The sequence below is a fragment of the Rhipicephalus microplus genome, unplaced genomic scaffold (genome assembly GCF_043290135.1).
Source record: "Rhipicephalus microplus isolate Deutch F79 unplaced genomic scaffold, USDA_Rmic scaffold_70, whole genome shotgun sequence".
Classification (NCBI taxonomy): Eukaryota; Metazoa; Arthropoda; class Arachnida; order Ixodida; family Ixodidae; genus Rhipicephalus; species Rhipicephalus microplus.
In genome coordinates this window covers 244,362-316,450 of record NW_027464643.1, presented here as the reverse complement: position 1 = coordinate 316,450, position 72,089 = coordinate 244,362, and the positions used below count along the sequence as shown (strand labels likewise).

At 40.6% G+C, this 72,089-nt stretch overlaps 1 protein-coding gene across 1 annotated transcript; it reads left to right on the top strand.

Annotated features, from left to right (window-relative positions):
- Nucleotides 1–36,980: 36,980 nt before the first annotated feature.
- LOC142790094 (uncharacterized) lies at nucleotides 36,981–41,490 on the top strand. The gene is made up of 2 exons (XM_075885108.1): nucleotides 36,981–37,230; nucleotides 37,293–41,490. Exons 1-2 carry the CDS (start codon nucleotides 37,204–37,206, stop codon nucleotides 38,346–38,348), a joined length of 1,083 nt encoding a protein of 360 aa, XP_075741223.1. The 5' UTR covers nucleotides 36,981–37,203; the 3' UTR covers nucleotides 38,349–41,490.
- The last annotated feature ends 30,599 nt before the right edge of the window (nucleotides 41,491–72,089 follow it).

Sequence of the window (72,089 nt, the reverse complement as noted above, 5' to 3'; positions counted from 1 at the left end):
CATCGTGAAACTACCAAAAAGGACCTCATCTAGCGAGATAGTGTTGTTTTGTTGCGAATAAAAAAACTGCGATAGATGAAACATTGTGAAAGCACACAACATGGCGCGAACTAGCCAGATAGTGCGTCTTGTACCGTTACAAGCGCGAAACTGCTATATCGTGATAAACTCGTGAAAGCGCATGCAAGCATCGTGAAACCTTAAATAACAATGTCAATTAGCGAGACAGCGTTCTGTACTGTACTAAGTTGGTGAAAAACGGTGAGGTCATGCAAATATCGTAATTGTCAGCGAAACAGTGTAACGTAGCGTTTATTAGATAGAATTGTCAAGGTTAGGTTAGGTTAAGTTATGAAGCGTTGTAAAACCGCATTAAGCAATGTCAGCTATTGAGATGCAGTGTTTTTCACCATTACAAGTCGGAAACTGCGACATCTAATGCGAAAGCGCATAAAACCGTCGTAATGTTTCAGAAAGCATTGTAAAGTACCGAGTAAAAAGTTTTCTAACGATAGAATTGCGAAGGTTAGGTTAGGTTGGGTTATGTTAGTTTAAGCTAGGTAGCGTCGTGAAACCACCAAAAAATACCTCATCTAACGAGATAGTGTTGTTTTGTTGCGAGTACGAACCGGTGATAGCTGAAATATTGTGAAAGCACACAACACGGCGTGAACTAGCCAGATAGTGCGTCTTCTACCGTTACAAGTGCGAAACTGCTATATTATGATATTCTCGTGAAAGCGCATGCAAGCAGCGTGAAACCCTAAATAACGATGTCATTTAGCGAGATACAGCGTTCTGTACTGTTCTAAGTTGGTTAAAAACTGTGAGGTCATGCAAATATCGTAATTTTGAGCTAAACAGTGTCACAGAGCGTTTATTAGAAGTGCGAAGGTTAGGTTAGGTTAAGTTATGAAGCGTTGTAAAAGCGCATTAAGCAATGTCAGCTATTGAGATGCAGTGTTTTTCACCATTACAAGTCGGAAACTGCGATATCTAATGTGAAATCGCACGAAACTGTCGTAATGTTGCAGAAAGCATTGTAAAGTAGCGAGTAAAACGTTTTTAACGATAGATGGTTAGGTTAGGTTGGGTATGTTAGTTTAAGCTAGGTAGCGTCGTGAAACTACAAAAAACGACCTCGTCTAACGAGATAGTGTAGTTTTGTTGCGAGTACGAAACTGTGAATGCCGAAATATTGTGAAAGCACACAACACGGCAAGAACTAGCCAGATAGTGCGTCTCGTACCATTACAAGTGCGAAACTGCTATATTGTGATATTCTCGAGAAAGCGCATGCAAGCATCGTGAAACCTTAAATAACGATGTCATTTAGCGAGACAGCGTTCTGTACTGTACTAAGTTGGTGAAAAACTGTGAGGTCATGCAAATATCGTTACTGTGAGCGAAACAGTGTAACAGAGAGTTTATTAGATAGAAGTGCGAAGGTTAGGTTAGGTTAGGTTATGAAGCGTTGTAAAACTGCATTATGCAATGTCAGCTATTGAGATGCAGTGTTTTTCACCATAACAAGTCGGAAACTGCGATATCTAATATGAAATCGCACGAAACTGTCGTAATGTTGCAGAAAGCATTGTAAAGTAGCGAGTAAAACGTTTTCTAACTATAGAATTGCGAAGGTTAGGTAAGGTTGGGTTATGTTAGTTTAAGCTAGGTCGCGTCGTGAAACCACAAAAAACGACCTCGTCTAACGAGATAGTGTTGTTTTGTTGCGAGTACGCAACTGTGATAGCTGAAATATTGTGAAAGCACACAACACGGCGCGAACTAGCCAGATAGTGCGTCTTGTACCGTTACAATTGCGAACCTGCTATATTGTGATATTCTCGTGAAAGCGCATGCAAGCAACGTGAAACCCTAAATAACGATTTCATTTAGCGAGATACAGCGTTCTGTACTGTACTAAGTTGGTGAAAAACTGTGAGGTCATGCAAATATCGTAATTGTGAGCGAAACAATGTAACGGAGCGTTTTTTAGCTAGAAGTGCGAAGGTTAGGTTAGGTTAAGTTATGAAGCGTTGTAAAAGCGCATTGCGCAATGTCAGCTATTGAGATGCAGTGTTTTTCACCATTACAAGTTGGAAACTGCGATATCTAATGTGAAAGCGCATGAAACTGTCGTAATGTTGCAGAAATCATTGTAAAGGAGCGAGTAAAACGTTTTCTAACGATAGAATTGCGAAGGTTAGGTTAGGTTGGGTTATGTTAGTTTAAGCTAGGCAGCGTCGTGAAACCACAAAAAACGACCTCATCTAACCAGATAGTGTTGTTTTGTTGCGAGTACGAAACTGCGATAGCTGAAATATTGTGAAAGCACACAACACGGCGTGAACTAGCCAGATAGTGCGTCTTGTACCATTACAAGTGCGAAACTGCTATATTGTGATATTCTCGTGAAAGCGCATGCAAGCAGCGCGAAACCTAAATACGATGTCATTTAGCGAGATACAGCGTTCTGTACTGTTCTAAGTTGGTGAAAAACTGTGAGGTCATGCAAATATCGTAATTGTGAGCGAAACAGTGTAACAGAGCGCTTTTTAGATAGAAGTGCGAATGTTAGATTAGGTTAAGTTATGAGAAGTTGTAAAACCGCATTAAGCAAAGTCATCTATTGAGATGCAGTGTTTTTCACCATTACAAGTCGGAAACTGCGACATCTAATGCGAAATCGCATAAAACCGTCGTAATGCTGCAGAAAGCATTGTAAAGTAGCGAGTAAAATGTTTTCTAACGATAGAATTGCGAAGGTTAGGTTAGGTTGGGTTATGTTAGTTTAAGCTAGGTAGCATCGTGAAACCACCAAAAACGACCTCGTCTAACGAGATAGTGTTGTTTTGTTGCGAGTACGAAACTGTGATAGCTGAAATATTGTGAAAGCACACGACACGGCGTGAACTAGCCAGATAGTGCGTCTTGTACCGTTACAAGTGCGAAACTGCTATATTGTGATATTCTCGTGAAAGCGTATGCAAGCATCATGAAACCTTAAATAACGATGTCATTTAGCGAGACAGCGTTCTGTACTGTACTAAGTTGGTGAAAAACTGTGAGGTCATGCAAATATCGTTATCGTGAGCGAAACAGTGTAACAGAGCGTTTATTAGATAGAAGTGCGAAGGTTAGGTTAGGTTAGGTTAGGTTATGAAGCGCTGTAAAACCGCATTAAGCAATGTCAGCTATTGAGATGCAGTGTTTTTCACCATTACAAGTCGGAAACTGCGACATCTAATGCGAAAGCGCATAAAACCGTCGTAATGTTTCAGAAAGCATTGTAAAGTACCGAGTAAAAAGTCTTCTAACGATAGAATTGCGAAGGTTAGGTTAGGTTGGGTTATGTTAGTTTAAGCTAGGTAGCGTCGTGAAACCACCAAAAAATACCTCATCTAACGAGATAGTGTTGTTTTGTTGCGAGTACGAACCGGTGATAGCTGAAATATTGTGAAAGCACACAACACGGCGTGAACTAGCCAGATAGTGGGTCTTGTACCGTTACAAGTGCGAAACTGCTATATTGTGATATTCTCGTGAAAGCGCATGCAAGCAGCGTGAAACCCTAAATAACGATGTCATTTAGCGAGATACAGCGTTCTGTACTGTTCTAAGTTGGTTAAAAACTGTGAGGTCATGCAAATATCGTAATTTTGAGCTAAACAGTGTCACAGAGCGTTTATTAAAAGTGCGAAGGTTAGGTTAGGTTAAGTTATGAAGCGTTGTAAAAGCGCATTAAGCAATGTCAGCTATTGAGATGCAGTGTTTTTCACCATTACAAGTCGGAAACTGCGATATCTAATGTGAAATCGCACGAAACTGTCGTAATGTTGCAGAAAGCATTGTAAAGTAGCGAGTAAAACGTTTTTAACGATAGAATTGCGAAGGTTAGGTTAGGTTGGGTATGTTAGTTTAAGCTAGGTAGCGTCGTGAAACCACAAAAAACGACCTCGTCTAACGAGATAGTGTTGTTTTGTTCGAGTACGAAACTGTGATAGCTGAAATATTGTGAAAGCACACAACACGGCGCGAACTAGCCAGATAGTGCGTCTTGTACCGTTACAATTGCGAACCTGCTATATTGTGATATTCTCGTGAAAGCGCATGCAAGCAACGTGAAACCTTAAATAACGATTTCATTTAGCGAGATACAGCGTTCTGTACTGTACTAAGTTGGTGAAAAACTGTGAGGTCATGCAAATATCGTAATTGTGAGCGAAACAGTGTAACAGGGCGTTTTTTAGCTAGAAGATCGAAGGTTAGGTTAGGTTATGAGCGTTGTAAAACCGCATTAAACAATGTCATCTATTGAGATGCAGTGTTTTTTACCATAACAAGTCGGAAACTGTGATATCTAATGTGAAATCGCGCGAAACTGTCGTAATGTTGCAGAAATCATTGTAAAGTAGCGAGTAAAACGTTTTTTAACGATAGAATTGCGAAGGTTAGGTTAGGTTGGGTTATGTTAGTTTAAGCTAGGTAGCGTCGTGAAACTACCAAAACGACCTCATTTAGCGAGATAGTGTTGTTTTGTTGCGAGTAAAAAAACTGCGATAGGTGAAACATTGTGAAAGCACACAACACGGCGCGAACTAGCCAGATAGTGCGTCTTGTACCGTTACAAGTGCGAAACTGCTATATTGTGATAATCTCGTGAAAGCGCATGCAAGCATCGTGAAACCTTAAATAACGATGTCATTTCGCGAGACAGCGTTCTGTACTGTACTAAGTTGGTGAAAAACTGTGAGGTCATGCAAATATCGTAATTGTGAGCGAAACAGTGTAACAGAGCGTTTATTAGATAGAAGTGCGAAGGTTAGGTTAGGTTAAGTTATGAAGCGTTGTAAAACCGCAATAAACAATGTCAACTATTGAGATGCAGTGTTTTTCACCATAACAAGTCGGAAACTGCGATATCTAATGTGAAATCGCGCGAAACTGTCGTAATGTTGCAGAAATCATTGTAAAGTAGCGAGTAAAACGTTTTTTAACGACAGAATTGCGAAGGTTAGGTTAGGTTGGGTTATGTTAGTTTAAGCTAGGTAGCGTCGTGAAACTACCAAAAACGACCTCATTTAGCGAGATAGTGTTGTTTTGTTGCGAGTAAAAAAACTGCGATAGGTGAAACATTGTGAAAGCACACAACACGGCGCGAACTAGCCAGATAGTGCGTCTTGTACCGTTACAAGTGCGAAACTGCTATATTGTGATAATCTCGTGAAAGCGCATGCAAGCATCGTGAAACCTTAAATAACGATGTCATTTCGCGAGACAGCGTTCTGTACTGTACTAAGTTGGTGAAAAACTGTGAGGTCATGCAAATATCGTAATTGTGAGCGAAACAGTGTAACAGAGCGTTTATTAGATAGAAGTGCGAAGGTTAGGTTAGGTTAAGTTATGAAGCGTTGTAAAACCGCAATAAACAATGTCAGCTATTGAGATGCAGTGTTTTTCACCATTACAAGTCGGAAACTGCGACAACCAATGCGAAAGCGCATAAAACCGTCGTAATGTTTCAGAAAGTATTGTAAAGTACCGAGTAAAAAGTTTTCTAACGATAGAATTGCGAAGGTTAGGTTAGGTTGGGTTATGTTAGTTTAAGCTAGGTAGCGTCGTGAAACCACCAAAAAATACCTCATTTAACGAGATAGTGTTGTTTTGTTGCGAGTACGAACCGGTGATAGCTGAAATATTGTGAAAGCACACAACACAGCGTGAACTAGCCAGATAGTGGGTCTTGTACCGTTACAAGTGCGAAACTGCTATATTGTGATATTCTCGTGAAAGCGCATGCAAGCAGCGTGAAACCCTAAATAACGATGTCATTTAGCGAGATACAGCGTTCTGTACTGTTCTAAGTTGGTTAAAAACTGTGAGGTCATGCAAATATCGTAATTTTGAGCTAAACAGTGTCACAGAGCGTTTATTATAAGTGCGAAGGTTAGGTTAGGTTAAGTTATGAAGCGTTGTAAAAGCGCATTAAGCAATGTCAGCTATTGAGATGCAGTGTTTTTCACCATTACAAGTCGGAAACTGCGATATCTAATGTGAAATCGCACGAAACTGTCGTAATGTTGCAGAAAGCATTGTAAAGTAGCGAGTAAAACGTTTTTAACGATAGAATTGCGAAGGTTAGGTTAGGTTGGGTATGTTAGTTTAAGCTAGGTAGCGTCGTGAAACCACAAAAAACGACCTCGTCTAACGAGATAGTGTTGTTTTGTTCGAGTACGAAACTGTGATAGCTGAAATATTGTGAAAGCACACAACACGGCGCGAACTAGCCAGATAGTGCGTCTTGTACCGTTACAATTGCGAACCTGCTATATTGTGATATTCTCGTGAAAGCGCATGCAAGCAACGTGAAACCTTAAATAACGATTTCATTTAGCGAGATACAGCGTTCTGTACTGTACTAAGTTGGTGAAAAACTGTGAGGTCATGCAAATATCGTAATTGTGAGCGAAACAGTGTAACAGAGCGTTTTTTAGCTAGAAGATCGAAGGTTAGGTTAGGTTAAGTTATGAGCGTTGTAAAACCGCATTAAACAATGTCATCTATTAAGATGCAGTGTTTTTTACCATAACAAGTCGGAAACTGTGATATCTAATGTGAAATCGCGCGAAACTGTCGTAATGTTGCAGAAATCATTGTAAAGTAGCGAGTAAAACGTTTTTTAACGATAGAATTGCGAAGGTTAGGTTAGGTTGGGTTATGTTAGTTTAAGCTAGGTAGCGTCGTGAAACTACCAAAAACGACCTCATTTAGCGAGATAGTGTTGTTTTGTTGCGAGTAAAAAAACTGCGATAGGTGAAACATTGTGAAAGCACACAACACGGCGCGAACTAGCCAGATAGTGCGTCTTGTACCGTTACAAGTGCGAAACTGCTATATTGTGATAATCTCGTGAAAGCGCATGCAAGCATCGTGAAACCTTAAATAACGATGTCATTTCGCGAGACAGCGTTCTGTACTGTACTAAGTTGGTGAAAAACTGTGAGGTCATGCAAATATCGTAATTGTGAGCGAAACAGTGTAACAGAGCGTTTATTATATAGAAGTGCGAAGGTTAGGTTAGGTTAAGTTATGAAGCGTTGTAAAACCGCAATAAACAATGTCAACTATTGAGATGCAGTGTTTTTCACCATAACAAGTCGGAAACTGCGACATCTAATGTGAAAGCGCATGAAACCGTCGAAATGTTGCAGAAAGCATTGTAAAGTACCGAGTAAAAAGTTTTCTAACGATAGAATTGCGAAGGTTAGGTTAGGTTGGGTTATGTTAGTTTAAGCTAGGTAGCGTCGTGAAACCACCAAAAACGACCTCATCTAACGAGATAGTGTTGTTTTGTTGCGAGTACGAAACGGTGATAGCTGAAATATTGTCAAAGCACACAACACGGCGCGAACTAGCCAGATAGTGCGTCTTGTACCATTACAAGTGCGAAACTGCTATATTGTGATATTCTCGAGAAAGCGCATGCAAGCATCGTGAAACCTTAAATAACGATGTCATTTAGCGAGACAGCGTTCTGTACTGTACTAACTTGGTGAAAAACTGTGAGGTCATGCAAATATCGTTATTGTGAGCGAAACAGTGTAACAGAGCGTTTATTAGATAGAAGTGCGAAGGTTAGGTTAGGTTAGGTTATAAAGCGTTGTAAAACTGCATTATGCAATGTCAGCTATTGAGATGCAGTGTTTTTCACCATAACAAGTCGGAAACTGCGATATCTAATGTGAAATCGCACGAAACTGTCGTAATGTTTCAGAAAGCATTGTAAAGTAGCGAGTAAAACGTTTTCTAACGATAGAATCGCGAAGGTTAGGTTAGGTTGTGTTATGTTAGTTTAAGCTAGGCAGCGTCGTGAAACCACAAAAAACGACCTCATCTAACCAGCTAGTGTTGTTTTGTTGCGAGTACGAAACTGCGATAGCTGAAATATTGTGAAAGCACACAACACGGCGTGAACTAGCCAGATAGTGCGTCTTGTACCATTACAAGTGCGAAACTGCTATATTGTGACATTCTCGTGAAAGCGCATGCAAGCAGCGCGAAACCTAAATACGATGTCATTTAGCGAGATACAGCGTTCTGTACTGTTCTAAGTTGGTGAAAAACTGTGAGGTCATGCAAATATCGTAATTGTGAGCGAAACAGTGTAACAGAGCGTTTTTTAGATAGAAGTGCGAATGTTAGATTAGGTTAAGTTATGAGAATTTGTAAAACCGCATTAAGCAAAGTCATCTATTGAGATGCAGTGTTTTTCACCATTACAAGTCGGAAACTGCGATATCTAATGTGAAATCGCACGAAACTGTCGTAATGTTGCAGAAAGCATTGTAAAGTAGCGAGTAAAACGTTTTCAAACGATAGAACTGCGAAGGTCAGGTTAGGTTGGGTTATGTTAGTTTAAGCTAGGTAGCGTCGTGAAACCACAAAAAACGACCTCGTCTAACGAGATAGTGTTGCTTTTTTGCGAGTACGAAACTGTGATAGCTGAAACATTGTGAAAGCACACAACACGACGCGAACTAGCCAGATAGTGCGTCTTGTACCGTTACAATTGCGAACCTGCTATATTCTGATATTCTCGTGAAAGCGCATGCAAGCAACGTGAAACCTTAAATAACGATTTCATTTAGCGAGATACAGCGTTCTGTACTGTACTAAGTTGGTGAAAAACTGTGAGGTCATGCAAATATCGTAATTGTGAGCGAAACAGTGTAACAGAGCGTTTTTTAGCTAGAAGTGCGAAGGTTAGGTTAGGTTAAGTTATGAAGCGTTGTAAAACCGCATTAAGCAAAGTCATCTATTGAGATGCAGTGTTTTTCACCATAACAAGTCGGAAACTGCGACATCTAATGTGAAAGCGCATGAAACCGTCATAATGTTGCAGAGAGCATTGTAAAGTAGCGAGTAAAACGTTTTCTAAAGATAGAATTGTGAAGGTTAGGTTAGGTTGGGTTATGTTAGTTTAAGCTAGGTAGCGTCGTGAAACTACCTAAAACGACCTCATTTAATGAGATAGTGTTGTTTTGTTGCGAGTAAAAAAACTGCGATAGGTGAAACATTGTGAAAGCACACAACACGGCGCGAACTAGCCAGATAATGCGTCTTGTACCGTTACAAGTGCGAAACTGCTATATTGTTATAATCTCGTGAAAGCGCATGCAAACATCGTGAAACCTTAAATAACGATGTCATTTAGCGAGACAGCGTTCTGTACTGCACTAAGTTGGTGAAAAACTGTGAGGTCATGCAAATATTGTAATTGTGAGCGAAACAGTGTAACAGAGCGTTTATTAGATAGAAGTGCGAAGGTTAGGTTAGGTTAAGTCATGAAGCATTGTAAAACCGCAATAAACATTGTCAGCTATTGAGATGCAGTGTTTTTCACCATAACAAGTCGGAAACTGCGACATCTATTGTGAAAGCGCATGAAACCATCGAAATGTTGCAAAAAGCATTCTAAAGTAGCGAGTAAAATGTTTTCTAACGATAGAATTGCGAAGGTTAGGTTAGGTTGGGTTATGTTAGTTTAAGCTAGGTAGCGTCGTGAAACCACCGAAAACGACCTCATCTAACGAGATAGTGTTGTTTTGTTGCGAGTACGAAACGGTGATAGCTGAAATATTGTGAAAGCACACAACACGGCGCGAACTAGCCAGATAGTGCGTCTTGTACCATTACAAGTGCGAAACTGCTATATTGTGATATTCTCGAGAAAGCGCATGCAAGCATCGTGAAACCTTAAATAACGATTTCATTTAGCGAGATACAGCGTTCTGTACTGTACTAAGTTGGTGAAAAACTGTGAGGTCATGCAAATATCGTAATTGTAAGCGAAACAGTGTAACAGAGCGTTTTTTAGATAGAAGTGATGATGATGATGTTTGATGTTTTATGGCGCGAGGGCCGTTTCACGGCCAAAGAGCGCCAGTTCATCTTACTAAAAACATGGACAATGATTGTGATAAGCGGCTGTATAAGGGCCATAAAATTCCTCGCGGTAAGGCGGGTAAAAACATACAAGTAATAAAATCATGACCATGTCGTGAAAGGTGTGTGCGGTGTGAATAGATGACAAAAGTTGGTGATAATAAAAGACGATGGTGGATATGTATGGCATTAGCACAAGTGCCGCACTCGTTCATACGCTTGCGTCCAAGGGCCGTGAGGCAAGTGCTTTCTTGTGTAACCACCGCAGCAAAAACCTCTCTGGAGAGGTCATGCTACGGGATGCCCCAGTATATGATGTGAAAACTATGAATTTCTTCAAAAAACGCTAACAATGATTTGTGACTAAAAAGCGGTTCCCTACCGACGAACTTTGCAGGGTGTAAAGGTATATGTTGTCGGTAGGGTAATGGAAAGTGTTGTTTTCTTACAGTGTCCAATTGTTTGCACTCAATTAAAATGTGAAGGACTGTCAATACTTCACCACATCTGTCACACAATGGTGGATCGCCACCGGACAAAAGGTGTGTGTGTGTCGTGTATGTGTGTCCTATCCTGAGTCTCGTTAGTATTACCTCTGTATGACGCGATTTTGATACAGGCAGCCAATGACCAAGGTGTGGCTTAATAACGTGTAGTTTGTTTTGTGTGTGTGTATCCCACTTGCTCTGCCAGTATACTCTGAGGTTTCGTTTGAGAGACGGCTTAAATCAACGGCCGGGATTGATATGGGTGTAGGGGCAGTGCTTTTGTGGACGGATGCAGCGAGCTGATCCGCCCTCACGTTGCCTTGAATCTCACGGTGCCCTGGCACCCAGCACACTATAACATGTTGTTTGAGTGTGTATAGTGTGCATAAAATGGAGTAAAGTGAGACAAGGACTGGGTTTTTGTGTTTTTTAAGAGTGTGCAGAGCCGTTACTACACTGAGGGAGTCTTTATAAATTACTGCTTTTTGTATTTGTAATTGCTTGATGTGTTTAGCTGCCACAAGTATCGCGTAGGCTTCCGCTGTGAAGATACTTGTGCCTGGATGTAGAGGGCCAGCATCCGAAAAGGATGGGCCGACAGCAGCGTAGGACACAGAGGAGTTAGACTTGGAGGCATCTGTAAAGAACTCAGGACGTGTGTATTTGTGTTGAAGTTCCAGGAAGTATGTTCGGATATGGGCAATAGGCGCATGTTTTGTAACTTCAAGAAAGGACACATCACAGTCTATAGTCTGCCATTGCCACGGTGGCAGATATGCTACAGGAGCCATTAAACTATGTTCAAGTGAGACTCCAGTTTTCTCAGCTAGACTTTTCAGGCGAACTGAGAAGGGCTGCCTCATCGAAGGCCTGTTTTGAAACAGAATGGAGCTCGACAAATCAATAATAGTGGAGTATGAGGGGTGCTTCTTATCTGCTTTCACCTTAAGGAAATAAACAAAGCACATGTAAGTTCTCTGCAGATGAAGCGACCACTCATTTGACTCAACATAAAGGCTTTCTACGGGGCTGGTGCGAAAAGCACCCGTAGAAAGGCGGATGCCCAAATGGTGCACGGGGTCCAGCATCTTCAAAGCACTTTGTGTTGCAGACTGATAAACAACGGCCCCATAATCTAAGCGGGTGCGAATGAGGCTTCGATACAGATTCATGAGACATTGCCTGTCACTACCCCACGTAGTACGTGACAACACTTTTAAAACATTCATGGCTTTTAAACATTTTGTTTTTAGATACTTGATGTGCGGTACGAAGGTCAACTTGTTGTCCAAGATTAATCCTAAGAATTTATGCTCCACATTGACAGACAGACGTTGACCGTTCAATTCAATGTCAGGTTCTGAGTGCATGCCTCTCTTTCGGGAGAACAAGACACACGTGCTCTTTAGTGGGTTCAGTCGGAATCCGTTTTCCTCTGCCCATTTGGAGACCTTGTTTAAACCTAACTGAACCGGTCGCTCACACATTACCAGGTTGCAAGATCTAAAGCCAAGCTGGACGTCGTCGACATATGTACAATAAAACATATTGCGAGGGATGGACAGGTGCAAGGAATTCGCCTTGATGAGAAAAAGTGTACAGCTAAGTACACCACCTTGTGGCACGCCTGTTTCCTGCACGAATGTTTGGGAAAGAGCCGTGCCCACTCGGACACGGAATGTCCGGTTTGACAGGTAACTTTCGATTATGTGGAACATTCTTCCGCGCACGCCAAGGTGGGACAGGTCTCTTAGAATTCCGAAACGCCATGTAGTATCATAAGCCTTTTCGATATCGAGGAATACAGAGAGAAAATATTGTTTATGGACGAAGGCGTCCCTGATCTGTGCCTCGATACGAACAAGGTGGTCTGTGGTGGATCTACTTTCTCGAAACCCGCACTGAAATGGGTCGAGCAAATTGTTTGTTTCAAGAAAATGTACAAGTCTGCAGTTTATCATTTTTTCGAAGATTTTGCACAAGCAGCTTGTGAGCGCAACAGGCCTATAACTCGAAGGTAAAGAAGGGTCCTTGCCCTCTTTCAAAATGGGAATTATAATAGCCTCTTTCCAGGAGTTAGGGATAGTGCCAGAAAACCAGATAGCATTGTACAAACAAAGTAAGGTTTTTCGTGTTTCGATCGGTAGGTTTTTAACATTTCATAAACAACACGGTCAGAACCTGGGGCAGAAGTACTGCAGGAGTTTAGAGACATTCGCAGCTCAGCTAGACTGAACGCTTGGTTATATGCCTCGTATCTAGTGCATTTGTGTTCGAGTTTCTGCTTTTCTATTCTTGTTCTGTATTTTTGAAAAGTGTCAGTATAGTGGGATGAGCTGGACACCTGTTCGAAGTGTGCACCGAGGAAGTTTGCCTGATCTTCCAAGGTGTCACCCTGAGTGTTTACGAGTGGAAGTGTGTGTACTTGTTTTCCTGCTATCCTACCGACCATGTTCCAGATTTTAGCTTCCTGTGTGTATGAATTGATCCCTGACAAAAACTTCTGCCAGCTTTCTCTTCTGGCCTGCCGACGCGTTTTCCTGCCTTGAAACTTTATTTTCTTGAAGGTGTCAAGATTTTCGGCTGTCGGTGAGTTCCGAAGCAGCCTCCAAGCTCTGTTTTGCTGTTTGCGCGCGTTTCGGCATTCAGAGTTCCACCATGGCACACGCCGTTTTCCAGGATGTCCAATTGTTTGTGGGATGCATTTTGTTGCAGCATCAATCAAAAATGCTGTGAAGTAGTTGACAGCAACATCAATGTTCAAAGTACTTATGTCATTCCAACCTAGACGAGCGATGGTATAAAAGTGTTCCCAGTCGGCCCTGTTTATGAGCCACTTGGGAACACGTGATGGACACTCAGTTACTGTATTTGTGCTCAAAACTATGGGGAAGTGGTCACTTCCATACAGATTACTGACGACTTTCCACTGGAGTAGAGGCACAAGAGATGGAGATACTATGCTTAGATCTATGGAGGAGTAGGTGTTATTGGCGAGATTATATTAGGTTGGTTCTTTTCGATTTAGGAGACACGCGCTCGAGGAGAGAAGGAACTGTTCAATCAGTCGACCTCGCGCGTCATACCGAGAGTCACCCCATAGCCTGCTATGCGCATTAAAGTCTCCAAGGAGAACATAGGGCTCCGGAAGTTCATCAATTAAAGAGTGTAAATCACGTTTTTGCAGCTGATAGCTAGGAAGGATGTAGATAGTGCAGATTGTGATCAGTTTCTCAAAAAGAACTGCTCGAACAGCCACTGCCTCAAGGGATGTTTGGAGTTGTAAGTGTGTGCATGCAATTCCTTGATTCACTATGATGGCAACACCTCCGGATGATGTCATAGCATCAACACGGTCCTTTCGGAAAATAACGTATTTACGAAGAAAGTTTGTGTGTTTTGAGTTAAGGTGTGTTTCTTGTACACACAGCACTTTTGGAGAGTGTTCGTGTAAGAGCTCTTGGATGTCGTCAAGGTTTCTGAGAAGGCCCTTAACGTTCCATTGTATAATTTGAGTGTTCATGGTGAATGTAAAATAGTGCTGTGTGTACGAAAAGCGAGTGGCTGTTTAGACAGGTAGTTTGAGTTCACTTAACAGGGCCGTCACCAGGCCCTGTTATCGGCTTTTTTGTTTTCTTGGCGCGCTCCAAGGAGCCACGCCGCTCTTTCGGCACCACGGGTACCGACGTATCCATTGCCTCCTCGGAGGCACTGGATGCCCGCACGTGCGGGCTGCTAGTTCGAATTTCGGGCCTCGCCTGGTGAGGTGAGGCCTTGAGACCCGAGGACTCTGGAGTCTCCGGTCTCTGTTTGGGAGTAGGCGGTGTAGCCTGGGCTACAACCGCCTTGGGGGCAGGTGCCACAACCTCCGGCTCGGTATGTGCGGGCCGAAGGAACGGCGAGGGCTGGTGCGGCGGTGCCCCCTGACGCGCCGCATCAGCGTATGTAGCTCCATAGAATGGAGCGACTCTTCGCCGTGCTTCCTTAAATGTAATGTTCTCCTTCACCTTCAACGTAATTATTTCTTTTTATTTTTTCCAGTATGTGCAGGAGCGGTAGTATGCGGCATGGTTTCCTTCGCAGTTTACACAGTGTGGCGGTTGTTTGCAGTTCTCAGACACGTGGCCTAGGACTCCACATTGCGCACAAGTCTGGCGACAACGACAGGTTTTAGAGCCATGGCCATACCTCTGGCATTGGAAGCAACGACGAGAGTTTGGTATGTACGGCCTGATAGATGTCTTTGTGTACCCTGTTTGAATAGATTCCGGTAGTTTACTGGATGCAAATGTGAGTATTAGGTGTTTCGTCGGTGTTTCCTTATTATCTCTTCTAATAATGATTCTCTGCACATTAGTGACATTTTGGCTCTTCCACCCCTCCAAAAGTTCAGTCTCAGTCAAGTCAAGTAAGTCCATGTCAGATACCACTCCGCGAGTTGTGTTCATCGATCTATGTGGTGTTATGGTTATTGGTATGCCACCGAAATCTGAAAGACGGTCTAGCTTTTCAAATTGTTCTTTGTCACGGATTTCGAGGAGAAGGTCTCCACTAGCCATTTTGGTTACCTTGTATCCTGTGCCAAGAGTTTCGGTAAGACACCCAGAAACCAGGAAAGGAGAGACGGTTCTGGCTTGCTTTTCAGTTTTTCACAGTGAATAACATGATAGTGAGGATATGTTTCTTTGGGCTGGTTAAAAATGTTTATATCATCGGTGCGTACCCGCTTTAAACCGGTACGATCAGATAGTAAGGGGAATGCTCTATGCATGCCTGTCTTATTTTTGTTCAGCAGCGTTAGCGGCCACCCACCACGGAGCCCAACGAGGGGACGCTACAAGTTTGCGGATGCTGAAACCTGCAGACGCCAGCCGTACAACGCCACTATAACCCAATGCGCCTAGACCAAGGTAGGCTATTTGCACAGGGTTAACCCTAGCCGCCAGGAAGTTTGGAAGTAAACGGAAGAGAGTAGAAGACAGGACAGATAAACAGTAAGAGATAAAGACGAAGATGTAGGGAGAGAGAGATAGGAAAAGGCGACTGCCGATTTCCCCTGGGTGGGTCAGCCCAGGGGTGCCGTCTACGTGAAGCCGGGGCCAAAGAGGTGTGTTGCCTCTGCCAGGGGGCCTTAAAGGTCCAATCACCCAGGGTCGGCTCAACCCCCAGGATCCCCTTTTCCCCGGACACGGCAAAGCCACGCACGGCTAGGCGTGGGAGGGAGTAGAAACTCCCCCGTTAGCTCGGGTCCGTGGTGTCGCTACACACCAAACGCCTGCTTTCACAGGCGCCCCTGCGGGGTTAGATAGAAGTGTGAAGGTTAGGTTAGGTTAAGTTATGAAGCGTTGTAAAACTGCATTAAGCAATGTCAGCTATTGAGATGCGGTGTTTTCACCAATACAAGTCGGAAACTGTGACATCTATTGGGAAAGCGCATGAAACGGTCGTAATGTTGCAGAAAGCATTGTAAAGTAGCGAGTAAAACGTTTTCTAACAATAGAATTGCGAAGGTTAGGTTAGGTTGGGTTATGTTAGTTTAAGCTAGGTAGCGTCGTGAAACCACAAAAAACGACCTCGTCTAACGAGATAGTGTTGTTTTGTTGCGAGTACGAAACTGTGATAGCTGAAATATTGTGAAAGCACACAACACGGCGTGAACTAGCCAGATAGTGCGTCTTGTACCGTTACAAGTGCGAAACTGCTATATTGTGATATTCTAGTGAAAGTGCATGCAAGCATCATGAAACCTTAAATAACGATGTCATTTAGCGAGACAGCGTTCTGTACTGTACTAAGTTGGTGAAAAACTGTGAGGTCATGCAAATATCGTAATTGTGAGCGAAACAGTGTAACAGAGCGTTTATTAGATAGATGTGCGAAGGTTAGCTAAGGTCAAGTTATGAAGCGTTGTAAAACTGCATTAAGCAATATCAGCTATTGAGATGCAGTGTTTTCACCATTACAAGTCGGAAACTGCGACATCTATTGTGAAAGCGCATGAAACCGTCATAATGTTGCAGAAAGCATTGTAAAGTAGCGAGTAAAACGTTTTCTAACGATAGAATTGCGAAGGTTAGGTTAGGTTGGGTTATGTTAGTTTAAGCTAGGTGGCGTCGTGAAACCACCAAAAACGACCTCATCTAACAAGATAGTGTTGTATTGTTGCGAGTACGAAACTGTGATAGCTGAAATATTGTGAAAGCACACAACATGGCGTGAACTAGCCAAATAGTGTGTCTTCTACCGTTACAAGTGCGAAACTGCTATATTGTGGTATTCTCGTGAAAGCGCATGCAAGCATCATGAAACCTTAAATAACGATGTCATTTAGCGAGATACAGCGTTCTCTACTGTACTAAGTTAGTGAAAAACTGTGAGGTCATGCAAATATTGTAATTGTGAGCGAAACAGTGTAACAGAGCGTTTATTAGATAGATGTGCGAAGGTTAGGTTAGGTCAAGTTATGAAGCGTTGTAAAACTGCATTAAGCAATGTCACCCATTGAGATGCAGTGTTTTCACCATTACAAGTCGGAAACTGCGACATCTATTGTGAAAGCGCATAAAACCGTCATAATGTTGCAGAAAGCATTGTAAAGTAGCGAGTAAAACGTTTTCTAAGGATAGAATTGTGAAGGTTAGGTTAGGTTGGGTTATGGTAGTTCAAGCTAGGTAGCGTCGTGAAACCACCAAAAACGACCTCATCTAACACGATAGTGTTGTATTGTTGCGAGTACGAAACTGTGATAGCTGAACTATTGTGAAAGCACACAACACGGCGTGAACTAGCAAGATAGTGCGTCTTGTACCTTTACAAATGCGAAACTGCTATATTGTGATATTCTCGTGAAAGCGCATGCAAGCTTCGTGAAACCTTCAATAACGATGTCATTTAGCGAGACAGCGTTATGTACTGTACTAAGTTGGTGAAAAACTGTGAGGTCATGCAAATATTGTAATTGTGAGCGAAACAGTGTAACAGAGCGTTTATTAGATAGATGTGCGAAGGTTAGGTTAGGTCAAGTTATGAAGCGTTGTAAAACTGCATTAAGCAATGTCAGCTATTGAGATGCAGTGTTTTCACCATTACAACTAGGAAACTGTGACATCTATTGTGAAAGCGCATGAAACCGTCGTAATGTTGCAGAAAGCATTGTAAAGTAGAGAGAAAAACGTTTTCTAACGATAGAATTGTGAAGGTTAGGTTAGGTTGGGTTATGTTAGTTCAAGCTAGATAGCGTCGCGAAACCACAAAAAACGACCTCGTCTAACGAGATAGTGTTGTTTTGTTGCGAGTACGAAACTGTGATAGCTGAAATATTGTGAAAGCACACAACACGGCGTGAACTAGCCCAATAGTGCATCTTGTACCGTTACAAGTGCGAAACTGCTATATTGTGTTATTCTCGTGAAAGCGCATGCAAGCATCATGAAACCTTAAATAACGATGTCATTTAGCGAGATACAGCGTTCTCTACTGTACTAAGTTAGTGAAAAACTGTGAGGTCATGCAAATATCGTAATTGTGAGCGTCTGTGTAACAGAGCGTTTATTAGATTGAATTGCGAAGGTTGGGTTAGGTTAAGTTATGAAGCGTTGTAAAACCGCATTAAACAATGTCAGCTATTGAGATGCAGTGTTTTTCACCATAACAAGTCGGAAACTGCGACATCTAATGTGAAAGAGCATGAAACCGTCATAATGTTGCAGAAAGCATTGTAAAGTAGCGAGTAAAACGTTTTCTAACGATAGAATTGTGAAGGTTAGGTTGGGTTGGGTTATGGTAGTTCAAGCTAGGTAGCGTCGTGAAACCACCAAAAACGACCTCATCTAACAAGATAGTGTTGTATTGTTGCGAGTACGAAACTGTGATAGCTGAACTATTGTGAAAGCACACAACACGGCGTGAACTAGCAAGATAGTGCGTCTTGTACCTTTACAAATGCGAAACTGCTATATTGTGATATTCTCGTGAAAGCGCATGCAAGCTTCGTGAAACCTTCAATAACGATGTCATTTAGCGAGACAGCGTTATGTACTGTACTAAGTTGGTGAAAAACTGTGAGGTCATGCAAATATTGTAATTGTGAGCGAAACAGTGTAACAGAGCGTTTATTAGATAGATGTGCGAAGGTTAGGTTAGGTCAAGTTATGAAGCGTTGTAAAACTGCATTAAGCAATGTCAGCTATTGAGATGCAGTGTTTTCACCATTACAAGTCGGAAACTGCGACATCTATTGTGAAAACGCATGAAACCGTCATAATGTTGCAGAAAGCATTGTAAAGTAGCGAGTAAAACGTTTTCTAACGATAGAATTGTGAAGGTTAGGTTGGGTTGGGTTATGGTAGTTCAAGCTAGGTAGCGTCGTGAAACCACCAAAAACGACCTCATCTAACAAGATAGTGTTGTATTGTTGCGAGTACGAAACTGTGATAGCTGAACTATTGTGAAAGCACACAACACGGCGTGAACTAGCAAGATAGTGCGTCTTGTACCTTTACAAATGCGAAACTGCTATATTGTGATATTCTCTTGAAAGCGCATGCAAGCTTCGTGAAACCTTCAATAACGATGTCATTTAGCGAGACAGCGTTATGTACTGTACTAAGTTGGTGAAAAACTGTGAGGTCATGCAAATATTGTAATTGTGAGCGAAACAGTGTAACAGAGCGTTTATTAGAAGTGCGAAGGCTAGGTTAGGTTAAGTTATGAAGTGTTGTAAAACTGCATTAAGCAATGTCAGCTATTGAGATGCAGTGTTTTCATCAATACAAGTCGGAAACTGTGACATCTATTGTGAAAGCGCATGAAACCGTCGTAATGCTGCAGAAAGCATTGTAAAGTAGCGAGTAAAACGTTTTCTAACGATAGAATTGTGAAGGTTAGGTTAGGTTGGGTTATGTTAGTTCAAGCTAGATAGCGTCGTGAAACCACAAAAAACCACCTCGTCTAACGAGATAGTGTTGTTTTGTTGCGAGTACGAAACTGTGATAGCTGAAATATTGTGAAAGCACACAACACGGCGTTAACTAGCCAGGTAGTGCGTCTTGTACCGTTACAAGTGCGAAACTGCTATATTGTGATATTCTCGTGAAAGCGCATGCAAGCATCATGAAACCCTAAATAACGATGTCATTTAGCGAGCTACAGCGTTCTGTACTGTACTAAGTTAGTGAAAAAGTGTGACTTCATGCAAATATATTAAGTGTGAACAAAACAGTGTGAGAGAGCCTTTTACGTACAAGTGCGAAGGTTAGGTTAGGTCAAGACTTGAAGCATCATGAAACCGCAATAAACAATGTTAGCTATTGAGATGCATTGTTTTTCACCATTACAAGTCGGAAAGTGTGACATCTAATGTGAAAGCGCATGAAACCTTCGTAAAGTTGCAGAAAGCATTGTAAAGTAGCGAGTAAAACGTTTTCTAACGATAGAATTGCGAAGGTTAGGTTAGGTTGGGTTATGTTAGTTTAAGCTAGGTAGCGTCGGGAAACCACCAAAAACGACCTCATCTAGCGAGAGAGTGTTGTTTTGTTGCGAGTACGAAACTGTGATAGCTGAACTATTGTGAAAGCACACAACACGGCGTCAACTAGCAAGATAGTGCGTCTTGTACCTTTACAAATGCGAAACTGCTATATTGTGATATTCTCGTGAAAGCGCATGCAAGCATCCTGAAACCTTCAATAACGATGTCATTTAGCGAGACAGCGTTCTGTACTGTACTAAGTTGGTGAAAAACTGTGAGGTCATGCAAATATTGTAATTGTGAGCGAAACAGTGTAACAGAGCGTTTATTAGATAGATGTGCGAAGGTTAGGTTAGGTCAAGTTATGAAGCGTTGTAAAACTGCATTAAGCAATGTCAGCTATTGAGATGCAGTGTTTTCACCATTACAAGTCGGAAACTGCGACATGTATTGTGAAAGCGCATGAAACCGTCATAATGTTGCAGAAAGCATTGTAAAGTAGCGAGTAAAACGTTTTCTAACGATAGAATTGTGAAGGTTAGGTTGGGTTGGGTTATGGTAGTTCAAGCTAGGTAGCGTCGTGAAACCACCAAAAACGACCTCATCTAACAAGATAGTGTTGTATTGTTGCGAGTACGAAACTGTGATAGCTGAACTATTGTGAAAGCACACAACACGGCGTGAACTAGCAAGATAGTGCGTCTTGTACCTTTACAAATGCGAAACTGCTATATTGTGATATTCTCGTGAAAGCGCATGCAAGCTTCGTGAAACCTTCAATAACGATGTCATTTAGCGAGACAGCGTTATGTACTGTACTAAGTTGGTGAAAAACTGTGAGGTCATGCAAATATTGTAATTGTGAGCGAAACAGTGTAACAGAGCGTTTATTAGAAGTGCGAAGGCTAGGTTAGGTTAAGTTATGAAGTGTTGTAAAACTGCATTAAGCAATGTCAGCTATTGAGATGCAGTGTTTTCATCAATACAAGTCGGAAACTTTGACATCTATTGTGAAAGCGCATGAAACCGTCGTAATGCTGCAGAAAGCATTGTAAAGTAGCGAGTAAAACGTTTTCTAACGATAGAATTGTGAAGGTTAGGTTAGGTTGGGTTATGTTAGTTCAAGCTAGATAGCGTCGTGAAACCACAAAAAACCACCTCGTCTAACGAGATAGTGTTGTTTTGTTGCGAGTACGAAACTGTGATAGCTGAAATATTGTGAAAGCACACAACACGGCGTTAACTAGCCAGGTAGTGCGTCTTGTACCGTTACAAGTGCGAAACTGCTATATTGTGATATTCTCGTGAAAGCGCATGCAAGCATCATGAAACCTTAAATAACGATGTCATTTAGCGAGATACAGCGTTCTCTACTGTACTAAGTTAGTGAAAAACTGTGAGGTCATGCAAATGTCGTAATTGTGAGCGAAACAGTGTAACAGAGCGTTTATTAGATTGAATTGCGAAGGTTAGGTTAGGTTAAGTTATGAAGCGTTGTAACACCGCATTTAACAATGTCAGCTATTGAGATGCAGTGTCTTTCACCATAACAAGTCGGAAACTGCGACATCTATTGTGAAAGAGCATGAAACCGTCGAAATGTTGCAGAAAGCATTGTAAAGTAGCGAGTAAAATGTTTTCTAACGATAAAATTGCGAAGGTTAGGTTAGGTTGGGTTATGCTAGTTTAAGCTATGTAGCGTCGGGAAACCACAAAAAACGACCTCGTCTAACAAGATAGTGTTGTTTTGTTGCGAGTACGAAACTGTGATAGCTGAACTATTGTGAAAGCACACAACACGGCGTGAACTAGCAAGATAGTGCGTCTTGTACCTTTACAAATGCGAAACTGCTATATTGTGATATTCTCGTGAAAGCGCATGCAAGCATCCTGAAACCTTCAATAACGATGTCATTTAGCGAGACAGCGTTCTGTACTGTACTAAGTTGGTGAAAAACTGTGAGGTCATGCAAATATTGTAATTGTGAGCGAAACAGTGTAACAGAGCGTTTATTAGATAGATGTGCGAAGGTTAGGTTAGGTCAAGTTATGAAGCGTTGTAAAACTGCATTAAGCAATGTCAGCTATTGAGATGCAGTGTTTTCACCATTACAAGTCGGAAACTGCGACATCTATTGTGAAAGCGCATGAAACCGTCATAATGTTGCAGAAAGCATTGTAAAGTAGCGAGTAAAACGTATTCTAACGATAGAATTGTGAAGGTTAGGTTGGGTTGGGTTATGGTAGTTCAAGCTAGGTAGCGTCGTGAAACCACCAAAAACCACCTCATCTAACAAGATAGTGTTGTATTGTTGCGAGTACGAAACTGTGATAGCTGAACTATTGTGAAAGCACACAACACGGCGTGAACTAGCAAGATAGTGCGTCTTGTACCTTTACAAATGCGAAACTGCTATATTGTGATATTCTCGTGAAAGCGCATGCAAGCATCGTGAAACCTTCAATAACGATGTCATTTAGCGAGACAGCGTTATGTACTGTACTAAGTTGGTGAAAAACTGTGAGGTCATGCAAATATTGTAATTGTGAGCGAAACAGTGTAACAGAGCGTTTATTAGAAGTGCGAAGGCTAGGTTAGGTTAAGTTATGAAGTGTTGTAAAACTGCATTAAGCAATGTCAGCTATTGAGATGCAGTGTTTTCATCAATACAAGTCGGAAACTGTGACATCTATTGTGAAAGCGCATGAAACCGTCGTAATGCTGCAGAAAGCATTGTAAAGTAGCGAGTAAAACGTTTTCTAACGATAGAATTGTGAAGGTTTGGTTATGTTGGGTTATGTTAGTTTAAGCTAGGTAGCGTCGTGAAACCACCAAAAACGACTTAGTCTAACGAGATAGTGTTGTTTTGTTGCGAGTACGAAACTGTGATAGCTGAAACATTGTGAAAGCACACAACACGGCGCGAACTAGCCAGATTGTGCGTCTTGTACCGTTACAATTGCGAACCTCCTATATTGTGATATTCTCGTGAAAACGCATGCAAGCAACGTGAAACCTTAAATAACGATGTCATTTAGCGAGATACAGCGTTCTGTACTGTACTAAGTTGGTGAAAAGCTGTGAGGTCATGCAAATATCGTAATTGGGAGCGAAACAGTGTAACAGAGCGTTTATTAGATAGAAGTGCGAAGGTTAGATTAGGTTAAGTTATGAAGCGTTGTAAAACCGCAATAAACAATGTCAGCTATTGAGATGCAGTGTTTTTCACCATAACAAGTCGGAAACTGCGACATCTAATGTGAAAGCGCATGAAACCGTCGAAATGTTGCAGAAAGCATTGTACAGTAGCGAGTAAAACGTTTTCTAACGATAGAATTGTGAAGGTTTGGTTATGTTGGGTTATGTTAGTTTAAGCTAGGTAGCGTCGTGAAACCACCAAAAACGACTTAGTCTAACGAGATAGTGTTGTTTTGTTGCGAGTACGAAACTGTGATAGCTGAAACATTGTGAAAGCATACAACACGGCGCGAACTAGCCAGATAGTGCGTCTTGTACCGTTACAATTGCGAACCTGCTATATTGTGATATTCTCGTGAAAGCGCATGCAAGCAACGTGAAACCTTAAATAACGATGTCATTTAGCGAGATACAGCGTTCTGTACTGTACTAAGTTGGTGAAAAACTGTGAGGTCATACAAATATCGTAATTGGGAGCGAAACAGTGTAACAGAGCGTTTATTAGATAGAAGTGCGAAGGTTAGGTTAGGTTAAGTTATCAAGCGTTGTAAAACCGCAATAAACAATGTCAGCTATTGAGATGCAGTGTTTTTCACCATAACAAGTCGGAAACTGCGACATCTAATGTGAAAGCGCATGAAACCGTCGAAATGTTGCAGAAAGCATTCTAAAGTAGCGAGTAAAACGTTTTCTAACGATAGAATTATGAAGGTTAGGTTAGCTTGGGTTATGTTAGTTTAAGCTAGGTAGTGTCGTGAAACCACCAAAAACGACCTCATCTAACAAGATAGTGTTGTTTTGTTGCGAGTACGAAACTGTGATAGCTGAAATATTGTGAAAGCACACAACACGGCGTGAACTAGCCAGATAGTGCGTCTTGTACCGTCACAAGTGCGAAACTGCTATATTGTGATATTCTCGTGAAAGCGCATGCAAGCATCATGAAACCTTGAATAACGATGTCATTTAGCGAGACAGCGTTCTGTACTGTACTAAGTTGGTGAAAAACTGTGAGGTCATGCAAATATCGTAATTGTGAGCGAAACAGTGTAACAGAGTGTTTATTAGATAGATGTGCGAAGGTTAGGTTAGGTCCAGTTAAGAAGCGTTGTAAAACTGCATTAAGCAATGTCAGCTATTGAGATGCAGTGTTTTCACCATTACAAGTCGGAAAATGCGACATCTATTGTGAAAGCGCATGAAACCGTCATAATGTTGCAGAAAGTATTGTAAAGTAGCGAGTAAAACGTTTTCTAACGATAGAATTGTGAAGGTTAGGTTAGGTTGGGTTATGTTAGTTAAGCTAGGTAGCGTCGTGAAACCACCAAAAACGACCTCATCTAACAAGATAGTGTTGTATTGTTGCGAGTACGAAACTGTGATAGCTGAACTATTGTGAAAGCACACAACACGGCGTGAACTAGCAAGATAGTGCGTCTTGTACCTTTACAAATGCGAAACTGCTATATTGTGATATTCTCGTGAAAGCGCATGCAAGCATCGTGAAACCTTCAATAACGATGTCATTTAGCGAGACAGCGTTATGTACTGTACTAAGTTGGTGAAAAACTGTGAGGTCATGCAAATATTGTAATTGTGAGCGAAACAGTGTAACAGAGCGTTTATTAGAAGTGCGAAGGCTAGGTTAGGTTAAGTTATGAAGTGTTGTAAAACTGCATTAAGCAATGTCAGCTATTGAGATGCAGTGTTTTCATCAATACAAGTCGGAAACTGTGACATCTATTGTGAAAGCGCATGAAACCGTCGTAATGCTGCAGAAAGCATTGTAAAGTAGCGAGTAAAACGTTTTCTAACGATAGAATTGTGAAGGTTTGGTTATGTTGGGTTATGTTAGTTTAAGCTAGGTAGCGTCGTGAAACCACCAAAAACGACTTAGTCTAACGAGATAGTGTTGTTTTGTTGCGAGTACGAAACTGTGATAGCTGAAACATTGTGAAAGCACACAACACGGCGCGAACTAGCCAGATTGTGCGTCTTGTACCGTTACAATTGCGAACCTCCTATATTGTGATATTCTCGTGAAAACGCATGCAAGCAACGTGAAACCTTAAATAACGATGTCATTTAGCGAGATACAGCGTTCTGTACTGTACTAAGTTGGTGAAAAACTGTGAGGTCATGCAAATATCGTAATTGGGAGCGAAACAGTGTAACAGAGCGTTTATTAGATAGAAGTGCGAAGGTTAGATTAGGTTAAGTTATGAAGCGTTGTAAAACCGCAATAAACAATGTCAGCTATTGAGATGCAGTGTTTTTCACCATAACAAGTCGGAAACTGCGACATCTAATGTGAAAGCGCATGAAACCGTCGAAATGTTGCAGAAAGCATTGTACAGTAGCGAGTAAAACGTTTTCTAACGATAAAATTGTGAAGGTTTGGTTATGTTGGGTTATGTTAGTTTAAGCTAGGTAGCGTCGTGAAACCACCAAAAACAACTTAGTCTAACGAGATAGTGTTGTTTTGTTGCGAGTACGAAACTGTGATAGCTGAAACATTGTGAAAGCATACAACACGGCGCGAACTTGCCAGATAGTGCGTCTTGTACCGTTACAATTGCGAACCTGCTATATTGTGATATTCTCGTGAAAGCGCATGCAAGCAACGTGAAACCTTAAATAACGATGTCATTTAGCGAGATACAGCGTTCTGTACTGTACTAAGTTGGTGAAAAACTGTGAGGTCATACAAATATCGTAATTGGGAGCGAAACAGTGTAACAGAGCGTTTATTAGATAGAAGTGCGAAGGTTAGGTTAGGTTAAGTTATCAAGCGTTGTAAAACCGCAATAAACAATGTCAGCTATTGAGATGCAGTGTTTTTCACCATAACAAGTCGGAAACTGCGACATCTAATGTGAAAGCGCATGAAACCGTCGAAATGTTGCAGAAAGCATTCTAAAGTAGCGAGTAAAACGTTTTCTAACGATAGAATTATGAAGGTTAGGTTAGCTTGGGTTATGTTAGTTTAAGCTAGGTAGTGTCGTGAAACCACCAAAAACGACCTCATCTAACAAGATAGTGTTGTTTTGTTGCGAGTACGAAACTGTGATAGCTGAAATATTGTGAAAGCACACAACACGGCGTGAACTAGCCAGATAGCTCGTCTTGTACCGTCACAAGTGCGAAACTGCTATATTGTGATATTCTCGTGAAAGCGCATGCAAGCATCATGAAACCTTGAATAACGATGTCATTTAGCGAGACAGCGTTCTGTACTGTACTAAGTTGGTGAAAAACTGTGAGGTCATGCAAATATCGTAATTGTGAGCGAAACAGTGTAACAGAGTGTTTATTAGATAGATGTGCGAAGGTTAGGTTAGGTCCAGTTAAGAAGCGTTGTAAAACTGCATTAAGCAATGTCAGCTATTGAGATGCAGTGTTTTCACCATTACAAGTCGGAAAATGCGACATCTATTGTGAAAGCGCATGAAACCGTCATAATGTTGCAGAAAGTATTGTAAAGTAGCGAGTAAAACGTTTTCTAACGATAGAATTGTGAAGGTTAGGTTAGGTTGGGTTATGTTAGTTAAGCTAGGTAGCGTCGTGAAACCACCAAAAACGACCTCATCTAACAAGATAGTGTTGTATTGTTGCGAGTACGAAACTGTGATAGCTGAAATATTGTGAAAGCACACAACACTGCGTGAACTAGCCAAATAGTGCGTCTTGTACCTTTACAAGTGCGAAACTGCTATATTGTGGTATTCTCGTGAAAGCGCATGCAAGCAGCGTGAAACCTTAAATAACGATGTCATTTAGCGAGATACAGCGTTCTGTACTGTACTAAGTTAGTGAAAAACTGTGAGTTCATGCAAATATATCAATTGTGAACGAAACAGTGTGAGAGAGCCTTTTACGTACAAGTGCGAAGGTTAGGTTAGGTCAAGACTTGAAGCATCATGAAACCGCATTAAACAATGTTAGCTATTGAGATGCATTGTTTTTCACCATTACAAGTCGGAAAGTGTGACATCTATTGTGAAAGCGCATGAAACCGTCGTAATGCTGCAGAAAGCATTGTAAAGTAGCCAGTAAAACGTTTTCTAACGATAGAATTGTGAAGGTTAGGTTAGGTTGGGTTATGTTAGTTTAAGCTAGGTAGCGTCGTGAAACCACCAAAAACGACCTCATCTAGCGAGATAGTGTTGTTTTGGTGCGAGTACGAAACTGTGATAGCTGAACTATTGTGAAAGCAAACAACACGGCGTGAACTAGCAAGATAGTGCGTCTTGTACCTTTACAAATGCGAAACTGCTATATTGTGATATTCTCGTGAAAGCGCATGCAAGCATCGTGAAACCATCAATAACGATGTCATTTAGCGAGACAGCGTTCTGTACTGTACTAAGTTGGTGAAAAACTGTGAGGTCATGCAAATATTGTAATTGTGAGCGAAACAGTGTAACAGAGCGTTTATTAGAAGTGCGAAGGCTAGGTCAGGTTAAGTTATGAAGTGTTGTAAAACTGCATTAAGCAATGTCAGCTATTGAGATGCAGTGTTTTCATCCATACAAGTCGGAAACTGTCACATCTATTGTGAAAGCGCATGAAACCGTCGTAATGCTGCAGAAAGCATTGTAAAGTAGCCAGTAAAACGTTTTCTAACAATATAATTGTGAATGTTAGGTTAGGTTGGGTTATTTTAGTTTAAGCTAGGTAGCGTCGTGAAACCACCAAAAACGACTTAGTCTAACGAGATAGTGTTGTTTTGTTGCGAGTACGAAACTGTGATAGCTGAAATATTGTGAAAGCACACAACACGGCGTTAACTAGCCAGGTAGTGCGTCTTGTACCGTTACAAGTGCGAAACTGCTATATTGTGATATTCTCGTGAAAGCGCATGCAAGCATCATGAAACCTTAAATAACGATGTCATTTAGCGAGATACAGCGTTCTCTACTGTACTAAGTTAGTGAAAAACTGTGAGGTCATGCAAATGTCGTAATTGTGAGCGAAACAGTGTAACAGAGCGTTTATTAGATTGAATTGCGAAGGTTAGGTTAGGTTAAGTTATGAAGCGTTGTAACACCGCATTTAACAATGTCAGCTATTGAGATGCAGTGTCTTTCACCATAACAAGTCGGAAACTGTGACATCTATTGTGAAAGAGCATGAAACCGTCGAAATGTTGCAGAAAGCATTGTAAAGTAGCGAGTAAAATGTTTTCTAACGATAAAATTGCGAAGGTTAGGTTAGGTTGGGTTATGCTAGTTTAAGCTATGTAGCGTCGGGAAACCACAAAAAACGACCTCGTCTAACAAGATAGTGTTGTTTTGTTGCGAGTACGAAACTGTGATAGCTGAACTATTGTGAAAGCACACAACACGGCGTGAACTAGCAAGATAGTGCGTCTTGTACCTTTACAAATGCGAAACTGCTATATTGTGATATTCTCGTGAAAGCGCATGCAAGCATCCTGAAACCTTCAATAACGATGTCATTTAGCGAGACAGCGTTCTGTACTGTACTAAGTTGGTGAAAAACTGTGAGGTCATGCAAATATTGTAATTGTGAGCGAAACAGTGTAACAGAGCGTTTATTAGATAGATGTGCGAAGGTTAGGTTAGGTCAAGTTATGAAGCGTTGTAAAACTGCATTAAGCAATGTCAGCTATTGAGATGCAGTGTTTTCACCATTACAAGTCGGAAACTGCGACATCTATTGTGAAAGCGCATGAAACCGTCATAATGTTGCAGAAAGCATTGTAAAGTAGCGAGTAAAACGTATTCTAACGATAGAATTGTGAAGGTTAGGTTGGGTTGGGTTATGGTAGTTCAAGCTAGGTAGCGTCGTGAAACCACCAAAAACCACCTCATCTAACAAGATAGTGTTGTATTGTTGCGAGTACGAAACTGTGATAGCTGAACTATTGTGAAAGCACACAACACGGCGTGAACTAGCAAGATAGTGCGTCTTGTACCTTTACAAATGCGAAACTGCTATATTGTGATATTCTCGTGAAAGCGCATGCAAGCATCGTGAAACCTTCAATAACGATGTCATTTAGCGAGACAGCGTTATGTACTGTACTAAGTTGGTGAAAAACTGTGAGGTCATGCAAATATTGTAATTGTGAGCGAAACAGTGTAACAGAGCGTTTATTAGAAGTGCGAAGGCTAGGTTAGGTTAAGTTATGAAGTGTTGTAAAACTGCATTAAGCAATGTCAGCTATTGAGATGCAGTGTTTTCATCAATACAAGTCGGAAACTGTGACATCTATTGTGAAAGCGCATGAAACCGTCGTAATGCTGCAGAAAGCATTGTAAAGTAGCGAGTAAAACGTTTTCTAACGATAGAATTGTGAAGGTTTGGTTATGTTGGGTTATGTTAGTTTAAGCTAGGTAGCGTCGTGAAACCACCAAAAACGACTTAGTCTAACGAGATAGTGTTGTTTTGTTGCGAGTACGAAACTGTGATAGCTGAAACATTGTGAAAGCATACAACACGGCGCGAACTAGCCAGATAGTGCGTCTTGTACCGTTACAATTGCGAACCTGCTATATTGTGATATTCTCGTGAAAGCGCATGCAAGCAACGTGAAACCTTAAATAACGATGTCATTTAGCGAGATACAGCGTTCTGTACTGTACTAAGTTGGTGAAAAACTGTGAGGTCATACAAATATCGTAATTGGGAGCGAAACAGTGTAACAGAGCGTTTATTAGATAGAAGTGCGAAGGTTAGGTTAGGTTAAGTTATCAAGCGTTGTAAAACCGCAATAAACAATGTCAGCTATTGAGATGCAGTGTTTTTCACCATAACAAGTCGGAAACTGCGACATCTAATGTGAAAGCGCATGAAACCGTCGAAATGTTGCAGAAAGCATTCTAAAGTAGCGAGTAAAACGTTTTCTAACGATAGAATTATGAAGGTTAGGTTAGCTTGGGTTATGTTAGTTTAAGCTAGGTAGTGTCGTGAAACCACCAAAAACGACCTCATCTAACAAGATAGTGTTGTTTTGTTGCGAGTACGAAACTGTGATAGCTGAAATATTGTGAAAGCACACAACACGGCGTGAACTAGCCAGATAGTGCGTCTTGTACCGTCACAAGTGCGAAACTGCTATATTGTGATATTCTCGTGAAAGCGCATGCAAGCATCATGAAACCTTGAATAACGATGTCATTTAGCGAGACAGCGTTCTGTACTGTACTAAGTTGGTGAAAAACTGTGAGGTCATGCAAATATCGTAATTGTGAGCGAAACAGTGTAACAGAGTGTTTATTAGATAGATGTGCGAAGGTTAGGTTAGGTCCAGTTAAGAAGCGTTGTAAAACTGCATTAAGCAATGTCAGCTATTGAGATGCAGTGTTTTCACCATTACAAGTCGGAAAATGCGACATCTATTGTGAAAGCGCATGAAACCGTCATAATGTTGCAGAAAGTATTGTAAAGTAGCGAGTAAAACGTTTTCTAACGATAGAATTGTGAAGGTTAGGTTAGGTTGGGTTATGTTAGTTAAGCTAGGTAGCGTCGTGAAACCACCAAAAACGACCTCATCTAACAAGATAGTGTTGTATTGTTGCGAGTACGAAACTGTGATAGCTGAACTATTGTGAAAGCACACAACACGGCGTGAACTAGCAAGATAGTGCGTCTTGTACCTTTACAAATGCGAAACTGCTATATTGTGATATTCTCGTGAAAGCGCATGCAAGCATCGTGAAACCTTCAATAACGATGTCATTTAGCGAGACAGCGTTATGTACTGTACTAAGTTGGTGAAAAACTGTGAGGTCATGCAAATATTGTAATTGTGAGCGAAACAGTGTAACAGAGCGTTTATTAGAAGTGCGAAGGCTAGGTTAGGTTAAGTTATGAAGTGTTGTAAAACTGCATTAAGCAATGTCAGCTATTGAGATGCAGTGTTTTCATCAATACAAGTCGGAAACTGTGACATCTATTGTGAAAGCGCATGAAACCGTCGTAATGCTGCAGAAAGCATTGTAAAGTAGCGAGTAAAACGTTTTCTAACGATAGAATTGTGAAGGTTTGGTTATGTTGGGTTATGTTAGTTTAAGCTAGGTAGCGTCGTGAAACCACCAAAAACGACTTAGTCTAACGAGATAGTGTTGTTTTGTTGCGAGTACGAAACTGTGATAGCTGAAACATTGTGAAAGCACACAACACGGCGCGAACTAGCCAGATTGTGCGTCTTGTACCGTTACAATTGCGAACCTCCTATATTGTGATATTCTCGTGAAAACGCATGCAAGCAACGTGAAACCTTAAATAACGATGTCATTTAGCGAGATACAGCGTTCTGTACTGTACTAAGTTGGTGAAAAACTGTGAGGTCATGCAAATATCGTAATTGGGAGCGAAACAGTGTAACAGAGCGTTTATTAGATAGAAGTGCGAAGGTTAGATTAGGTTAAGTTATGAAGCGTTGTAAAACCGCAATAAACAATGTCAGCTATTGAGATGCAGTGTTTTTCACCATAACAAGTCGGAAACTGCGACATCTAATGTGAAAGCGCATGAAACCGTCGAAATGTTGCAGAAAGCATTGTACAGTAGCGAGTAAAACGTTTTCTAACGATAAAATTGTGAAGGTTTGGTTATGTTGGGTTATGTTAGTTTAAGCTAGGTAGCGTCGTGAAACCACCAAAAACGACTTAGTCTAACGAGATAGTGTTGTTTTGTTGCGAGTACGAAACTGTGATAGCTGAAACATTGTGAAAGCATACAACACGGCGCGAACTAGCCAGATAGTGCGTCTTGTACCGTTACAATTGCGAACCTGCTATATTGTGGTATTCTCGTGAAAGCGCATGCAAGCAACGTGAAACCTTAAATAACGATGTCATTTAGCGAGATACAGCGTTCTGTACTGTACTAAGTTGGTGAAAAACTGTGAGGTCATACAAATATCGTAATTGGGAGCGAAACAGTGTAACAGAGCGTTTATTAGATAGAAGTGCGAAGGTTAGGTTAGGTTAAGTTATCAAGCGTTGTAAAACCGCAATAAACAATGTCAGCTATTGAGATGCAGTGTTTTTCACCATAACAAGTCGGAAACTGCGACATCTAATGTGAAAGCGCATGAAACCGTCGAAATGTTGCAGAAAGCATTCTAAAGTAGCGAGTAAAACGTTTTCTAACGATAGAATTATGAAGGTTAGGTTAGCTTGGGTTATGTTAGTTTAAGCTAGGTAGTGTCGTGAAACCACCAAAAACGACCTCATCTAACAAGATAGTGTTGTTTTGTTGCGAGTACGAAACTGTGATAGCTGAAATATTGTGAAAGCACACAACACGGCGTGAACTAGCCAGATAGTGCGTCTTGTACCGTCACAAGTGCGAAACTGCTATATTGTGATATTCTCGTGAAAGCGCATGCAAGCATCATGAAACCTTGAATAACGATGTCATTTAGCGAGACAGCGTTCTGTACTGTACTAAGTTGGTGAAAAACTGTGAGGTCATGCAAATATCGTAATTGTGAGCGAAACAGTGTAACAGAGTGTTTATTAGATAGATGTGCGAAGGTTAGGTTAGGTCCAGTTAAGAAGCGTTGTAAAACTGCATTAAGCAATGTCAGCTATTGAGATGCAGTGTTTTCACCATTACAAGTCGGAAAATGCGACATCTATTGTGAAAGCGCATGAAACCGTCATAATGTTGCAGAAAGTATTGTAAAGTAGCGAGTAAAACGTTTTCTAACGATAGAATTGTGAAGGTTCGGTTAGGTTGGGTTATGTTAGTTAAGCTAGGTAGCGTCGTGAAACCACCAAAAACGACCTCATCTAACAAGATAGTGTTGTATTGTTGCGAGTACGAAACTGTGATAGCTGAAATATTGTGAAAGCACACAACACTGCGTGAACTAGCCAAATAGTGCGTCTTGTACCTTTACAAGTGCGAAACTGCTATATTGTGGTATTCTCGTGAAAGCGCATGCAAGCAGCGTGAAACCTTAAATAACGATGTCATTTAGCGAGATACAGCGTTCTGTACTGTACTAAGTTAGTGAAAAACTGTGAGTTCATGCAAATATATCAATTGTGAACGAAACAGTGTGAGAGAGCCTTTTACGTACAAGTGCGAAGGTTAGGTTAGGTCAAGACTTGAAGCATCATGAAACCGCATTAAACAATGTTAGCTATTGAGATGCATTGTTTTTCACCATTACAAGTCGGAAAGTGTGACATCTATTGTGAAAGCGCATGAAACCGTCGTAATGCTGCAGAAAGCATTGTAAAGTAGCCAGTAAAACGTTTTCTAACGATAGAATTGTGAAGGTTAGGTTAGGTTGGGTTATGTTAGTTTAAGCTAGGTAGCGTCGTGAAACCACCAAAAACGACCTCATCTAGCGAGATAGTGTTGTTTTGGTGCGAGTACGAAACTGTGATAGCTGAACTATTGTGAAAGCAAACAACACGGCGTGAACTAGCAAGATAGTGCGTCTTGTACCTTTACAAATGCGAAACTGCTATATTGTGATATTCTCGTGAAAGCGCATGCAAGCATCGTGAAACCATCAATAACGTTGTCATTTAGCGAGACAGCGTTCTGTACTGTACTAAGTTGGTGAAAAACTGTGAGGTCATGCAAATATTGTAATTGTGAGCGAAACAGTGTAACAGAGCGTTTATTAGAAGTGCGAAGGCTAGGTCAGGTTAAGTTATGAAGTGTTGTAAAACTGCATTAAGCAATGTCAGCTATTGAGATGCAGTGTTTTCATCCATACAAGTCGGAAACTGTCACATCTATTGTGAAAGCGCATGAAACCGTCGTAATGCTGCAGAAAGCATTGTAAAGTAGCCAGTAAAACGTTTTCTAACAATATAATTGTGAATGTTAGGTTAGGTTGGGTTATTTTAGTTTAAGCTAGGTAGCGTCGTGAAACCACCAAAAACGACTTAGTCTAACGAGATAGTGTTGTTTTGTTGCGAGTACGAAACTGTGATAGCTGAAACATCGTGAAAGCACACAACACGGCGTTAACTAGCCAGATAGTGCGTCTTGTACCGTTACAAGTGCGAAACTGCTATATTGTGATATTCTCGTGAAAGCGCATGCAAGCATCATGAAACCTTAAATAACGATGTCATTTAGCGAGACAGCGTTCTGTACTGTACTAAGTTAATGAAAAACTGTGAGGTCATGCAAATATCGTAATTGTGAGCGAAACAGTGTAACAGAGCGTTTATTAGATAGATGTGCGAAGGTTAGGTTAGGTCAAGTTATGAAGCGTTGTAGAACTGCATTACGCAATGTCAGCTATTGAGATGCAGTGGTTTCACCATTACAAGTCGGAAACTGCGACATCTATTGTGAAAGCGCATGAAACAGTCATAATGTTGCAGAAAGCATTCTAAAGTAGCGAGTAAAACGTTTTCTAACGATAGAATTGTGAAGGTTAGGTTAGGTTGGGTTATGTTAGTTTAAGCTAGGTAGTGTCGTGAAACCACCAAAAACGACCTCATCTAACAAGATAGTGTTGTTTTGTTGCGAGTACGAAACTGTGATAGCTGAACTATTGTGAAAGCACACAACACGGCGTGAACTAGCAAGATAGTGCGTCTTGTACCTTTACAAATGCGAAACTGCTATATTGTGATATTCTCGTGAAAGCGCATGCAAGCATCGTGAAACCATCAATAACGATGTCATTTAGCGAGACAGCGTTCTGTACTGTACTAAGTTGGTGAAAAACTGTGAGGTCATGCAAATATTGTAATTGTGAGCGAAACAGTGTAACAGAGCGTTTATTAGAAGTGCGAAGGCTAGGTTAGGTCAAGTTATGAAGTGTTGTAAAACTGCATTAAGTAATGTCAGCTATTGAGATGCAGTGTTTTCATCAATACAAGTCGGTAACTGTCACATCAATTGTGAAAGCGCATGAAACCGTCGTAATGCTGCAGAAAGCATTGTAAAGTAGCCAGTAAAACGTTTTCTAACAATATAATTGTGAATGTTAGGTTAGGTTGGGTTATGTTAGTTTAAGCTAGGTGGCGTCGTGAAACCACCAAAAACGATTTAGTCTAACGAGATAATGTTGTTTTGTTGCGAGTACGAAACTGTGATAGCTGAAACATTGTGAAAGCACACAACACGGCGCGAACTAGCCAGATTGTGCGTCTTGTACCGTTACAATTGCGAACCTGCTATATTGTGATATTCTCGTGAAAGCGCATGCAAGCAACGTGAAACCTTAAATAATGATGTCATTTAGCGAGATACAGCGTTCTGTACTGTACTAAGTTGGTGAAAAACTGTGAGGTCATGGAACTAACGTAATTGAGAGCGAAACAGTGTAACAGAGCGTTTATTAGATAGAAGTGCGAAGGTTAGGTTAGGTTAAGTTATGAAGCGTTGTAAAACTGCATTAGGCAATGTCAGCTATTGAGATGCAGTGTTTTTACCAATACAACTCGGAAACTGTGACATCTATTGTGAAAGCGCATGAAACCGTCGTAATGTTGCAGAAAGCATTGTAAAGTAGCGAGAAAAACGTTTTCTAACGATAGAATTGTGAAGGTTAGGTTAGGTTGGGTTATATTAGTTCAAGCTAGATAGCGTCGTGAAACCACAAAAAACGACCTCGTCTAACGAGATAGTGTTGTTTTGTTGCGAGTACGAAACTGTGATAGCTGAAATATTGTGAAAGCACACAACACGGCGTGAACTAGCCAGATAGTGCGTCTCGTACCGTTACAAGTGCGAAACTGCTATATTGTGATATTCACGTGAAAGCGCATGCAAGCATCATGAAACCTTAAATAACGATGTCATTTAGCGAGATACAGCGTTCTCTTCTGTACTAAGTTAGTGAAAAACTGTGAGGTCATGCAAATATCGTAATTGTGAGCGAAACAGTGTAACAGAGCGTTTATTAGATTGAATTGCGACGGTTGGGTTAGGTTAAGTTATGAAGCGTTGTAAAACCACATTAAACAATGTCAGCTATTGAGATGCAGTGTTTTTCACCATAACAAGTCGGAAACTGCGACATCTAATGTGAAAGAGCATGAAACCGTCGAAATGTTGCAGAAAGCATAGTAAAGTAGCGAGTAAAATGTTTTCTAACGATAAAATTGCGAAGGTTAGGTTAGGTTGGTTTATGTTAGTTCAAGCTAGGTAGCGTCGTGAAACCACAAAAAACGACCCCGTCTAAAGAGATAGTGTTGTTTTGTTGCGAGTACGAAACTGTGATAGCTGAAATATTGTGAAAGCACACAACATGGCGTGAACTAGCCAGATAGTGCGTCTTGTACCGTTACAAGTGCGAAACTGCTATATTGTGATATTCTCGTGAAAGCGCATGCAAGCATCATGAAACCTTAAATAACGATGTCATTTAGCGAGACAGCGTTCTGTACTGTACTAAGGTAATGAAAAACTGTGAGGTCATGCAAATATCGTAATTGTGAGCGAAACAGTGTAACAGAGCGTTTATTAGATAGATGTGCGAAGGTTAGGTTAGGTCAAGTTATGAAGCGTTGTAGAACTGCATTAAGCAATGTCAGCTATTGAGATGCAGTGGTTTCACCATTACAAGTCGGAAACTGCGACATCTATTGTGAAAGCGCATGAAACAGTCATAATGTTGCAGAAAGCATTCTAAAGTAGCGAGTAAAACGTTTTCTAACGATAGAATTGTGAAGGTTAGGTTAGGTTGGGTTATGTTAGTTTAAGCTAGGTAGTGTCGTGAAACCACCAAAAACGACCTCATCTAACAAGATAGTGTTGTTTTGTTGCGAGTACGAAACTGTGATAGCTGAAATATTGTGAAAGCACACAACACGGCGTGAACTAGCCAGATAGTGCGTCTTGTACCGTTACAAGTGCGAAGCTGCTATATTGTGATATTCTCGTGAAAGCGCATGCAAGCATCATGAATGGGTGTGTCAGCTGGCCAACGGTCAACATGGCAACTAATCCGTTCCTGTTCTACATGCAGATTCTACTTTTTGCTGGAGTGACCAAAGCCAGCGCATCTCAAGCAACAACGAACATTACCGATGAAACCACGGCGGCATGCTGCGACAGCGTATGGTTTTCGCTAAACTACACTGAAGATGGGATCAAGTCACGTGCAGCGCGGTCTACGTCACCGGACCCGGCTTTAAATGTACCTCGTCGCACGGCTTCCTTCAGTGGGTGTGTCAGCTGGCCAACGGTCAACATGGCAACTAATCCGTTCCTGTTCTACATGCAGATTCTACTTTTTGCTGGAGTGACCAAAGCCAGCGCATCTCAAGCAACAACGAACATTACCGATGAAACCACGGCGGCATGCTGCGACAGCGTATGGTTTTCGCTAAACTACACTGAAGATGGGATCAAGTCACGTGCAGCGCGGTCTACGTCACCGGACCCGGCTTTAAATGTACCTCGTCGCACGGCTTCCTTCAGTGGGTGTGTCAGCTGGCCAACGGTCAACATGGCAACTAATCCGTTCCTGTTCTACATGCAGGTCTGTAACACTGCGTCTTCCTGTAAATCCAGTAACCGCTGTTTTATCCAGCTGACATGCCCAGAGTGTTTCAGTGCTATAGCTATGTTTGTGCAGGATTTCGCATGTGCTTTGTTGATTCTTTGCGGTGATATAGAATCAAACCCAGGTCCTACCACCGAAGAATTGCTCACTGAGATTCTAGCGGGGCAAAAGGTGATACAGAAAAGGCTCGATGAAATTGAACAGAAATTTAAGGTTGTCGACTCGACAGCCTCTCTTATTAAAGAGGTCTCCTCAGTCACCCACCTTCTGGACAAGAAAGTGAAGGACATGGAAAAAAAGTTAGTCGACCTTGAGGACCGCGGGAGAAGAAACAACCTTTTGGTGTTCGGCGTTCCAGAAAAACAGAATGAAACACAAGCAGACCTTGAGCAAAGTGTTGTGAAAGGTATTTTCGAAGAGGTACTAGGCACAAAAATAACGTCTATCGAAAGGATTCATAGGATAGGCCGTAGTCATAGTCGCAAACCTCGGCCTGTAATCCTAAAGTTATTTGACTACCGCGAAAAGATTAATGTTTTGAAAAACGGCTATAAGTTAAAAGGACAGCGAACTTCTATAGCAGAGGATTTTTCCGCGTGCACTAGACAGAAAAGAAGAAACCTGTGGGAGAGCACAACTGACATCAGAAAGTCTGGTAAAAAAGTTAAGCTGATTCACGATAAAATTAAAATTGAAAACAATCTTTTTGAATGGGATGACAGCCAAAAAATGAGAGTTCTTGTTCAGCGCAAGAATACTAGAAACGAACAGTGACCAGCGGTCGTTAATAAACCATTCCTTTGCCTCCAGTTTAATGCTCGCAGTATTGTGAATAAAGTTGACGTGCTGGAAAGTGTTATTCTCTCGTATAAACCTCAGGTAGTCGTAATTACGGAAACTTGGTTGCACAATGATATATCCGATTCTGAAATCGTCCCGCCAGGCTACGCTATCCTTCGTAATGATAGAAGCTCCCGAGGGGGAGGAGTTGCCATTCTTTACCAAGATACGTTACATATAAACAGACTTTCCCCTATAGCTGGTGTTGAATGTGTCATCGCTAAAATATGCCTGAATGAATGCAGCTTAGTAGTAGGTGGATTTTACCGCCCCCCAAATGACAACAGTACATTCTTCGAGAAACTAAACCAATTCTTATGTGACAACGTCGTCCACATCAATAATTTTTTGATAGCTGGTGACTTCAATCTGCCATCCATTGATTGGAGTAACGAAATTCCGGAGCCTCTTAGCACTGTTGCAGAACAGTTAACTGATCTAGTTTTCTTTCATAACCTTTCTCAGTTAGTCAAAGAGCCAACTCGCATCAGCAACTCAGCGAATTCTATCCTAGACCTTTTTCTCGTTAGCAGAAACCTGCTTAGTAAAGAACCCGTAGTTGCCGTTCTCGATGAAATATCGGATCATAAGTTGATTACATTGACACTGAATCTTGGCCATGTGCCTAAAAAGAAAAACGAAGTGCGTGTTGTCCCGGTTTTCGCACGTGCAAATGACGTGGGCATTTTGGATGCAATGGATGAATCGTTCTCAAATTTTCTTTCTTTCTATCAATCAAGTGATTGCAGTATCGATGAGTTATGGCTATTTTTCAAAAATCTCGTTCTTAAGTGTATCAAAGATTTTGTCCCTATGAAAAGTAAAAGCATAAAAAAATTTTCAAAACCATGGCTTACTAAGGAAGTTGTTCGCCTTGAGCGCAAAGCGAAAAGGATAAGAAAAACGTGCCGGCAACGCCCCTCTCCTGCGAATGTATCGAAACTGTGTGCCATACGCTTGGCTCTTAGGGACAGTATCGCTGAAGCTAAAAATTACTACTTCAACGTGACATTAAAAAACTTTCTCTACACGGCTCCGGCTAAATTCTGGAGACATTTTTCCTCAAAGCAAAAATCGCAGTTAAACCTTACTGTGAACGGTGGCAACGTGTCGGATAAACTACAATTAGCATCGACTTTTAACCGCTTTTTCTGCTCCGTATTTGTACAGGATGATGCTAGTGACCCATCTTTCATTCCTGCAAAAGATGCTCCGTCTATAAGTGATATTTTTGTGTCCGAAGAAGGTGTGCTGTCACTGTTGTTAAAATTGGACACAAAGAAAACTCCTGGAATTGACGGCATACCCAACACCTTTTTAGTCAGGTACGCTGAATGGTGCTCCAAGTACTTATGTTTAATATTTAAAAAATCGCTCTCAGAAGCTCAACTACCAACAGAATGGAAGTACAGTAAAATTATTCCGATACCGAAAGGTGGGGACTCGCGCCAAGTAACTTGTTACAGGCCAATCTCCCTACTGTGCTCCTGCTCAAAGACGCTAGAGCACATAATTTTCGCGCACATATCGTCGTTTCTGGAAAAGAACAACCTTATTGATAATAGGCAACATGGTTTTCGCAAAGGTAAATCTACAGTGACGGCACTCCTTGAAACCGTGCATGATTTTGCTGCTGCTATTGATGCTCAATCTCAAATAGACGTGATTTTTTTGGATTTCCAAAAAGCTTTTGATTGTGTTTCGCATTCAAAACTAATAATAAAGGTTAGGGCAATTCTAAAGAATACTGCATTAGTATCGTGGATAGAGGCCTACTTGCGCCACAGACAGCAATGTGTTTCAATTGATAATGTTTGCTCAACTCCTGCAGCTGTCGGGTCGGGCGTTCCACAAGGGTCGGTGTTGGGGCCGTTATTCTTCCTAATATTTATAAATGACATAGTTGACCAGGTACCGGTCAAAATTAAACTATTCGCAGATGACTGCGTAATTTATCACAGAATTGACAACCTTCATGACCACGTCCAACTAAAAGAAGCTCTTCAGCACGTTGAGAAATGGTGTGAAACCTGGCAAATGAAAATTAACCCCCAAAAGACCGTTCTCATGAGGATAACTAGAAAGAATTCACCGCTACAGCTTAGCTACAGCTTAAATGGAAGCGTATTATCCAAAGTAAAATCTTTTAAATACCTAGGTGTCATACTCACATCGGATCTTCGGTGGAATGAGCACATTTCTTACATAAAGAAAAAAGCAGTAACTAAACTAGGATACTTAAGACGAACTTTGCGCCAAGCTCCTCAAGATATGAAGCTATTAGCCTATAAAACGTTTATCCGACCAATAATCGAATACGCATCGATAGTATGGGACCCTCACACGAAAAGGAACATTGTCCACTTGGAAAGTGTTCAAAGAAAATCGGTACGCTTTATTTTTAATATGTACAGCTGGCGGACATCGGCAAGTACGTTAGTGGAAAGGGCTGAATTGGAACCCCTGGAATTACGACGCCACACGGAAAGACTAGGGTACCTATACAAAATTTATCATAATAAAATAGGAATAGAAAGGGATCATTTCATTCAACCTGTAAGTAAGCGAATCACACGTTCTCATCACTCAAAAAAACTACGAGACTATAACTCCCGAACAGATGTATTTCACAACACATTTTTCCCACGAACAGTAAGGGAATGGAACGAGCTCCCAGCCGATGTCGTGGAACGCATGACCACAGCAGATTTCATTTCAACACTTCAGGCTCATTTGACGACTGTGTAAATGTACGAGTTTACTAATCTTCTTTGTATATGTTCACTTGTGTGTTTCTACTTTTATGTATCGTCACCTTATATGTAAGGAAATACATATATTCTTTTATTCCATGTATGTATTACTGGCATTTAGAATATAATGGTTACAGTGTAGTTACCTACTGCTGTGATGATCGATATAACTGATGATATTATTGCTGTAGAAGAGTACCTAGTGTGAAGCATGCCGTTATCGCTTTCTTTTGCGCAGTATGTATATATATCATCTTTGTATTCCCACTCCTGCTTACAGCCTTTTTTAGGCTAGCAGTATTTTGCAAATAAATAAATAAATAAATAAATGAAACCTTGAATAACGATGTCATTTAGCGAGACAGCGTTCTGTACTGTACTAAGTTGGTGAAAAACTGTGAGGTCATGCAAATATCGTAATTGTGAGCGAAACAGTGTAACAGAGTGTTTATTAGATAGATGTGCGAAGGTTAGGTTAGGTCAAGTTAAGAAGCGTTGTAAAACTGCATTAAGCAATGTCAGCTATTGAGATGCAGTGTTTTCACCATTACAAGTCGGAAAATGCGACATATATTGTGAAAGCGCATGAAACCGTCATAATGTTGCAGAAAGTATTGTAAAGTAGCGAGTAAAACGTTTTCTAACGATAGAATTGTGAAGGTTAGGTTAGGTTGGTTTATGTTAGTTCAAGCTAGGTAGCGTCGTGAAACCACAAAAAACGACCCCGTCTAAAGAGATAGTGTTGTTTTGTTGCGAGTACGAAACTGTGATAGCTGAAATATTGTGAAAGCACACAACATGGCGTGAACTAGCCAGATAGTGCGTCTTGTACCGTTACAAGTGCGAAACTGCTATATTGTGGTATTCTCGTGAAAGCGCATGCAAGCAGCGTGAAACCTTAAATAACGATGTCATTTAGCGAGATACAGCGTTCTGTACTGTACTAAGTTAGTGAAAAACTGTGAGTTCATGCAAATATATCAAGTGTGAACGAAACAGTGTGAGAGAGCCTTTTACGTACAAGTGCGAAGGTTAGGTTAGGTCAAGACTTGAAGCATCATGAAACCGCATTAAACAATGTTAGCTATTGAGATGCATTGTTTTTCACCATTACAAGTCGGAAAGTGTGACATCTATTGTGAAAGCGCATGAAACCGTCGTAATGCTGCAGAAAGCATTGTAAAGTAGCCAGTAAAACGTTTTCTAACGATAGAATTGTGAAGGTTAGGTTAGGTTGGGTTATGTTAGTTTAAGCTAGGTAGCGTCGTGAAACCACCAAAAACGACCTCATCTAGCGAGATAGTGTTGTTTTGGTGCGAGTACGAAACTGTGATAGCTGAACTATTGTGAAAGCACACAACACGGCGTGAACTAGCAAGATAGTGCGTCTTGTACCTTTACAAATGCGAAACTGCTATATTGTGATATTCTCGTGAAAGCGCATGCAAGCATCGTGAAACCATCAATAACGATGTCATTTAGCGAGACAGCGTTCTGTACTGTACTAAGTTGGTGAAAAACTGTGAGGTCATGCAAATATTGTAATTGTGAGCGAAACAGTGTAACAGAGCGTTTATTAGAAGTGCGAAGGCTAGGTTAGGTTAAGTTATGAAGTGTTGTAAAATTGCATTAAGCAATGTCAGCTATTGAGATGCAGTGTTTTCATCAATACAAGTCGGAAACTGTCACATCTATTGTGAAAGCGCATGAAACCGTCGTAATGCTGCAGAAAGCATTGTAAAGTAGCCAGTAAAACGTTTTCTAACAATATAATTGTGAATGTTAGGTTAGGTTGGGTTATGTTAGTTTAAGCTAGGTAGCGTCGTGAAACCACCAAAAACGACTTAGTCTAACGAGATAATGTTGTTTTGTTGCGAGTACGAAACTGTGATAGCTGAAACATTGTGAAAGCACACAACACGGCGCGAACTAGCCAGATTGTGCGTCTTGTACCGTTACAATTGCGAACCTGCTATATTGTGATATTCTCGTGAAAGCGCATGCAAGCAACGTGAAACCTTAAATAATGATGTCATTTAGCGAGATACAGCGTTCTGTACTGTACTAAGTTGGTGAAAAACTGTGAGGTCATGGAACTAACGTAATTGAGAGCGAAACAGTGTAACAGAGCGTTTATTAGATAGAAGTGCAAAGGTTAGGTTAGGTTAAGTTATGAGGCGTTGTAAAACTGCATTAAGCAATGTCAGCTATTGAGATGCAGTGTTTTTACCAATACAACTCGGAAACTGTGACATCTATTGTGAAAGCGCATGAAACCGTCGTAATGTTGCAGAAAGCATTGTAAAGTAGTGAGAAAAACGTTTTCTAACGATAGAATTGTGAAGGTTAGGTTAGGTTGGGTTATGTTAGTTCAAGCTAGATAGCGTCATGAAACCACAAAAAACGACCTCGTCTAACGAGATAGTGTTGTTTTGTTGCGAGTACGAAACTGTGATAGCTGAAATATTGTGAAAGCACACAACACGGCGTGAACTAGCCAGATAGTGCGTCTTGTACCGTTACAAGTGCGAAACTGCTATATTGTGATATTCTCGTGAAAGCGCATGCAAGCATCATGAAACCTTAAATAACGATGTCATTTAGCGAGATACAGCGTTCTCTACTGTACTAGGTTAGTGAAAAACTGTGAGGTCATGCAAATATCGTAATTGTGAGCGAAACAGTGTAACAGAGCGTTTATTAGATTGAATTGCGAAGGTTGGGTTAGTTAAGTTATGAAGCGTTGTAAAACCACATTACACAATGTCAGCTATTGAGATGCAGTGTTTTTCACCATAACAAGTCGGAAACTGCGACATCTAATGTGAAAGAGCATGAAACCGTCGAAATGTTGCAGAAAGCATAGTAAAGTAGCGAGTAAAATGTTTTCTAACGATAAAATTGCGAAGGTTAGGTTAGGTTGGGTTATGTTAGTTCAAGCTAGGTAGCGTCGTGAAACCACAAAAAACGACCCCGTCTAAAGAGATAGTGTTGTTTTGTTGCGAGTACGAAACTGTGATAGCTGAAATATTGTGAAAGCACACAACACGGCGTGAACTAGCCAGATAGTACGTCTTGTACCGTTACAAGTGCGAAACTGCTATATTGTGATATTCTCGTGAAAGCGCATGCAAGCATCATGAAACCTTAAATAACGATGTCATTTAGCGAGACAGCGTTCTGTACTGTACTAAGTTGGTGAAAAACTGTGAGGTCATGCAAATATCGTAACTGTGAGCGAAACAGTGTAACAGAGCGTTTATTAGATAGCTGTGCGAAGGTTATGTTAGGTCAAGTTATGAAGCGTTGTAAAACTGCATTAAGCAATGTCAGCTATTGAGATGCAGTGTTTTCACCATTACAAGTCGGAAACTGCGACATCTATTGTGAAAGCGCATGAAACCGTCATAATGTTGCAGAAAGCATTGTAAAGTAGCAAGTAAAACGTTTTCTAACGATAGAATTGTGAAGGTTAGGTTAGGTTGGGTTATGTTTAAGCTAGGTAGCGTCGTGAAACCACCAAAAACGACCTCATCTAACAAGATAGTGTTGTATTGTTGCGAGTACGAAACTGTGATAGCTGAAGTATTGTGAAAGCACACAACACTGCGTGAACTAGCCAAATAGTGCGTCTTGTACCGTTACAAGTGCGAAACTGCTATATTGTGGTATTCTCGTGAAAGCGCATGCAAGCAGCGTGAAACCTTAAATAACGATGTCATTTAGCGAGATACAGCGTTCTGTACTGTACTAAGTTAGTGAAAAACTGTGAGTTCATGCAAATATATCAAGTGTGAACGAAACAGTGTGAGAGAGCCTTTTACGTACAAGTGCGAAGGTTAGGTTAGGTCAAGACTTGAAGCATCATGAAACCGCATTAAACAATGTTAGCTATTGAGATGCATTGTTTTTCACCATTACAAGTCGGAAAGTGTGACATCTATTGTGAAAGCGCATGAAACCGTCGTAATGCTGCAGAAAGCATTGTAAAGTAGCCAGTAAAACGTTTTCTAACGATAGAATTGTGAAGGTTAGGTTAGGTTGGGTTATGTTAGTTTAAGCTAGGTAGCGTCGTGAAACCACCAAAAACGACCTCATCTAGCGAGATAGTGTTGTTTTGGTGCGAGTACAAAACTGTGATAGCTGAACTATTGTGAAAGCACACAACACGGCGTGAACTAGCAAGATAGTGCGTCTTGTACCTTTACAAATGCGAAACTGCTATATTGTGATATTCTCGTGAAAGCGCATGCAAGCATCGTGAAACCATCAATAACGATGTCATTTAGCGAGACAGCGTTCTGTACTGTACTAAGTTGGTGAAAAACTGTGAGGTCATGCAAATATTGTAATTGTGAGCGAAACAATGTAACAGAGCGTTTATTAGAAGTGCGAAGGCTAGGTTAGGTTAAGTTATGAAGTGTTGTAAAATTGCATTAAGCAATGTCAGCTATTGAGATGCAGTGTTTTCATCAATACAAGTCGGAAACTGTCACATCTATTGTGAAAGCGCATGAAACCGTCGTAATGCTGCAGAAAGCATTGTAAAGTAGCCAGTAAAACGTTTTCTAACAATATAATTGTGAATGTTAGGTTAGGTTGGGTTATGTTAGTTTAAGCTAGGTAGCGTCGTGAAACCACCAAAAACGACTTAGTCTAACGAGATAATGTTGTTTTGTTGCGAGTACGAAACTGTGATAGCTGAAACATTGTGAAAGCACACAACACGGCGCGAACTAGCCAGATTGTGCGTCTTGTACCGTTACAATTGCGAACCTGCTATATTGTGATATTCTCGTGAAAGCGCATGCAAGCAACGTGAAACCTTAAATAATGATGTCATTTAGCGAGATACAGCGTTCTGTACTGTACTAAGTTGGTGAAAAACTGTGAGGTCATGGAACTAACGTAATTGAGAGCGAAACAGTGTAACAGAGCGTTTATTAGATAGAAGTGCGAAGGTTAGGTTAGGTTAAGTTAAGAAGCGTTGTAAAACTGCATTAAGCAATGTCAGCTATTGAGATGCAGTGTTTTTACCAATACAACTCGGAAACTGTGACATCTATTGTGAAAGCGCATGAAACCGTCGTAATGTTGCAGAAAGCATTGTAAAGTAGCGAGAAAAACGTTTTCTAACGATAGAATTGTGAAGGTTAGGTTAGGTTGGGTTATGTTAGTTCAAGCTAGATAGCGTCGTGAAACCACAAAAAACGACCTCGTCTAACGAGATAGTGTTGTTTTGTTGCGAGTACGAAACTGTGATAGCTGAAATATTGTGAAAGCACACAACACGGCGTGAACTAGCCAGATAGTGCGTCTTGTACCGTTACAAGTGCGAAACTGCTATATTGTGATATTCTCGTGAAAGCGCATGCAAGCATCATGAAACCTTAAATAACGATGTCATTTAGCGAGATACAGCCTTCTCTACTGTACTAGGTTAGTGAAAAACTGTGAGGTCATGCAAATATCGTAATTGTGAGCGAAACAGTGTAACAGAGCGTTTATTAGATTGAATTGCGAAGGTTGGGTTAGTTAAGTTATGAAGCGTTGTAAAACCACATTAAACAATGTCAGCTATTGAGATGCAGTGTTTTTCACCATAACAAGTCGGAAACTGCGACATCTAATGTGAAAGAGCATGAAACCGTCGAAATGTTGCAGAAAGCATAGTAAAGTAGCGAGTAAAATGTTTTCTAACGATAAAATTGCGAAGGTTAGGTTAGGTTGGGTTATGTTAGTTCAAGCTAGGTAGCGTCGTGAAACCACAAAAAACGACCCCGTCTAAAGAGATAGTGTTGTTTTGTTGCGAGTACGAAACTGTGATAGCTGAAATATTGTGAAAGCACACAACACGGCGTGAACTAGCCAGATAGTGCGTCTTGTACCGTTACAAGTGCGAAACTGCTATATTGTGATATTCTCGTGAAAGCGCATGCAAGCATCATGAAACCTTAAATAACGATGTCATTTAGCGAGACAGCGTTCTGTACTGTACTAAGTTGGTGAAAAACTGTGAGGTCATGCAAATATCGTAACTGTGAGCGAAACAGTGTAACAGAGCGTTTATTAGATAGCTGTGCGAAGGTTAGGTTAGGTCAAGTTATGAAGCGTTGTAAAACTGCATTAAGCAATGTCAGCTATTGAGATGCAGTGTTTTCACCATTACAAGTCGGAAACTGCGACATCTATTGTGAAAGCGCATGAAACCGTCATAATGTTGCAGAAAGCATTGTAAAGTAGCAAGTAAAACGTTTTCTAACGATAGAATTGTGAAGGTTAGGTTAGGTTGGGTTATGTTAGTTTAAGCTAGGTAGCGTCGTGAAAACACCAAAAACGACCTCATCTAACAAGATAGTGTTGTATTGTTGCGAGTACGAAACTGTGATAGCTGAAGTATTGTGAAAGCACACAACACGGCGAGAACTAGCCAAATAGTGCGTCTTGTACCATTACAAGTGCGAAACTGCTATATTGTGGTATTCTCGTGAAAGCGCATGCAAGCAGCGTGAAACCTTAAATAACGATGTCATTTAGCGAGATACAGCGTTCTGTACTGTACTAAGTTAGTGAAAAACTGTGACTTCATGCAAATATATTAAGTGTGAACAAAACAGTGTGAGAGAGCCTTTTACGTACAAGTGCGAAGGTTAGGTTAGGTCAAGACTTGAAGCATCATGAAACCGCAATAAACAATGTTAGCTATTGAGATGCATTGTTTTTCACCATTACAAGTCGGAAAGTGTGACATCTAATGTGAAAGCGCATGAAACCATCGTAAAGTTGCAGAAAGCATTGTAAAGTAGCGAATGAAACGTTTTCTAAAGATAGAATTGTGAAGGTTAGGTTAGGTTGGGTTATGTTAGTTTAAGCTAGGTAGCGTCGTGAAACCACCAAAAACGACCTCATCTAGCGAGATAGTGTTGTTTTGTTGCGAGTACGAAACTGTGATAGCTGAACTATTGTGAAAGCACACAACACGGCGTGAACTAGCAAGATAGTGCGTCTTGTACCTTTAGAAATGCGAAACTGCTTAATTGTGATATTCTCGTGAAAGCGCATGCAAGCATCATGAAACCTTCAATAACGATGTCATTTAGCGAGACAGCGTTCTGTACTGTACTAAGTTGGTGAAAAACTGTGAGGTCATGCAAATATTGTAATTGTGAGCGAAACAGTGTAACAAAGCGTTTATTAGATAGAAGTGCGAAGGCTAGGTTAGGTTAAGTTATGAAGTGTTGTAAAACTGCATTAGGGAATGTCAGCTATTGAGATGCAGTGTTTTCATCAATACAAGTCGGAAACTGTGACATCTATTGTGAAAGCGCATGAAACCGTCGTAATGCTGCAGAAAGCATTGTAAAGTAGCGAGTAAAACGTTTTCTAACGATAGAATTGTGAAGGTTAGGTTAGGTTGGGTTATGTTATTTTAAGCTTGGTAGCGTCGTGAAACCACCAAAAAACGACTTAGTCTAACGAGATAGTGTTTTTTTGATGCGAGTACGACACTGTGATAGCTGAAACATTGTGAAAGCACACAACACGGCGTGAACTAGCCCAATTGTGCGTCTTGTACCGTTACAATTGCGAACCTGCTATATTGTGATATTCTCGTGAAAGCGCATGCAAGCAACGTGAAACCTTAAATAACGATGTCATTTAGCGAGATACAGCGTTCTGTACTGTACTAAGTTGGTGAAAAACTGTGAGGTCATGCAAATATTGTAATTGTGAGCGAAACAGTGTAACAGAGCGTTTATTAGAAGTGCGAAGGCTAGGTTAGGTTAAGTTATGAAGTGTTCTAAAATTGCATTAGGCAATGTAAGCTATTGAGATGCAGTGTTTTCATCAATACAAGTCGGAAACTGTGACATCTATTGTGAAAGCGCATGAAACCGTCGTAATGTTGCAGAAAGCATTGTAAAGTAGCGAGTAAAACGTTTTCTAACGATAGAATTGCGAAGGTTAGGTTAGGTTGGGTTATGTTAGTTTAAGCCAGGTAGCGTCGTGAAACCACCAAAAACGACCTCGTCTAACGAGATAGTGTTGTTTTGTTGCGAGTACGAAACTGTGATAGCTGAAATACTGTGAAAGCACACAACACGGCGTGAACTAGCCAGATAGTGCGTCTTCTACCGTTACAAGTGCGAAACTGCTATATTGTGATATTCTCGTGAAAGCGCATGCAAGCATCATGAAACCTTAAATAACGATGTCATTTAGCGAGATACAGCGTTCTCTACTGTACTAAGTTAGTGAAAAACTGTGAGGTCATGCAAATATTGTAATTGTGAGCGAAACAGTGTAACAGAGCGTTTATTAGATAGAATTGCGAAGGTTAGGTTAGGTTAAGTTATGAAGCGTTGTAAAACCGCATTAAACAATGTCAGCTATTGAGATGCAGTGTTTTTCACCATAACAAGTCGGAAACTGCGACATCTAATGTGAAAGAGCATGAAACCGTCGAAATGTTGCAGAAAGCATTGCAAAGTAGCGAGTAACATGTTTTCTAACGAGAAAATTGCGAAGGTTAGGTTAGGTTGGGTTATGTTAGTTTAAGCTAGGCAGCGTCATGAAACCACCAAAAATGACCTCGTCTAACGAGATAGTGTTGTTTTGTTCCGAGTACGAAACTGTGATAGCTGAAATATTGTGAAAGCACACAACACGGCGTGAACTAGCCAGATAGTGCATCTTGTACCGTTACAAGTGCGAAACTGCTATATTGTGGTATTCTCGTGAAAGCACAAGCAAGCAGCGTGAAACGTTAAATAACGATGTCACTTAGCGAGATACAGCGTTCTGTACTGTACTAAGTTGGTGAAAAACTGTGAGGTCATGCAAATATTGTAATTGTGAGCGAAACAGTGTAACAGAGCGTTTATTAGAAGTGCGAAGGCTAGGTTAGGTTAAGTTATGAAGTGTTCTAAAATTGCATTAGGCAATGTAAGCTATTGAGATGCAGTGTTTTCATCAATACAAGTCGGAAACTGTGACATCTATTGTGAAAGCGCATGAAACTGTCGTAATGTTGCAGAAAGCATTGTAAAGTAGCGAGTAAAACGTTTTCTAACGATAGAATTGCGAAGGTTAGGTTAGGTTGGGTTATGTTAGTTTAAGCTAGGTAGCGTCGTGAAACCACAAAAAACGACCTCGTCTAACGAGATAGTGTTGTTTTGTTGCGAGTACGAAACTGTGATAGCTGAAACATTGTGAAAGCACACAACACGGCGCGAACTAGCTATATAGTGCGTCTTGTACCGTTACAATTGCGAACCTGGTATATTGTGATATTCTCGTGAAAGCGCATGCAAGCAACGTGAAACCTTAATTAACGATGTCATTTAGCGAGATACAGCGTTCTGTACTGTACTAAGTTGGTGAAAAACTGTGAGGTCATGCAAATATCGTAATTGTGAGCGAAACAGTGTAACAGAGCGTTTATTAGATAGAAGTGCGAAGGTTAGGTTAGGTTAAGTTATGAAGCGTTGTAAAACCGCATTAAACAATGTCAGCTATTGAGATGCAGTGTTTTTCACCATAACAAGTCGGAAACTGCGACATCTAATGTGAAAAAGCATGAAACCGTCGAAATGTTGCAGAAAGCATTGTAAAGTAGCGAGTAAAGTGTTTTCTAACGATAAAATTGCGAAGGTTAGGTTAGGTTGGGTTATGTTAGTTTAAGCTAGGTAGCGTCGATAAACCACCAAAAACGACCTCGTCTAACGAGATAGTGTTGTTTTGTTGCGAGTACGAAACTGTGATAGCTGAAATATTGTGAAAGCACACAACACGGCGTGAACTAGCCAGATAGTGCGTCTTGTACCGTTACAAGTGCGAAACTGCTATATTGTGATATTCTCGTGAAAGCGCATGCAAGCATCATGAAACCTTAAATAACGATGTCATTTAGCGAGATACAGCGTTCTCTACTGTACTAAGTGGTTGAAAAACTTTGAGGTCACGCAAATATCGTAATTGTGAGCGAAACAGTGTAACAGAGCGTTTATTAGATAGAAGTGCGAAGGTTAGGTTAGGTGAAGTTATGAAGCGTTGTAAAACTGCATTAAGGAATGTCAGCTATTGAGATGCAGTGTTTTCACCATTACAAGTCGGAAACTGCGAAATCTATTGTGAAAGCGCATGAAACCGTCGTAATGTTGCAGAAAGCATTGTAAAGTAGCGAGTAAAACGTTTTCTAACGATAGAATTGCGAAGGTAAGGTTTGGTTGGGTTATGTTAGTTTTAGCTAGGTAGCGTCGTGAAACCACAAAAAACGACCTCGTCTAACGAGGTAGTGTTGTTTTGTTGCGAGTACAAAATTGTGATAGCTGAAATATTGTGAAAGCACACAACACGGCGTGAACTAGCCAGATAGTGCGTCTTGTACCGTTACAAGTGCGAAACTGCTATATTTTGATATTCTCGTGAAAGCGCATGCAAGCAGCGTGAAACCTTAAATAACGATGTCATTTAGCGGGATACAGCGTTCTTTACTGTACTAAGTTGGTGAAAAAACTGTGAGGTCATGCAAATATTGTAATTGTGAGCGAAACAGTGTAACAGAGCGTTTTTTAGATAGAAGTGCGAAGGCTAGGTTAGGTTAAGTTATGAAGCGTTGTAAAACCGCATTAAACAATGTCAGCTATTGAGATGCAGTGTTTTTCACCATAACAAGTCGGAAACTGCAATATCTAATGTGAAAGCGCATGAAACCGTCATAATGTTGCAGAAAGCATTGTAAAGTAGCGAGTAAAACGTTTTCTAACGATAGAATTGTGAAGGTTAGGTTAGGTTTGGTTATGTTAGTTTAGGCTAGGTAGCGTCGTGAAACCACCAAAAACGACCTCATCTAACAAGATGGTGTTGTATTGTTGCGAGTACAAAACTGTGATAGCTGAAATATTGTGAAAGCACACAACACGGCGTGAACTAGCCAAATAGTGCGTCTTGTACCGTTACAAGTGCGAAACTGCTATATTGTGGTATTCTCGTGAAAGCGCATGCAAGCAGCGTGAAACCTTCAATAATGATGTCATTTAGCGAGACAGCGTTCTGTACTGTACTACGTTTGTGAAAAACTGTGAGTTCATGCAAATATTGTAATTGTGAGCAAAACAGTGTAACAGAGCGTTTATTAGAAGTGCGAAGGTTAGGTTAGGTTAAGTTATGAAGTGTTGTAAAACTGCATTAAGCAATGTCAGCTATTGAGATGCAGTGTTTTCATCAATAAAAGTCGGAAACTATGACATCTATTGTGAAAGCGCATGAAACCGCCGTAATGCTGCAGAAAGCATTGTAAAGTAGCGAGTAAAACGTTATCTAACGATAGAATTGCGAAGGTTAGGTTAGGTTGGGTTATGTTAGTTTAAGCTAGGTAGCGTGGTGAAACCACAAAAAACGAGCTCGTCTAACGAGATAGTGTTGTTTTGTTGCGAGTACGAAACTGTGATAGCTGAAATATTGTGAAAGCACACAACACGGCGTGAACTAGCCAGATAGTGCGTCTTGTACCGTTACAAGTGCGAAACTGCTATATTGTGGTATTCTCGTGAAAGCACATGCAAGCAGCGTGAAACGTTAAATAACGATGTCACTTAGCGAGATACAGCGTTCTGTACTGTACTAAGTTGGTGAAAAACTGTGAGGTCATGCAAATATTGTAATTGTGAGCGAAACAGTGTAACAGAGCGTTTATTAGAAGTGCGAAGGCTAGGTTAGGTTAAGTTATGAAGTGTTTTAAAACTGCATTAAGCAATGTAAGCTATTGAGATGCAGTGTTTTCATCAATACAAGTCGGAAACTGTGACATCTATTGTGAAAGCGCATGAAACTGTCGTAATGTTGCAGAAAGCATTGTAAAGTAGCGAGTAAATAGTTTTCTAACGATAGAATTGCGAAGGTTAGGTTAGGTTGGGTTATGTTAGTTTAAGCTAGGTAGCGTCGTGAAACCACAAAAAACGACCTCGTCTAACGAGATAGTGTTGTTTTGTTGCGAGTACGAAACTGTGATAGCTGAAACATTGTGAAAGCACACAACACGGCGCGAACTAGCTATATAGTGCGTCTTGTACCGTTACAATTGCGAACCTGGTATATTGTGTTATTCTCGTGAAAGCGCATGCAAGCAACGTGAAACCTTAAATCACGATGTCATTTAGCGAGATACAGCGTTCTGTAGTGTACTAAGTTGGTGAAAAACTGTGAGGTCATGCAAATATCGTAATTGTGAGCGAAACAGTGTAACAGAGCGTTTATTAGATAGAAGTGCGAAGGTTAGGTTAGGTTAAGTTATGAAGCGTTGTAAAACTGCTTTAAGCAATGTCAGCTATTGAGATGCAGTGTTTTCACCAATACAAGTCGGAAACTGTGACATCTATTGTGAAAGCGCATGAAACGGTAGTAATGTTGCAGAAAGCATTGTAAAGTAGCGAGTAAAACGTTTTCTAACGATAGAATTGCGAAAGTTAGGTTAGGTTGGGTTATGTTAGTTTAAGCTAGGTAGCGTCGTGAAACCACAAAAAACGACCTCGTCTAACGAGATAGTGTTGTTTTGTGGCGAGTACGAAACTGTGATAGCTGACATTGTGAAAGCACACAACACGGCGCGAACTAGCCAGATAGTGCGTCTTGTACCGTTACAATTGCGAACCTGCTATATTGTGATATTCTCGTGAAAGCGCTTGCAAGCAACGTGAAAACCTTAAATAACGATGTCATTTAGCGAGATACAGCGTTCTGTACTGTACTAAGTTGGTGAAAAACTGTGAGGTCATGCAAATATCGTAATTGTGAGCGAAACAGTGTAACAGAGCGTTTATTAGATAGAAGTGCGAAGGTTAGGTTAGGTTAAGTTATGAAGCGTTGTAAAACCGCATTAAACAATGTAAGCTATTGAGATGCAGTGTTCTTCACCATAACAAGTCGGAAACTGCGACATCTAATGTGAAAAAGCATGAAACCGTCGAAATGTTGCAGAAAGCATTGTAAAGTAGCGAGTAAAATGTTTTCTAACGATAAAATTGCGAAGGTTAGGTTAGGTTGGGTTATGTTAGTTTAAGCTAGGTAGCGTCGATAAGCCACCAAAAACGACCTCGTCTAACGAGATAGTGTTGTTTTGTTGCGAGTACGAAACTGTGATAGCTGAAATATTGTGAAAGCACACAACACGGCGTGAACTAGCCAGATAGTGCGTCTTGTACCGTTACAAGTGCGAAACTGCTATATTTTGATATTCTCGTGAAAGCGCATGCAAGCATCATGAAACCTTAAATAACGATGTCATTTAGCGAGATACAGCGTTCTCTACTGTACTAAGTTGTTGAAAAAACTGTGAGGTCATGCAAATATCGTAATTGTGAGCGAAACAGTGTAACAGAGCGTTTTTTAGATAGAAGTGCGAAGGTTAGGTTAGGTTAAGTTATGAAGCGTTGTAAAACCGCATTAAACAATGTCAGCTATTGAGATGCAGTGTTTTTCACCATAACAAGTCGGAAACTGCAATATCTAATGTGAAAGCGCATGAAACCGTCGTAATGTTGCAGAAAGCATTGTAAAGTAGCGAGTAAAACGTTTTCTAACGATAGAATTTTGAAGGTTAGGTTAGGTTTGGTTATGTTAGTTTAAGCGAGGTAGCGTCGATAAACCACCAAAAATGACCTCATCTAACAAGATGGTGTTGTATTGCTGCGAGTACAAAACTGTGATAGCTGAAATATTGTGAAAGCAAACAACACGGCGTGAACTAGCCAAATAGTGCGTCTTGTACCGTTACAAGTGCGAAACTGCTATATTGTGGTATTCTCGTGAAAGCGCATGCAAGCAGCGTGAAACCTTAATAACGATGTCATTTAGCGAGATACAGCGTCCTGTACTGTACTAAGTTAGTGAAAAACTGTGAGTTCATGCAATTATATTAAGTGTGAACGAAACAGTGTGAGAGAGCCTTTTACGTACAAGTGCGAAGTTTAGGTTAGGTCAAGACTTGAAGCATCATGAAACCGCATTGAACAATGTTAGCTATGGTGATGCATTGTTTTTCACCATTACAAGTCGGAAAATGTGACATCTATTGTGAAAGCGCATGAAACCGTCGTAAAGTTGCAGAAAGCATTGTAAAGTAGCGAGTAAAACGTTTTCTAACGATAGAATTGTGAAGGTTAGGTTAGGTTGGGTTATGTTAGTTTAAGCTAGGTAGCGTCGTGAAACCACCAAAAACGACCTCATCTAGCGAGATAGTGTTGTTTTGTTGCGAGTACGAAACTGTGATAGCTGAACTATTGTGAAAGCACACAACACGGCGTGAACTAGCAAGATAGTGCGTCCTGTACCTTTACAAATGCGAAACTGCTATATTGTGATATTCTCGTGAAAGCGCATGCAAGCATCGTGAAACCTTCATTAACGATGTCATTTAGCGAGACAGCGTTCTGTACTGTACTAAGTTTGTGAAAAACTGTGAGTTCATGCAAATATTGTAATTGTGAGCGAAACAGTGTAACAGAGTGTTTATTAGAAGTGCGAAGGTTAGGTTAGGTTAAGTTATGAAGTGTTGTAAAACTGCATTAAGCAATGTCAGCTATTGAGATGCAGTGTTTTCATCAAAACAAGTCGGAAACTATGACATCTATTGTGAAAGCGCATGAAACCGCCGTAATGCTGCAGAAAGCATTGTAAAGTAGCGAGTAAAACGTTATCTAACGATAGAATTGCGAAGGTTAGGTTAGGTTGGGTTATGTTAGTTTGAGCTAGGTAGCGTGGTGAAACCACAAAAAACGAGCTCGTCTAACGAGATAGTGTTGTTTTGTTGCGAGTACGAAACTGTGATAGCTGTAATATTGTGAAAGCACACAACACGGCGTGAACTAGCCAGATAGTGCGTCTTGTACCGTGACAAGTGCGAAACTGCTATATTGTGATATTCTCGTGAAAGCGCATGCAAGCAGCGTGAAACCTTAAATAACGATGTCATTTAGCGAGATACAGTGTTCTGTACTGTACTAAGTTGGTGAAAAACTGTGAGGTCACGCAAATATTGTAATTGTGAGCGAAACAGTGTAACAGAGCGTTTATTAGATAGAATTGCGAAGGTTAGGTTAGGTTAAGTTATGAAGCGTTGTAAAACTGCTTTAAGCAATGTCAGCTATTGAGATGCAGTGTTTTCACCAATACAAGTCGGAAACTGTGACATCTATTGTGAAAGCGCATGAAACGGTAGTAATGTTGCAGAAAGCATTGTAAAGTAGCGAGTAAAACGTTTTCTAACAATAGAATTGCGAAGGTTAGGTTAGGTTGGGTTGTGTTAGTTTAAGCTAGGTAGCGTCGTGAAACCACAAAAAACGACCTCGTCTAACGAGATAGTGTTGTTTTGTTGCGAGTACGAAACTGTGATAGCTGACATTGTGAAAGCACAACACACGGCGCGAACTAGCCAGATAGTGCGTCTTGTACCGTTACAATTGCGAACCTGCTATATTGTGATATTCTCGTGAAAGCGCTTGCAAGCAACGTGAAAACCTTAAATAACGATGTCATTTAGCGAGATACAGCGTTCTGTACTGTACTAAGTTGGTGAAAAACTGTTAGGTCATGCAAATATCGTAATTGTGAGCGAAACAGTGTAACAGAGCGTTTATTAGATAGAAGTGCGAAGGTTAGGTTAGGTTAAGTTATGAAGCGTTGTAAAACCGCATTAAACAATGTCAGCTATTGAGATGCAGTGTTTACATCAATACAAGTCGGAAACTATGACATCTATTGTGAAAGCGCATGAAACCGCCGTAATGCTGCAGAAAGCATTGTAAAGTAGCGAGTAAAACGTTATCTAACGATAGAATTGCGAAGGTTAGGTTAGGTTGGGTTATGTTAGTTTGAGCTAGGTAGCGTGGTGAAACCACAAAAAACGAGCTCGTCTAACGAGATAGTGTTGTTTTGTTGCGAGTACGAAACTGTGATAGCTGTAATATTGTGAAAGCACACAACACGGCGTGAACTAGCCAGATAGTGCGTCTTGTACCGTGACAAGTGCGAAACTGCTATATTGTGATATTCTCGTGAAAGCGCATGCAAGCAGCGTGAAACCTTAAATAACGATGTCATTTAGCGAGATACAGTGTTCTGTACTGTACTAAGTTGGTGAAAAACTGTGAGGTCACGCAAATATTGTAATTGTGAGCGAAACAGTGTAACAGAGCGTTTATTAGATAGAATTGCGAAGGTTAGGTTAGGTTAAGGTATGAAGCGTTGTAAAACTGCTTTAAGCAATGTCAGCTATTGAGATGCAGTGTTTTCACCAATACAAGTCGGAAACTGTGACATCTATTGTGAAAGCGCATGAAACGGTAGTAATGTTGCAGAAAGCATTGTAAAGTAGCGAGTAAAACGTTTTCTAACAATAGAATTGCGAAGGTTAGGTTAGGTTGGGTTGTGTTAGTTTAAGCTAGGTAGCGTCGTGAAACCACAAAAAACGACCTCGTCTAACGAGATAGTGTTGTTTTGTTGCGAGTACGAAACTGTGATAGCTGACATTGTGAAAGCACAACACACGGCGCGAACTATCCAGATAGTGCGTCTTGTACCGTTACAATTGCGAACCTGCTATATTGTGATATTCTCGTGAAAGCGCTTGCAAGCAACGTGAAAACCTTAAATAACGATGTCATTTAGCGAGATACAGCGTTCTGTACTGTACTAAGTTGGTGAAAAACTGTTAGGTCATGCAAATATCGTAATTGTGAGCGAAACAGTGTAACAGAGCGTTTATTAGATAGAAGTGCGAAGGTTAGGTTAGGTTAAGTTATGAAGCGTTGTAAAACCGCATTAAACAATGTCAGCTATTGAGATGCAGTGTTTTTCACCATAACAAGTCGGAAACTGCAATATCTAATGTGAAAGCGCATGAAACCGTCGTAATGTTGCAGAAAGCATTGTAAAGAAGCGAGTAAAACGTTTTCTAACGATAGAATTGTGAAGGTTAGGTTAGGTTTGGTTATGTTAGTTTAAGCGAGGTAGCGTCGATAAACCACCAAAAATGACCTCATCTAACAAGATGGTGTTGTATTGTTGCGAGTACAAAACTGTGATAGCTGAAATATTGTGAAAGCACACAACACGGCGTGAACTAGCCAAATAGTGCGTCTTGTACCGTTACAAGTGCGAAACTGCTATATTGTGGTATTCTCGTGAAAGCGCATGCAAGCAGCGTGAAACCTTAAATAACGATGTCATTTAGCGAGATACAGCGTCCTGTACTGTACTAAGTTAGTAAAAAACTGTGAGTTCATGCAATTATATTAAGTGTGAACGAAACAGTGTGAGAGAGCCTTTTACGTACAAGTGCGAATTTAGGTTAGGTCAAGACTTGAAGCATCATGAAACCGCATTGAACAATGTTAGCTATTGAGATGCATTGTTTTTCACCATTACAAGTCGGAAAATGTGACATCTTTTGTGAAAGCGCATGAAACCGTCGTAAAGTTGCAGAAAGCATTGTAAAGTAGCGAGTAAAACGTTTTCTAACGATAGAATTGTGAAGGTTAGGTTAGGTTGGGTTATGTTAGTTTAAGCGAGGTAGCGTCGATAAACCACCAAAAATGACCTCATCTAACAAGATGGTGTTGTATTGTTGCGAGTACAAAACTGTGATAGCTGAAATATTGTGAAAGCACACAACACGGCGTGAACTAGCCAGATAGTGCGTCTTGTACCGTTACAAGTGCGAAACTGCTATGTTGTGATATTCTCGTGAAAGCGCATGCAAGCAACGTGAAACCTTAAATAACGATGTCATTTAGCGAGATGCAGCGTTCTGTACTGTACTAAGTTGGTGAAAAACTGTGAGTTCATGCAAATATTGTAATTGTGAGCGAAACAGTGTAACAGAGCGTTTATTAGAAGTGCGAAGGTTAGGTTAGGTTAAGTTATGAAGTGTTGTAAAACTGCATTAAGCAATGTCAGCTATTGAGATGCAGTGTTTTCATCAATACCAGTCGGAAACTATGACATCTATTGTGAAAGCGCATGAAACCGCCGTAATGCTGCAGAAAGCATTGTAAAGTAGCGAGTAAAACGTTATCTAACGATAGAATTGCGAAGGTTAGGTTAGGTTGGGTTATGTTAGTTTGAGCTAGGTAGCGTGGTGAAACCACAAAAAACGAGCTCGTCTAATGAGATAGTGTTGTTTTGTTGCGAGTACGAAACTGTGATAGCTGTAATATTGTGAAAGCACACAACACGGCGTGAACTAGCCAGATAGTGCGTCTTGTACCGTTACAAGTGCGAAACTGCTATGTTGTGATATTCTCGTGAAAGCGCATGCAAGCAACGTGAAACCTTAAATAACGATGTCATTTAGCGAGATGCAGCGTTCTGTACTGTACTAAGTTGGTGAAAAACTGTGAGGTCATGCAAATATCGTAATTTTGAGCGAAACAGTGTAACAGAGCGTTTTTTAGATAGAAGTGCGAAGGTTAGGTTAGGTTAAATTATGAAGCGTTGTAAAACCGCATTAAACAATGTCAGCTATTTAGATGCAGTGTTTTTCACCATAACAACTCGGAAACCTCGACATCTAATGTGAAAGCGCATGAAACCGTCGTAATGTTGCAGAAAGCATTGTAAAGTAGCGAGAAAAACGTTTTCTAACGATAGAAATGTGAAGGTAGGTTAGGTTGGGTTATGTTAGTTTAAGCCAGGTAGCGTCGTGAAACCACCAAAAACGACCTCATCTAGCGAGATATTGTTGTTTTGTTTCAAGTAAAAAAACTGCGATAGGTAAAATATTGTGAAAGCACACAACACAGCGCGAACTTTTCAGATAGTGCGTTTTATACCGTTACAAGTGCGAAACTGCTATATTGTGATATTCTCGTGAAAGCGCATGCAAGCATCGTGAACGATGTCATTTAGCGAGACAGCGTTCTGTACTGTACTAAGTTGGTGAAAAACTGTGAGGTCATGCAAATATCGTAATTGTGAGCGAAACCTTGTAACAGAGCGTTGATTAGATAGAAGTGCGAAGGTTAGGTTAGGTCAAGTTATGAAGCGTTGTAAAACTGCATTAAGCAATGTCAGCTATTGAGACGCAGTGTTTTTCACCATTACAAGTCGGAAACTGCGATATCTAATTTGAAATCGCACGAAACTGTCGTAATGTTGCAGAAAGCATTGTAAAGTAGCAAGTAAAACGTTTTCTAACGATAGAATTGTGAAGGTTAGGTTAGGTTGGGTTATGTTAGTTTAAGCTAGGTAGCGTCGTGAAACCACAAAAAACGACCTCGTCTAACGAGATAGTGTTGTTTTGTTGCGAGTACGAAACTGTGATAGCTGAAACATTGTGAAAGCACACAACACGGCGCGAACTAGCTATATAGTGCGTCTTGTACCGTTACAATTGCGAACCTGGTATATTGTGATATTCTCGTGAAAGCGCATGCAAGCAACGTGAAACCTTAAATAACGATGTCATTTAGCGAGATACAGCGTTCTGTACTGTACTAAGTTGGTGAAAAACTGTGAGGTTATGCAAATATCGTAATTGTGAGCGAAACAGTGTAACAGAGCGTTTATTAGATAGAAGTGCGAAGGTTAGGTTAGGTTAAGTTATGAAGCGTTGTAAAACCGCATTAAACAATGTCAGCTATTGAGATGCAGTGTTTTTCACCATAACAAGTCGGAAACTGCGACATCTAATGTGAAAAAGCATGAAACCGTCGAAATGTTGCAGAAAACATTGTAAAGTAGCGAGTAAAATGTTTTCTAACGATAAAATTGCGAAGGTTAGGTTAGGTTGGGTTATGTTAGTTTAAGCTAGGTAGCGTCGATAAACCACCAAAAACGACCTCGTCTAACGAGATAGTGTTGTTTTGTTGCGAGTACGAAACTGTGATAGCTGAACTATTGTGAAAGCACACAACACGGCGCGAACTAGCTATATAGTGCGTCTTGTACCGTTACAATTGCGAACCTGGTATATTGTGATATTCTCGTGAAAGCGCATGCAAGCAACGTGAAACCTTAAATAACGATGTCATTTAGCGAGATACAGCGTTCTGTACTGTACTAAGTTGGTGAAAAACTGTGAGGTTATGCAAATATCGTAATTGTGAGCGAAACAGTGTAACAGAGCGTTTATTAGATAGAAGTGCGAAGGTTAGGTTAGGTTAAGTTATGAAGCGTTGTAAAACCGCATTAAACAATGTCAGCTATTGAGATGCAGTGTTTTTCACCATAACAAGTCGGAAACTGCGACATCTAATGTGAAAAAGCATGAAACCGTCGAAATGTTGCAGAAAACATTGTAAAGTAGCGAGTAAAATGTTTTCTAACGATAAAATTGCGAAGGTTAGGTTAGGTTGGGTTATGTTAGTTTAAGCTAGGTAGCGTCGATAAACCACCAAAAACGACCTCGTCTAACGAGATAGTGTTGTTTTGTTGCGAGTACGAAACTGTGATAGCTGAACTATTGTGAAAGCACACAACACGGCGCGAACTAGCTATATAGTGCGTCTTGTACCGTTACAATTGCGAACCTGGTATATTGTGATATTCTCGTGAAAGCGCATGCAAGCAACGTGAAACCTTAAATAACGATGTCATTTAGCGAGATACAGCGTTCTGTACTGTACTAAGTTGGTGAAAAACTGTGAGGTTATGCAAATATCGTAATTGTGAGCGAAACAGTGTAACAGAGCGTTTATTAGATAGAAGTGCGAAGGTTAGGTTAGGTTAAGTTATGAAGCGTTGTAAAACCGCATTAAACAATGTCAGCTATTGAGATGCAGTGTTTTTCACCATAACAAGTCGGAAACTGCGACATCTAATGTGAAAAAGCATGAAACCGTCGAAATGTTGCAGAAAACATTGTAAAGTAGCGAGTAAAATGTTTTCTAACGATAAAATTGCGAAGGTTAGGTTAGGTTGGGTTATGTTAGTTTAAGCTAGGTAGCGTCGATAAACCACCAAAAACGACCTCGTCTAACGAGATAGTGTTGTTTTGTTGCGAGTACGAAACTGTGATAGCTGAAATATTGTGAAAGCACACAACACGGCGTGAACTAGCCAGATAGTGCGTCTTGTACCGTTACAAGTGCGAAACTGCTATATTGTGATATTCTCGTGAAAGCGCATGCAAGCATCATGAAACCTTAAATAACGATGTCATTAGCGAGATACAGCGTTCTCTACTGTACTAAGTTGTTGAAAAACTGTGAGGTCACGCAAATATCGTAATTGTGAGCGAAACAGTGTAACAGAGCGTTTATTAGATAGAAGTGCGAAGGTTAGGTTAGGTCAAGTTATGAAGCGTTGTAAAACTGCATTAAGCAATGTCAGCTATTGAGATGCAGTGTTTTCACCATTACAAGTCGGAAACTGCGACATCTATTGTGAAAGCGCATGAAACCGTCGTAATGTTGCAGAAAGCATTGTAAAGTAGCGAGTAAAACGTTTTCTAACGATAGAATTGCGAAGGTAAGGTGAGGTTGGGTTATGTTAGTTTAAGCTAGGTAGCGTCGTGAAACCACAAAAAACGACCTCGTCTAACGAGATAGTGTTGTTTTGTTGCGAGTACGAAACTGTGATAGCTGAAATATTGTGAAAGCACACAACACGGCGTGAACTAGCCAAATAGTGCGTCTTGTACCGTTACAAGTGCGAAACTGCTATATTTTGATATTCTCGTGAAAGCGCATGCAAGCAGCGTGAAACCTTAAATAACGATGTCATTTAGCGAGATACAGCGTTCTCTACTGTACTAAGTTGGTGAAAAACTGTGAGGTCATGCAAATATCGTAATTGTGAGCGAAACAGTGTAACAGAGCGTTGATTAGATAGAAGTGCGACGGTTAGGTTAGGTCAAGTTATGAAGCGTTGTAAAACTGCATTAAGCAATGTCAGCTATTGAGACGCAGTGTTTTTCACCATTACAAGTCGGAAACTGCGATATCTAATTTGAAATCGCATGAAACTGTCGTAATGTTGCAGAAAGCATTGTAAAGTAGCAAGTAAAACGTTTTCTAACGATAGAATTGTGAAGGTTAGGTTAGGTTGGGTTATGTTAGTTTAAACTAGGTAGCGTCGTGAAACCACCACAAACGACCTCATCTAACAAGATAGTGCTGTATTGTTGCGAGTACGAAACTGTGATAGCTGAAATATTGTGAAAGCACACAACACGGCGTGAACTAGCCAGATAGTGCGTCTTGTACCGTTACAAGTGCGAAACTGCTATATTGTGGTATTCTCGTGAAAGCGCATGCAAGCAGCGTGAAACCTTAAATAACGATGTCATTTAGCGAGATACAGCGTCCTGTACTGTACTAAGTTAGTGAAAAACTGTGAGTTCATGCAATTATATTAGGTGTGAACGAAAAAGTGTGAGAGAGCCTTTTACGTACAAGTGCGAAGTTTAGCTTAGGTCAAGACTTGAAGCATCATGAAACCGCATTGAACAATGTTAGCTATTGAGATGCATTGTTTTTCACCATTACAAGTCGGAAAATGTGACATCTATTGTGAAAGCGCATGAAACCGTCGTAAAGTTGCAGAAAGCATTGTAAAGTAGCGAGTAAAACGTTTTCTAACGATAGAATTGTGAAGGTTAGGTTAGGTTGGGTTATGTTAGTTTAAGCTAGGTAGCGTCGTGAAACCACCAAAAACGACCTCATCTAGCGAGATAGTGTTGTTTTGTTGCGAGTACGACACTGTGATAGCTGAACTATTGTGAAAGCACACAACACGGCGTGAACTAGCAAGATAGTGCGTCCTGTACCTTTACAAATGCGAAACTGCTATATTGTGATATTCTCGTGAAAGCGCATGCAAGCAGCGTGAAACCTTAAATAACGATGTCATTTAGCGAGATACAGCGTCCTGTACTGTACTAAGTTAGTGAAAAACTGTGAGTTCATGCAATTATATTAGGTGTGAACGAAAAAGTGTGAGAGAGCCTTTTACGTACAAGTGCGAAGTTTAGCTTAGGTCAAGACTTGAAGCATCATGAAACCGCATTGAACAATGTTAGCTATTGAGATGCATTGTTTTTCACCAATACAAGTCGGAAACTATGACATCTATTGTGAAAGCGCATGAAACCGCCGTAATGCTGCAGAAAGCATTGTAAAGTAGCGAGTAAAACGTTATCTAACGATAGAATTGCGAAGGTTAGGCTAGGTTGGGTTATGTTAGTTTAAGCTAGGTAGCGTGGTGAAACCACAAAAAACGAGCTCGTCTAACGAGATAGTGTTGTTTCGTTGCGAGTACGAAACTGTGATAGCTGTAATATTGTGAAAGCACACAACACGGCGTGAACTAGCCAGATAGTGCGTCTTGTACCGTGACAAGTGCGAAACTGCTATATTGTGATATTCTCGTGAAAGCGCATGCAAGCAGCGTGAAACCTTAAATAACGATGTCATTTAGCGAGATACAGTGTTCTGTACTGTACTAAGTTGGTGAAAAACTGTGAGGTCACGCAAATATTGTAATTGTGAGCGAAACAGTGTAACAGAGCGTTTATTAGATAGAATTGCGAAGGTTAGGTTAGGTTAAGTTATGAAGCGTTGTAAAACCGTATTAAGCAATGTGGGCTATTGAGATGCAGTGTTTTTCACTATAACAAGTCGGAAACTGCGACATCTAATGTGAAAGCGCATGAAACCGTCGTAATGTTCCAGAAAGCATTGTAAAGTAGCGAGTAAAATGTTTTCTAACGATAGAATTGTGAAGGTTAGGTTAGGTCGGCTTATGTTAGTTTCAGCGAGGTAGCGTCGTGAAACCACCAAAAACGACCTCATCTAACGAGATAGTGTTGTTTTGTTGCGAGTACGAAACTGCGATAGCTCAAATATTGTGAAAGCACACAACACGGCGTGAACTAGCCAGATAGTGCGTCTTGTACCGTTACAAGTGCGAAACTGCTATGTTGTGATATTCTCGTGAAAGCGCATGCAAGCAACGTGAAACCTTAAATAACGATGTCATTTAGCGAGATGCAGCGTTCTGTTCTGTACTAAGTTGGTGAAAAACTGTGAGGTCATGCAAATATCGTAATTGTGAGCGAAACAGTGTAACAGAGCGTTTTTTAGATAGAAGTGCGAAGGTTAGGTTAGGTTCAATTATGAAGCGTTGTAAAACCGCATTAAACAATGTCAGCTATTTAGATGCAGTGTTTTTCACCATAACAAGTCGGAAACCTCGACATCTAATGTGAAAGCGCATGAAACCGTCGTAATGTTGCAGAAAGCATTGTAAAGTAGCGAGAAAAACGTTTTCTAACGATAGAAATGTGAAGGTAGGTTAGGTTGGGTTATGTTAGTTTAAGCCAGGTAGCGTCGTGAAACCACCAAAAACGACCTCATCTAGCGAGATATTGTTGTTTTGTTTCAAGTAAAAAAACTGCGATAGGTAAAATATTGTGAAAGCACACAACACAGCGCGAACTTGTCAGATAGTGCGTTTTATACCGTTACAAGTGCGAAACTGCTATATTGTGATATTCTCGTGAAAGCGCATGCAAGCATCGTGAACGATGTCCTTTAGCGAGACAGCGTTCTGTACTGTACTAAGTTGGTGAAAAACTGTGAGGTCATGCAAATATCGTAATTGTGAGCGAAACAGTGTAACAGAGCGTTGATTAGATAGAAGTGCGAAGGTTAGGTTAGGTCAAGTTATGAAGCGTTGTAAAACTGCATTAAGCAATGTCAGCTATTGAGACGCAGTGTTTTTCACCATTACAAGTCGGAAACTGCGATATCTAATTTGAAATCGCACGAAACTGTCGTAATGTTGCAGAAAGCATTGTAAAGTAGCAAGTAAAACGTTTTCTAACGATAGAATTGTGAAGGTTAGGTTAGGTTGGGTTATGTTAGTTTAAGCTAGGTAGCGTCGTGAAACCACAAAAAACGACCTCGTCTAACGAGATAGTGTTGTTTTCTTGCGAGTACGAAACTGTGATAGCTGAAACATTGTGAAAGCACACAACAAGGCGCGAACTAGCCAGATAGTGCGTCTTGTACCGTTACAATTGCGAACCTGCTATATTGTGATATTCTCGTAAAAGCGCATGCAAGCATCACAAAACCTTAAATAACGATGTCATTTAGCGAGATACAGCGTTCTGTATTGTACTAAGTTGGTGAAAAACTGTGAGGTCACGCAAATATCATAATTGTGAGCGAAACAGTGTAAGAGAGCGTTTATTAGATAGAAGTGCGAAGGTTAGGTTAGGTCAAGTTATGAAGCTTTGTAAAACTGCATTAAGCATTGTCAGCTATTGAGATGCAGTGTTTTCACCATTACAAGTCGGAAACTGCGACATCTATTGTGAAAGCGCATGAAACCGTCGTAATGTTGCAGAAAGCATTGTAAAGTAGCGAGTAAAACGTTTTCTAACGATAGAATTGCGAAGGTTAGGTTAGGTTGGGTTATGTTAGTTTAAGCTAGGTGGCGTCGTGAAACCACCAAAAACGACTTAGTCTTACGAGATAGTGTTGTTTTGTTGCGAGTACGAAACTGTGATAGCTGAAATATTGTGAAAGCACACAACACGGCGCGAACTAGCCAGATAGTGCGTCTTGTACCGTTACAAGTGCGAAACTGCTATATTGTGATATTCTCGTGAAAGCGCATGCAAGCATCATGAAACCTTAAATAACGATGTCATTTAGCGAGACAGCGTTCTGTACTGTACTAAGTTGGTGAAAAACTGTGAGGTCATGCAAATATCGTAATTGTGAGCGAAACAGTGTAACAGAGCGTTTATTAGATAGATGTGCGAAGGTTAGGTTAGGTCAAGTTATGAAGCGTTGTAAAACTGCATTAAGCAATATCAGCTATTGAGATGCAGTGTTTTCACCATTACAAGTCGGCAACTGCGACATCTATTGTGAAAGCGCATGAAACCGTCATAATGTTGCAGAAAGCATTGTAAAGTAGCGAGTAAAACGTTTTCTAACGATAGAATTGTGAAGGTTAGGTTAGGTTGGGTTATGTTAGTTTAAGCTAGGTAGCGTCGTGAAACCGCCAAAAACGACCTCATCTAACAAGATAGTGTTGTATTGCTGCGAGTACGAAACTGTGATAGCTGAAATATTGTGAAAGCACACAACATGGCGTGAACTAGCCAAATAGTGCGTCTTGTACCGTTACAAGTGCGAAACTGCTATATTGTGGTATTCTCGTGAAACCTTAAATAACGATGTCATTTAGCGAGATACAGCGTTCTGTACTGTACTAAGTTAGTGAAAAACTGCGAGTTCATGCAAATATATTAAGTGTGAACGAAACAGTGTGAGAGAGCCTTTTACGTACAAGTGCGAAGGTTAGGTTAGGTCAAGACTTGAAGCATCATGAAACCGCATTAAACAATGTTAGTTATTGAGATGCATTGTTTTTCACCATTACAAGTCGGAAAGTGTGACATCTATTGTGAAAGCGCATGAAACCATCGTAAAGTTGCAGAAAGCATTGTAAAGTAGCGAGTAAAACGTTTTCTAACGATAGAATTGTGAAGGTTAGGTTAAGTTGGGTTATGTTAGTTTAAGCTAGGTAGCGTCGTGAAACCACCAAAAACGACCTCATCTAGCGAGATAGTGTTGTTTTGTTGTGAGTACGAAACTGTGATAGCTGAACTATTGTAAAAGCACACAACACGGCGTGAACTAGCAAGATAGTGCGTCTTGTACCTTTACAAATGCGAAACTGCTATATTGTGATATTCTCGTGAAAGCACGTGCAAGCATCGTGAAACCTTCAATAACGATGTCATTTAGCGAGACAGCGTTCTGTACTGTACTAAGTTGGTGAAAAACTGTGAGGTCATGCAAATATTGTAATTGTGAGCGAAACAGTGTAACAGAGCGTTTATTAGAAGTGCGAAGGCTAGGTTAGGTTAAGTTAGGAAGTGTTGTAAAACTGCATTAAGCAATGTCAGCTATATAGATGCAGTGTTTTCATCAATACAAGTCGACAACTGTGACATCTATTGTGAAAGCGCATGAAACCGTCGTAATGCTGCAGAAAGCATTGTAAAGTAGCGAGTAAAACGTTTTCTAACGATAGAATTGTGAAGGTTAGGTTAGGTTAGGTTATGTTAGTTTAAGCTAGGTAGCGTCGTGAAACCACCAAAAACGACTTAGTCTAACGAGATAGTGTTTTTTTGATGCGAGTACGACACTGTGATAGCTGAAACATTGTGAAAGCACACAAACCCCGCGAACTCGCCAGATTGTGCGTCTTGTACCGTTACAATTGCGAACCTGCTATATTGTGATATTCTCGTGAAAGCGCATGCAAGCATCACAAAACCTTAAATAACGATGTCATTTAGCGAGATACAGCGTTCTGTATTGTACTAATTTGGTGAAAAACTGTGAGGTCACGCAAATATCATAATTGTGAGCGAAACAGTGTAAGAGAGCGTTCATTAGATAGAAGTGCGAAGGTTAGGTTAGGTCAAGTTATGAAGCTTTGTAAAACTGCATTAAGCAATGTCAGCTATTGAGATGCAGTGTTTTCACCATTACAAGTCGGAAACTGCGACATCTATTGTGAAAGCGCATGAAACCGTCGTAATGTTGCAGAAAGCATTGTAAAGTAGCGAGTAAAACGTTTTCTAACGATAGAATTGCGAAGGTTAGGTTAGGTTGGGTTATGTTAGTTTAAGCTAGGTAGCGTCGTGAAACCACCAAAAACGACTTAGTCTTACGAGATAGTGTTGTTTTGTTGCGAGTACGAAACTGTGATAGCTGAAATATTGTGAAAGCACACAACACGGCGCGAACTAGCCAGATAGTGCGTCTTGTACCGTTACAAGTGCGAAACTGCTATATTGTGATATTCTCGTGAAAGCGCATGCAAGCATCATGAAACCTTAAATAACGATGTCGTTTAGCGAGACAGCGTTCTGTACTGTACTAAGTTGGTGAAAAACTGTGAGGTCATGCAAATATTGTAATTGTGAGCGAAACAGTGTAACAGAGCGTTTATTAGATAGAAGTGCGAAGGTTAGGTTAGGTCAAGTTATGAAGCTTTGTAAAACTGCATTAAGCAATGTCAGCTATTGAGATGCAGTGTTTTCACCATTACAAGTCGGAAACTGCGACATCTAATGTGAAAGAGCATGAAACCGTCGAAATGATGCAGAAAGCATTGTAAAGTAGCGAGTAAAATGTTTTCTAACGATAAAATTGCGAAGGTTAGGTTAGGTTGGGTTATGTTAGTTTAAGCTAGGTAGCGTCGATAAACCACCAAAAATTACCTCGTCTAACACGATAGTGTTGTTTTGTTGCGAGTACGAAACTGTGATAGCTGAAATATTGTGAAAGCACACAACACGGCGTGAACTAGCTAGATAGTGCGTCTTGTACCGTTACAAGTGCGAAACTGCTATATTGTGATATTCTCGTGAAAGCGCATGCAAGCATCACAAAACCTTAAATAACGATGTCATTTAGCGAGACACAACGTTCTCTACTGTACTAAGTTGGTGAAAAACTGTGAGGTCACGCAAATATCATATTTGTGAGCGAAACAGTGTAAGAGAGCGTTTATTAGATAGAAGTGCGAAGGTTAGGTTAGGTCAAGTTATGAAGCTTTGTAAAACTGCATTAAGCAATGTCAGCTATTGAGATGCAGTGTTTTCACCATTACAAGTCGGAAACTGCGACATCTATTGTGAAAGCGCATGAGACCGTCGTAATGTTGCAGAAAGCATTGTAAAGTAGCGAGTAAAACGTTTTCTAACGATAGAATTGCGAAGGTTAGGTTAGGTTGGGTTATGTTAGTTTGAGCTAGGTAGCGTCGTGAAACCACCAAAAACGACTTAGTCTAACGAGATAGTGTTGTTTTGATGCGAGTACGAAACTGTGATAGCTGAAACATTGTGAAAGCACACAAAACGGCGCGAACTAGCCAGATTGTGCGTCTTGTATCGTTACAATTGCGAACCTGCTATATTGTAATATTCTCGTGAAAGCGCATGCAAGCAACGTGAAACCTTAAATAACGATGTCATTTAGCGAGATACAGCGTTCTGTACTGTACTGAGTTAGTGAAAAACTGTGAGTTCATGCAAATATATTAAGTGTGAACGAAACAGTGTGAGAGAGCCTTTTACGTACAAGTGCGAAGGTTAGGTTAGGTCAAGACTTGAAGCATCATGAAACCGCATTAAACAATGTTAGCTATTGAGATGCATTGTTTTTCACCATTACAAGTCGGAATGTGTGACATCTATTGTGAAAGCGCATGAAACCATCGTAAAGTTGCAGAAAGCATTGTAAAGTAGCGAGTAAAACGTTTTCTAACGATAGAATTGTGAAGGTTAGGTTAAGTTGGGTTATGTTAGTTTAAGCTAGGTAGCGTCGTGAAACCACCAAAAACGACCTCATCTAGCGAGATAGTGTTGTTTTGTTGCGAGTACGAAACTGTGATAGCTGAACTATTGTGAAAGCACACAACACGGCGTGAACCAGCAAGATAGTGCGTCTTGTACCTTTACAAATGCGAAACTGCTATATTGTGATATTCTCGTGAAAGCACATGCAAGCATCGTGAAACCTTCAATAACGATGTCATTTAGCGAGACAGCGTTCTGTACTGTACTAAGTTGGTGAAAAACTGTGAGGTCATGCAAATATTGTAATTGTGAGCGAAAAAGTGTAACAGAGCGTTTATTAGAAGTGCGAAGGCTAGGTTAGGTTAAGTTACGAAGTGTTGTAAAACTGCATTAAGCAATGTCAGCTATATAGATGCAGTGTTTTCATCAATACAATTCGACAACTGTGACATCTATTGTGAAAGCGCATGAAACCGTCGTAATGCTGCAGAAAGCATTGTAAAGTAGCGAGTAAAACGTTTTCTAACGATAGACTTGTGAAGGTTAGGTTAGGTTAGGTTATGTTAGTTTAAGCTAGGTAGCGTCGTGAAACCACCAAAAACGACTTAGTCTAACGAGATAGTGTTTTTTTGATGCGAGTACGACACTGTGATAGCTGAAACATTGTGAAAGCACACAAACCCCGCGAACTCGCCAGATTGTGCGTCTTGTACCGTTACAATTGCGAACCTGCTATATTGTGATATTCTCGTGAAAGCGCATGCAAGCAACGTGAAACCTTAAATAACGATGTCATTTAGCGAGATACAACGTTCTCTACTGTACTAAGTTGGTGAAAAACTGTGAGGTCACGCAAATATCATAATTGTGAGCGAAACAGTGTAAGAGAGCGTTTATTAGATAGAAGTGCGAAGGTTAGGTTAGGTCAAGTTATGAAGCTTTGTAAAACTGCATTAAGCAATGTCAGCTATTGAGATGCAGTGTTTTCACCATTACAAGTCGGAAACTGCGACATCTATTGTGAAAGCGCATGAGACCGTCGTAATGTTGCAGAAAGCATTGTAAAGTAGCGAGTAAAACGTTTTCTAACGATAGAATTGCGAAGGTTAGGTTAGGTTGGGTTATGTTAGTTTGAGCTAGGTAGCGTCGTGAAACCACCAAAAACGACTTAGTCTAACGAGATAGTGTTGTTTTGATGCGAGTACGAAACTGTGATAGCTGAAACATTGTGAAAGCACACAAAACGGCGCGAACTAGCCAGATTGTGCGTCTTGTACCGTTACAATTGCGAACCTGCTATATTGTAATATTCTCGTGAAAGCGCATGCAAGCAACGTGAAACCTTAAATAACGATGTCATTTAGCGAGATACAGCGTTCTGTACTGTACTAAGTTAGTGAAAAACTGTGAGTTCATGCAAATATATTAAGTGTGAACGAAACAGTGTGAGAGAGCCTTTTACGTACAAGTGCGAGGGTTAGGTTAGGTCAAGACTTGAAGCATCATGAAACCGCATTAAACAATGTTAGCTATTGAGATGCATTGTTTTTCACCATTACAAGTCGGAATGTGTGACATCTATTGTGA

What these genes read in the sequence shown, in the direction of transcription:
- LOC142790094 (XM_075885108.1), top strand. Translation starts at nt 37,204, where the DNA reads ATGTACCTCGTCGCACGGCTTCCTTCA. An exon ending in TCGTCGCACGGCTTCCTTCA is followed by an intron (nt 37,231 to 37,292) that starts GTGGGTGTGTCA and finishes TTCTACATGCAG; the next exon opens with ATTCTACTTTTTGCTGGAGT.